This window comes from Larimichthys crocea, chromosome XIII, assembly GCF_000972845.2.
Source record: "Larimichthys crocea isolate SSNF chromosome XIII, L_crocea_2.0, whole genome shotgun sequence".
NCBI lineage: Eukaryota > Metazoa > Chordata > Actinopteri > Sciaenidae > Larimichthys > Larimichthys crocea.
Window position 1 is genome coordinate 6,960,933 of NC_040023.1, and position 71,621 is coordinate 7,032,553.

At 40.6% G+C, this 71,621-nt stretch overlaps 1 protein-coding gene and 19 non-coding genes across 20 annotated transcripts in view; 19 read left to right on the forward strand and 1 right to left on the reverse strand.

Annotated features, from left to right (window-relative positions):
* The first annotated feature begins 30,154 nt into the window (after nt 1-30,154).
* On the forward strand, nt 30,155-30,228 carry trnat-ugu (transfer RNA threonine (anticodon UGU)). Its single transcript has one exon. It is a non-coding gene; the product is annotated as a tRNA-Thr (tRNA).
* A 420-nt stretch (nt 30,229-30,648) lies between these two features.
* trnat-cgu (transfer RNA threonine (anticodon CGU)) lies at nt 30,649-30,722 on the forward strand. Its single transcript has one exon. It is a non-coding gene; the product is annotated as a tRNA-Thr (tRNA).
* A 288-nt stretch (nt 30,723-31,010) lies between these two features.
* On the forward strand, nt 31,011-31,084 carry trnat-ugu (transfer RNA threonine (anticodon UGU)). Its single transcript has one exon. It is a non-coding gene; the product is annotated as a tRNA-Thr (tRNA).
* Nucleotides 31,085-31,190: 106 nt separating this feature from the next.
* trnat-cgu (transfer RNA threonine (anticodon CGU)) lies at nt 31,191-31,264 on the forward strand. The gene has a single exon. It is a non-coding gene; the product is annotated as a tRNA-Thr (tRNA).
* A 280-nt stretch (nt 31,265-31,544) lies between these two features.
* Nucleotides 31,545-31,618, forward strand: trnat-ugu (transfer RNA threonine (anticodon UGU)). The gene has a single exon. It is a non-coding gene; the product is annotated as a tRNA-Thr (tRNA).
* Nucleotides 31,619-31,863: 245 nt separating this feature from the next.
* Nucleotides 31,864-31,937, forward strand: trnat-ugu (transfer RNA threonine (anticodon UGU)). The gene has a single exon. It is a non-coding gene; the product is annotated as a tRNA-Thr (tRNA).
* Nucleotides 31,938-32,086: 149 nt separating this feature from the next.
* On the forward strand, nt 32,087-32,160 carry trnat-cgu (transfer RNA threonine (anticodon CGU)). Its single transcript has one exon. It is a non-coding gene; the product is annotated as a tRNA-Thr (tRNA).
* Nucleotides 32,161-32,276: 116 nt separating this feature from the next.
* On the forward strand, nt 32,277-32,350 carry trnat-cgu (transfer RNA threonine (anticodon CGU)). The gene has a single exon. It is a non-coding gene; the product is annotated as a tRNA-Thr (tRNA).
* A 280-nt stretch (nt 32,351-32,630) lies between these two features.
* Nucleotides 32,631-32,704, forward strand: trnat-ugu (transfer RNA threonine (anticodon UGU)). Its single transcript has one exon. It is a non-coding gene; the product is annotated as a tRNA-Thr (tRNA).
* A 150-nt stretch (nt 32,705-32,854) lies between these two features.
* On the forward strand, nt 32,855-32,928 carry trnat-cgu (transfer RNA threonine (anticodon CGU)). Its single transcript has one exon. It is a non-coding gene; the product is annotated as a tRNA-Thr (tRNA).
* Nucleotides 32,929-33,044: 116 nt separating this feature from the next.
* Nucleotides 33,045-33,118, forward strand: trnat-ugu (transfer RNA threonine (anticodon UGU)). The gene has a single exon. It is a non-coding gene; the product is annotated as a tRNA-Thr (tRNA).
* Nucleotides 33,119-33,268: 150 nt separating this feature from the next.
* trnat-cgu (transfer RNA threonine (anticodon CGU)) lies at nt 33,269-33,342 on the forward strand. Its single transcript has one exon. It is a non-coding gene; the product is annotated as a tRNA-Thr (tRNA).
* Nucleotides 33,343-33,730: 388 nt separating this feature from the next.
* On the forward strand, nt 33,731-33,804 carry trnat-ugu (transfer RNA threonine (anticodon UGU)). The gene has a single exon. It is a non-coding gene; the product is annotated as a tRNA-Thr (tRNA).
* A 203-nt stretch (nt 33,805-34,007) lies between these two features.
* Nucleotides 34,008-34,081, forward strand: trnat-ugu (transfer RNA threonine (anticodon UGU)). Its single transcript has one exon. It is a non-coding gene; the product is annotated as a tRNA-Thr (tRNA).
* A 1,245-nt stretch (nt 34,082-35,326) lies between these two features.
* On the forward strand, nt 35,327-35,400 carry trnat-ugu (transfer RNA threonine (anticodon UGU)). The gene has a single exon. It is a non-coding gene; the product is annotated as a tRNA-Thr (tRNA).
* Nucleotides 35,401-35,520: 120 nt separating this feature from the next.
* Nucleotides 35,521-35,594, forward strand: trnat-ugu (transfer RNA threonine (anticodon UGU)). The gene has a single exon. It is a non-coding gene; the product is annotated as a tRNA-Thr (tRNA).
* Nucleotides 35,595-35,808: 214 nt separating this feature from the next.
* On the forward strand, nt 35,809-35,882 carry trnat-ugu (transfer RNA threonine (anticodon UGU)). The gene has a single exon. It is a non-coding gene; the product is annotated as a tRNA-Thr (tRNA).
* Nucleotides 35,883-35,999: 117 nt separating this feature from the next.
* On the forward strand, nt 36,000-36,073 carry trnat-ugu (transfer RNA threonine (anticodon UGU)). Its single transcript has one exon. It is a non-coding gene; the product is annotated as a tRNA-Thr (tRNA).
* Nucleotides 36,074-36,217: 144 nt separating this feature from the next.
* trnat-ugu (transfer RNA threonine (anticodon UGU)) lies at nt 36,218-36,291 on the forward strand. The gene has a single exon. It is a non-coding gene; the product is annotated as a tRNA-Thr (tRNA).
* A 32,649-nt stretch (nt 36,292-68,940) lies between these two features.
* Nucleotides 68,941-71,621, reverse strand: part of LOC104933056 (homeobox protein MOX-2) — a 17,899-nt gene continuing 15,218 nt past the window's right edge. Inside the window, exon 3 of the mRNA XM_010748416.3 lies at nt 68,941-69,658. Coding sequence (XP_010746718.1) covers nt 69,431-69,658 — 228 coding nt within the window. The 3' untranslated portion in view covers nt 68,941-69,430. The remainder of the gene's footprint in view (nt 69,659-71,621) is intronic.

Here is a 71,621-nt window from a genome sequence, read left to right on the forward strand (position 1 = left end):
TAAATGACGCTGAACACTCCAAACATCCAGAGAGAGCTGGGAGCGTTCTGTACTGGGACTTGTTGCATAATCCTGACCTTTGTAAGCCCTTCTACTGTTGCTTTCTTTTATCTCTGTTTAAGCAGAACCAGGCATCATCTCTATTAAATGTGAATCAAAGGTACTTTGAAGTTTTATAGAAACCCTTTAACTGCCCTGCTCGTTTATTGTACCTGTACCAATCTCTGGGTTGTTTCTGACCCCACTGAAGGGAGAACGTGCTGCCGAGAGCCTCGAAGTCTGAGTAAAGCTGGTTTCCCTGTAAGAGGGAGGCGCCTTCCTATCATTACTGTTTCTGGTCAGGGGTTCTGACAGCCATGGGAGTAGAGCTGTGACAGTCAGGAAGGCTTGCAACACACCACCTTGTTCTTTGCGGAAAGGAAAAAGGCCACACGTTTTCTACGTGTCAGCAATCACACTCCACCACATTTCCTGAATTCAAGTTGGTATTCTGGCGCGAATGTGATTCTGCGCTTCAAAGAGATTATATCTGTAATTAAACATTATTAAGGTCCATTTGATGTGCCATCAGCGAGATAAGAACAGATTCCTGGGGAAAAAAATGGCTGCAGAAAAGACAGTGAAGGTCAAATCTGCTTCAAAAGTTATCATGGTCTCATGGCATGGTGTTTGGATTTGCTGTACATTTTGTGTGTACAGATGTCGAGACGCTTCTGGGATGCGTCTGAAATGGACCACGGCGGAGCTGGTGGGGTTTGATACATTGACTGGAAAGGCAGCGTATTACTAACGATGACGGGCCCGGTGGATTTTGGGTGAAAGTGAAAAAGTCCATGATTATGACAAATCAAAATGATGAGATAATATGTCACAATTTGGATTCACTAGCTTGAGTCAGATATGTATAAATCATGACCTGCCCTAATTTTTTTCCTCGTGAATATCAAACTGCAACCTCCGTGTCTGCTCAAACGTCCACTTGAGGCTGGACGCAGAACAAGTCAACCTTCATAGGTCCCCATGTTAAAATGTCTTCACAGCAGAAATAAACATGTATGAGCTAATGCTGTCTGATGATACATCTCAGTCATGTGTTGTTTACAAGAAGGACATTACGTTTTATCACACGTTTATCACCTCGGTATTGACTCAGTATTGATTTCCTCCCACGTCTCGACCATTTGAAGAGATAAGAGGGAGACACGTATCTTAGGTCAGCCTCCTCCGGTCTGCCAATGATCCACGTCTTTTAGTGATTTTAAGATTAGCCAGGAGATGACAGAAACAGGGCTGCCGAGACGGCCAGAGCCACCAGAGCTTCAGATATGGTACATATGCACGCATGGTGTATGACACACATCTGATGGTAAGGTAAAGTAGTGAGAATATAGTCACTGTAGCGTACACAACAGATATTGATTTGTTTATGTGGGTTAGGGTTATTGTACAGTTTGTAACTATTGTCTCAACTGAGCTAAGGTTGGTTGATCCTCATTTATTTCCCATGCCTGTCTGGGGATTATCTCTTTTGCAGCTCAGTAAGGACTTTGTTACATCACACAGGCAGCGAACAGAATGCCGTGTGATGGTGAAAGATGCCACCTAAGCCAGTGTGCACAGAGTGAGAGCGGAGGGCTGGACCGGGAAACTCACTTCTTTCCCACCCGTTGAGTAAACAAACCTCAGACAAAACAGAAGAGCTCGGGCCCTGCTCTGACTCTGCAGACTCTGACTGCGCTCCAAAACAAACTCAAAAGGGAGTAAAGTTCGAAACGCTGCGCGCACATTCGAAGGTTGGTTTTTGTATTGCACATTTATTGAGAAACACCAGACATAAACAGATGGAATACAAGGTCATGGGCTGAACTACTGCCTACACTGTATACACAGACACATATATTTAAATATATGCATACTGTATGCATACATACATTTCATTAAAAAGTTAAAAAGCAAAACTTTAAACCTGCTTTAACTGATTTTCATTGACATAATATCAGTCAATAGCAGTTGTCAAAAATCAAAAATCCAAAAGACCAACAGATCAACATCATATTTACAGTTTAATTACTGTATATGCATGTTTCATTTAGAGGTTTTATGGTTATTATGCATCAGAATAATACATCCCACATTAATGAAAAGTGTTATTACTATAGAAGAAAGGATTTACTTTATTGATCCTTCATTTTTTCCACTCCAGTTTTACATGTATAGACCAGAAATACAACCACACACACACACACATATATAAAGGGCTTATGGACATGCAGATGTGGAGTGATTGGCAGCCTTGTAGTGGCGCCCTGGGAGCAGTTAGCCTTCACCCTTGCTCAAGGACACCTCTCCAGCTACCAGTCAACGCTGCTGGATGACTTCAACCTGCAAGTCCGTATAGACGGAGCTACCTTATGATTAATAATAATAATAATAATACATTTTATTTGAAAGCGCTTTTCAGGGTACTCAAAGACACTTTACAGAGAAGAACATTAAATCATCAAAAACAATATAAGACAGTACACTAAAAACACATTAGACATTAAACATTAAAAGCAATTTTAAAAAGGTGTGTTTTTGTTAGTGATTTGAAAGTGGGCAGGTCAGTACAGTCACGGATGTTAATTCATGTTATTGAAGATGCTTCTCTTTCTTTCTGTCATTTACACTTACATGACTTTTCACAGCCTGCAACAGAGCATGAATCCTGAAGAAAACAAATGACAAGATTCGATTTTACACCTCAGAACTACTTTTCTCAGGATGCCTGAGATATATTTATTTGTTAGGAGCAAAGACACAACACACTGTAACTCTACTTTAAGGTACTTTCCTGCAGTGACGGATGAAGCGTCTCAATAAATGAATTCACATGTTAGATTCAATTATTCAGGCACATGAGGTTGTTTTTGCTCACAGTGTTCTGCTCCGTGCAGGTTGCTTCACCCCAGCCCTCGCCCTTGTTTTTCTAAAACACACTGTCACTGAGGCAGAGTGTAATTAGAAGCAGCCCAATAAAAATTTCAGCTGTCATTTGTTCACGCATCTGTAATCCTTCCAAACTCTTATGTAACTTGGCCCCGTGTTCGGCACAGATGCTGGAACTAGTTTCGGTCTTTGTCCACCACGCGGATCCTGTGTTTCCACCAACCTTACGTAATCTTTATTTATCGCTGCCCCGTTCCTCTGTTTGAATATTTCAGCTGAAAATGACAGGTTGAAGAAGGCACTCTGCTTCAAGTGCTGTTTAATCTCCCACTTCCCTCCTCAACCAATAGTTCATCTCGTGCCGCTGACTGTATAGATGCTGCCTCCAAGTCTGCTCAGCAACAGTGAAGCGTGGCATGATAATCGGGGCAGATGGGCTTTTTCTTTCACTCTGTGGCTGACACACTTCTGCACTCACTACTTGACATACTGGGGCTCGGGAGGCACGGTGGAAATTATTCATATAGTGTATGGTGGATAAATGGCTGTATGCTGCTTTTGTTGGCTCGCTCAGAGCTTGAGGAAAGGTGGGGTGGCAGGGCTAACAGGCAGTCACCACTTGATACTTCATTAGCACCTCTGCCTGACATGCTGAGAGGGGCTGGGATCTAAAATCCCCTGGAGCTGGCTCAGCCGTTTGTATAGAGTGATGTGTCGACCCGGCCCCCCTTTCAAGGATGTGACAAATAAAACACACCTGGAACAGCTTACACACTCGCTAATGTTTGTTTGATCTGATTGGCTCTGATGTGTGTCTTCTCTCAGGTCCTCTGAATCAGGCATGTTGTCTTTTGTTGCAGGTGAGACAACCTCTGCTTGGTGTGCAAACCAAGTGCTGAGACCAATATATGAACGAGTATTCCACTGACTCCAGCACTGCATTCCTATAACAATGTCAGTAAAAACAAATGATTCAAGGTTGATGCAGAACCAGAGATATCTTTGTTGACAAAACCTGGCATCTTTATTATGCACAGTTTCTGAAATACCTTGCATTGGCTGTCTAATGTAATATACAGTATTTCAACTTCTCCTACAACTACACTGTTTTGGACCTTCCTCTGTGCAACTTGATGTCCCACCAGAAGCTTTCCAGAAGTTCAGTTTGGCTCGCCAGACTTTGTCAACTTGCTCAGATTTGGTCATTTTTCATTGATTTATCTGCATCTACCATGAGTAAATATGCTGTGTAGTTAAATTGTTTCCCCTTTTGTCTTTTTCTACAATCAAACGTCTGCACAGGGTGTTTTATTTAGAAAATGAACCGGATTCTCCATGCAGTTTTTGAAGACGTAAGGAAGGAAGGAAGGAAACGACGACATAAGGAAGGAAGGAAGGAAGGAAGGAAACGATGACGACACCGTAAGGAAGGAAACGACGACGTAAGGAAGGAAGGAAGGAAGAAAGGAAGGAAGGAAACGACGACGACGTAAGGAAGGAAGGAAGGAAGGAAACAACGACGGAAGGAAGGAAGGAAACAACGACGGAAGGAAGGAAGGAAGGAAGGAAGGAAATGACGACGTGAGGAAGGAAGGAAGGAAGGAAGGAAGGAAGGAAACGACAATGTGAGGAAGGAAGGAAGGAAGGAAGGAAGGAAACGACGACGGAAGGAAGGAAGGAAGGAAGGAAGGAAGCGACGACGTAAGGAAGGAAGGAAGGAAGGAAGCGACGACGTAAGGAAGGAAGGAAGGAAGGAAACGACGACATAAGGAAGGAAGGAAACGATGACGACAACGTAAGGAAGGAAGGAAACGATGACGACAACGTAAGGAAGGAAGGAAACGACGACGACGTAAGAAAGGAAGGAAACGACGACATAAGGAAGGAAGGAAGGAAGGAAGGAAAAGATGACGTAAGGAAGGAAGGAAGGAAGGAAGGAAGGAAGGAAGGAAACAACGACGAAATAAGGAAGGAAGGAAGGAAGGAAACGACGACGACATAAGGAAGGAAGGAAGGAAGGAAACGACGACGACATAAGGAAGGAAGGAAGGAAGGAAACGACGACGTAAGGAATGAAGGAAGGAAGGAAGGAAGGAAACAACGACGTAAGGAAGGAAGGAAGGAAATGACGACGTAAGGAAGGAAGGAAGGAAGGAAATGACGACGTAAGGAAGGAAGGAAGGAAGGAAATGACAACGTAAGGAAGGAAGGAAGGAAACGACGACGACGTATATGTATGAATTCAGGATGATAAAATCCTTTTGGGGATAAGTTGCTTAAATCTCACACAACTTGCATCCTCATTGCTGTACACTACGATTCACCACATATCTTGCAAACACACATTTCCACATCATCCGTTTGGAAAGCTTCGACCTTCTGATTTGAATTTATTCATGTTTACAGTGTTCTAAAATCCAGTGTATTGTTGATATCTTTTTCATGCGTCCATTAGAGTCAGCTGCATTCGGTAATTATTTTGAAGTTACAGGATTGCGTGTTACTGTAACTGCCAGCAGAAACCTCTTCCTTCGAGCACAGTGTCCTCATCGAGCCAAAATATTATTCCTCACAGATTTCTTATTGTCCAGGATGTGAGATCTGGCCCGTCAGTGCCAAGAACACTTGGATAGGCAGGCCTATCTTACTGGAACACAGCTGCCTCCGGTTGGAGCTGCTTCAACCATTTATACCACCATTACCACACAGTGGATCACACACTGCTGGTAATCTGCCTGCTGCAGACACACAATCACACGTTTCCAGCTTCCTCAGTCTGACCAGCATGCATGATTATTACCACAAGTTTACTGCTCCCCTCGTCCTAGCTTTTCATGCATAGAACGGTCAGGTACTTCTATAAATGTTGTTTTTCACAGCAGATAGTACCCCTTCAACGTTGGCAGGATTCTCAGCTGATTATCATAGCGATGGCGTGACGTCATCTTCAACTCATCGCAAACACATCAACATTGGCTCGATTCTCCCTAAACCAGCGGCCCACAGTGTTTTCACTTTCACCTTTTAGTATCGGGTGGGCTCGCAAAGTATCAGGTACTGTTCACAACCTTTCCAGATTGAAAACCGCAAATGAGCTCTTCAAAGCAAGTCCAGTCAAGCCGAGCTGTACCATGCAGTAGAACCATGATTAAGATTGCCTTTTGAGTTGTGTCAGAACTTTCATACATCCTTACCTGTAATCTTACCTGTAATTACAATATATTCCTATGCTCATGCCTAGAAGAATATTATACAATGTTTTTAGACACCCCTTACGTGCACCATAGTATTTATTAATCCTGAAGTCTCGTTAGTTAGTTGGGGACTACTTTAAGTGGCGGATTAATCCACATTTGGCACTCTGAGTGAGTATTTTGGCCAGCGGGTATTTGTACATGGGATTGAGTCACAATACAGTATGTGTGTCCACGGCAATGAAAGATTGATTATGATGTGTTTTTAATGGTTATAATTATAGTTGTAATTCATCAACACCGCCCCGAATATGAAGCCAACACATATAAATGACTTTGTTTATTATTACTACACATAGCAGCAGTGGTTACAGCGGTATCTGGATTTTTGTGTGCCATGGTGCTATTAAATAATCAGAAATAAATGAATAGATTACCTTGGGTTGACATATTTGTGTATTTGTCCTGTCAATAAACGCCACAGTGGTAGTTATAATGTCCCTCATTTTAAAGCAAATATTGACAGGCTGAATTATGCTAACCCCTTAAGTCCTTGTGAATCCCCAGCCTCCGTAGGAAGCCCCCTTCCCCCTGGTGTCATTGTTTCTTCCCGTCCTGCAGGACCACCACACTGATTTTAATGACCTTAGTGTGAGGAGAACAATGGCTGGGAGGGATGGGTTTTCCTTCGGAAAGAGGGAGGAGGACACAAGGAGGATAACTTTTAGTTCAAAGTACAATAGAACTTCTTTAAAGACAGACTTTAGAGAGTTATTCTATTTTGACCAACAAACTCAAGGTTTGTTTTTCTTTGACCAATTGTATTCACTTGAACCTGCAAGCCTACGGTAGCAGAGGCGTGGGTTTATGAGTTAACGCTGACTGATGCTACATCTCAGTCACGTGCTGTTTACAAGGAGTGCATCACACATGTATTACACATCACTCTGACTCATTGCAGGTAATTGATTTACTCCCTTGTCTCCATATCTCCATATCATTTATTTGAAGAGATAAGTGTTTTCACAAAGCGACACGTATCGTAGGTCAGAGGTGTGGAAATAAACATGTTTTGACAACCGTCCCGAGTCTGAATGTTTGTTTACATTAATGCTTAAAGTTATGCATAATTAACAGTGTGGTCACTTTGATTGACAGGTACCGTTTCAGGTGGCTTGTTTGAGCACTCAGGTGTCATTTAAATCAATTAAAATCATTTTAAAAACAATATTTTGTGTCAAATTAACGATCTCCTTCACAAGCAGCATGATACTAGGAAGTAGTAGTGGGTTCGTCCCCATGAGTACACATATTACACAATTATGTGTACGCATAGGGACGAACCCACTACTACTTCCAATTATGAGTCAACAGAACAAAATTACTAGTGGCAACATGAGGCAAGATTTTGTAGCAGTCAACATTTAGTAGAAATTCGGTTGGATAATCAAACCCAGACAGAAAATAAGCAAACACAGATTGTGTAAAAGGATAATGTGGATTCAGAAGCTGTAGTTTGTTTGGTATACTCTTCTCGAAATCTAAATTTCAGAAGATTTATGAACAACTTTGCAGTGCAAAAAGGAAGAAAGAACCACAACACAATGGGATTGCCTTAAAAACTTAACTTTGGCCTCAAAGTTGCAAAGAAACATTGTGAACCTGGTTCAAAGAGCCTGTTTATTCAATCATTCAGGGGATCTCCTGCTCCTAAAGTCCTCAGTTTAACTGGGCTCTCCATGCCCCTACAGGAAACAGATAGCAGCACACTGTGACCAGTGATAAGAACATATCCACCCTTCTTCTGAAGTGTGTGTGAGCATGTGTGTGTGTGTTTTGCTGAGCTCAGCCTTCACAGTGACATTCTCATGACTCTAAGGCAGGGGTCATCAACTATACATTTGTCCAAGCGACAGAACATTTCTGCGCAGACACTGTAGGGGCCAGACTTTCAAATTAAAAGACAAAACTAATTATGTAATATTTATTCACTTTCTTACTGGCCTATATCGGAATGAGCTTACAAAATTCTCTAGTCACCAGTTGATGGTCTTTGCCAATGTCAGGTATTCCTAATTGCATACAGTGTATTTATTCCAGTCCGTAATACAAACTACGTGTGCACGAGTGCAACGGCATCTCCAGTGAGAGCAAAAGTATTTACTGTCAGACCGTTCTCACTCCCAGCTCATCATGTACTGCTGGTTTGTCAGGTACACTTCAAAATATGACACTGTAGGTACTGTAGGCGCCCATGCCATCCATGGAAACACAGGACTGTGTGAAACCAACGTACTCCAGTTACATCACGTATCTATCGTAGGACTGATTTGTAAAATTCACTAGCCTAATATTTGTTAAGATCAATCAATGAATTTATGTCAGTTTGCCTTTCATCACATGTAATTTGCTGGTTCGATGTGTGTACTGTCTGGTGTTTTATATTTGTGTGACTCATATGTGTTTACAATGAGCTTATGAAGATTTGGCACCATTATTAGTTACATATGAAACTGTGTTTCTCAGTCAAAGTGTCTTATGGGAACTCAGAGAGAGTTTTTACAGAGTATGAAGTGTTCCTTTACTTGGATCACCAAACAACTTCTCTCCTTACCACCCACCGGATAATGACATAATTGCCACATCTAGCCTCAGCAATAAATCCTGCTTGTTTTTTTTCTAATTTGTCTCTCCTGACTGACTGGCTGATGTTTCTGAGGTGATGCCTGTGAGAAAAAAAAAAAAAGCCACAGAACATTCCTCCGTGCAGGAGAGGATTACAACCCGTATTTACTTAAAAATTACAACATGAAGAGCCCCACCTGAGAAGGGCAAATCCTCTTACGAGTTATTCAAAGAATGCATACAAAAGCCCCAAACATAATCAGCTGAAAATACTGCCACAACACATGTTCACAGATGCAAAAACAGAGTTATTTTTACACACTGGCCCATGGCATTCTGTCCTGAGTCGTGAGTGCACTGAGTGTGTGTGTGTGTGTGTGTGTGTGTCGTCCTAGCTGAAATGAGAGCCAGTGTAGCAGTTGAACCCTCTGGCTTGTGACAGATCTCCTCAGCTCTCTTTGAGCTTGCATCTGATCTACACTTAGACACACGCAGTCAAAATTAACTTCATACTCCAGAAACGTGTTCACAAAAAATAAAGCGGGTGGACCTTTTTTTTATTAAATTAATTTCAATTATTTTGATGCACATACAGATCCCATGTTCAAGGATTCAAATGGGCGGGCTGCCATAACATTTATTGGAAACATGAAGCTCCCACAGGATGAATTATTTCCATTTTGGACACAGTTTAAGGAACAGTTGGACATTCTCTGGGAAACATGTTTATTTATTTCTGACAGACTGAGAATGGTATCAATCCTCTCATCTAACTCTGTGTCTGCTAAATATGAAGCGACAGCAAGCAGCTAGTTAGTTTAACTGAGCTTTAGAGGTGTTGCTAATTGGATTTTGTTGCCATTAAACAGAGTCAGACTAGCTGTTTCCCTCTTTTCCCAGGCTTTATGCTACGGAGAGTGGCATCAATCGTTTCTCTTTCCACCACGTTTCCCAAAAATGTCAGACTAAGCTTTTTAAAATTGCCAATTTCAGGTCAAATTATTAAATCTACATTTGTTTTTGCACCATTTCTGCATAATACAGTCCAAAATGTTCAAAAATAAACGCAGAAAAAGAGTTCCAACAGTTCAAGCAGTGTTTTTTTTTAACAAACAAGACAGAACATGTTATCACTGAGCTTTAAGTTTGGACAGATCCAGGTTAACTGTCTCCACCGGCTTCCAGTCTAAACTAGATCCTGACTCCCAGCTTCATAATTAACGCCCACATTTGAGAGTGGTATCCATCTTCTCATCTCACTCCCATAAAGTAAGCAAACACTGTATTTCTCAAAATGTTGATTCCTTCAACACTGACAAGTCTTGCTTGCAGCGCTTTGACTGTGTGCTACACAAGAGCTTATTTTAACTTGCTGAAATGATGATGATCTCTCTTGGCTCATAACTTATGTTTTTTTTAATATATATTTTTGTGTGAGAATTTCATATCACGGGGCGTGACCTAAAGCAGCCCCCTTGGAACAAATATTAAAGATGTGTAGATGTCTGCACAGTAGATGAATTTCCTTGTCTAGTCTGAGGCGTGTTGAAATAGAAACGAGACGTGTGTGTCTGTGTATGTGCGGGGGTGCTACTTCTATTTCTTGGTGATATTTATAGAGGAGCTGTTCTGGGTTTTACTTGGAAGCTTTTCTATAGTCCTACTGGGATTCCTCTGGTTGTCCCTGTCTAGTTAGAAGACTCTTTTTTTGGTCTTAACATGATTATGTATTGCAAAATCTAACTAGTAAGTTTTAAAATGTACCTCGCTGTGGACTGAAGTCACGACCACAGACATGATCAGGCCCTGCGTCCATCAGTTTGAGGGGAGAATAATCCTTTTCTGCATTGGACACTCATTTATTTGTCGATTTATTTCACTATGGTTACATGCGAATTTTTAAAATCTAGGACAGCAACAATATATACCAATACAAAAGAAGCTGTTAAACTTTTCATTTTAAGGGGAAACATGCTGAGACTAACTTGGCCGTTTTTGTTCTGACAACCACTTTCTGACAGCCAGGCAGGCAGGCCAGGCTGAATGGCTTTCAGTTTTTGCCTTTTGCCATTGTAAGCTTTGGATGTCAATAATGTATTAAAAAATACTTTCTGCTAACTCAGTGGTACTTCTGTAAAGCATTGTGTCGAGACAATAAGTTAGCGTTCCTTTGATCCTGTCAAGAGCTTACACTGCAGTTTCTTCTCCTTTGACAGGGTACGTATATGGTTCTGCACAAGCTCCATGGAAACACTTTGAGAAATCACGATGACAGTTTGACATGTAAAACCTTCCCCCGTGTAGATTTCTCACATCTATGATTAAATCAGTACTTTCCTTTAAGTATAATTTTGTTTCAGTGAAGAGACACTGAAGTTCCCTGGGCTGGAGTGACTATAATGTGATTTAATCGTCTCACTAATGCTATCATTGAAATACATGGGGGCTCATTGGCAATCAGCACGTCTCTCTGAGGCAGAAGAGACAATGACATACAAATTAAGAAATGAGGTGACGGCCTATTATCTCCAATCTTTAACTGTGCCATCCTTTAATAGATCAAACAGAGTGGTGAATATAAACTGTCCTTATTAATAGAAGGAAGAAACTATGTGTACTTTTTCAAATCATACAGGATGTTTCATGTGTGTGAACAATCTGGACAAACAAAACTTGTTTGTGAATTCTTTGGTCCAGACAGAGATACTTTCATATCTTTAGAAATATTGGATGGATTTCCATGGAGTTCATGGTCGCCAGGGGACGATCCTAAAATTGTCCTTGACCATGAGGTTGCCAGTTTTGGTTTTCAGTGGAATATTAACTGTTTAACTTGAACTGTTTGATGTCTGTCCATGAAACTTGGTACAGATATTCAATGTTCCCAGAGGTAAGAAAAATGATTGGGAACAAAAAGCAACAATGCTTCTTAAAAATCGGACATATTTTTATTATTGTTGCATCCTTGTCTCTCTCCCTATTTAAACCGAACTGGTCGCACAATAGCCGTCCACCGTTCAGCTCAAGGTTTCTGCCTCTTAAAGGAAGATTTTCCTTGCCACTGTTGCCAAGTGACTGCCAAGGGATCTCAACCTGCTCTGTTCTGTTATGATTTGGCGCTATATAGATATTGAATCGAGTCCTGATGACTTGATGTCCTCACTTTTTCTGTAGCACCACCACAGTCCTGAAAAGCAGTAGTAGTAGTTGTAGAAAAGTAATGTGAACTTGGCGTTCAGTGTCTTGCTCAAGGACCCTTCGATATGTGGGGTCAATGATCAAACCACCAACACTTTGATTAGTGGACGACCTGCTCTGCTAGGAGTCTTAGGATCTGTTTCAATGATCAGGGAGTGGCATGAAGACATTTTTAGACATAAATTTTTGTTATTCTGCAATCATACTGCAGCTGATATACACTGCAGACCTTTGCTCTAACCTCATTTAAACACTATGCTAATAATATCTCTTGTGAATGTCAAAGACATGTCTTGAAATCAAATAAACTCATACGGTCGGCGCTCCTAAAGAACACCACATGACACGTTGTATCACTATTATTGTCTGCCATCATTTTCTGACTTGTGTTTGTTTTGAGCCTCCACAGCTGGTGTGAGAGGAGCTTGACCGGATGGACGCTGGAACATAATGGCCTGGCTGTTCACCAAAAGCAAAAGAGTTTGAATGAAAGGAAAGAGGCTGTCGCAAAGACAGGAAACCAATCAGTCTGGAGGAAACACGCTGCAATGTTATCCTTGTTCTTTACAGAGACGCGGGGATAACATTACACAGTGTTTGTGGTCGTACTTGTATATTTTATTGTACTCCTTACAGTATAAGTCCTAAATCATTATGTCCATAATCTTAACATGTTGGTGCTGCCGGAGAGATTTAGTTATTTTGTGGTTTTATGTGTTTCACACCATTAAAGACAAACAGTATTGTTCAAAGCTGAGCTATATGGGTCAACCCTACCGTGGCGACACACATACTGTACACATTCAACATAAACACAGAGCCCAGAGGTGGAGTCTGTTGTCCTTTGACAGTTAGAAAGACCATAAGGAGGGTTGTCTTTCAGTGATCTACTAAAGGTTCTACCTTGAACTATGACTATTATGTGTTTAAAAAGGACATTTTATTTTGAAAGTAGTGCTGAAGAAAAGCTTGTGTAATGGCCAGAATGGAAACGGTTTATCCTCCAGGGAGCACGTATGTACTTGTTTGTATGTTTTGTTTTTTTGTGGAAATACACCAACACAACTGCAGACAGACAGTCTAAGGCATCCACCTCTACTATAAACTGTCCAGCTGGATCAGAGAGTGTGAGTACAAAAACCTTGTCTGCAATCCAGGAACACATAAAGGACTTCTGGGAGGTGGGGACCTGTAGTTGTAGTTGTAGTTCTGGTTGAATAAGCTGTAGAAATCAGCAAAAACTCTGAAAATTCTGAGGCTACGGGGAAGAAGCATATTATTATCATATTTCTAATTAGTTAATTTGTCTATTTTTCCCATTGTTCCACATGTAAACATGTATTTTATTTTGTCGTAGTTCTTTCTTGTGTTAGTTTTTATTTTTAAGACTTCCAGAAAATATTTTTTTCTCATACTTTTCATTGACAAAATGAAAAATGTTGGCAGTCAACAGTCTGGGGGCATTATAGTGTCACATCAGGAAAGCTCAAGAGGTCTGGGGACCATGATTATCCACAGCAATGTGGCTCATAATAGTTTAAACATCTTACTCCAGACCTAAACAAAAAAGTCATCTCTTTTTTTAATTATCTTCCTGTCATTTTTTTATTTTTTTTTAAAGATGTCTGAACAACTACTAGCCACGTTGCAATAAAATACAAAACGGATAATCATGGTCCCAAGAGGATCACAAATCTGCTGACATGTTTACTTTCTGTTTTCTTAGCTGTAATCTGCACACCACAAAGCATGTCTTAATAATGTATTAGCAGCTGTCTTCCTGTTCAGCCTGGATGAGGTCTAGACACAACACAACTAGACGCAGCCTCCAGGGAAGTTTGTTATACAACCATCTAGTTTCAAGCACAGCTACACCCAACTACCACCGCCTTGGGGCTGACTGCAGCATGTGTGTGTGTTGGAGAGGGAATGAGAGATACAGATTGTCAGCGTGTGCATGCCAGTGTACATGCTTGTACAGCACAAGTTAAGACGAGGTGAGGAGAAACACTGAACTCGGCAGAATGAAAAAATCCTCTGCTGTCAAAACAAATACTTTGTTCAGGCTTTGTCGGCTGACACCCGTCTTCTCTGCAGGATCCACCCAGTCTGCGATGATAGCGGAGGGGAAGGACTCACTCCGCCAGTGTTGGATTCCTGTGAAGGTCATGGAGAAGACATCATTGGAGTATAAATCAGGTCAAAGCCTTCAATCGCAGCCTGCAGGAGAGCGTGTGGTTAGTGGAACACAGCAGGCAGTAGGAGATGAGATTGGTCTCTCTCTGATGTGTGAAAAGAAGCTCAAATGTAAATCTTCAGCTACTGCGCCGATACATTAGGCCAGTATTGGCCTGGAAACTTATCTGTCCCTAACAGTTTCTACCTATGGAGGCCAACAAATGTTTTCTTCCCTTCCTTTTAAAAATTTCTTTTACTCATTTTGAGGTGCTTTTATTCGCTTTCATAATAATTCAATTACCAGCCAGTCTAGTTATTATGAAGATGCTAATATAATTCAAGTTCATAAGATAGAGAGCCGTTCATTTTGTGTGGGAATATTACAATTGAGAGAACGCACTGAACCCAAACGATCATAAAGTTCTTTGTATTTTATTTTTAGGAACTCATACTTTGTCGAAAGGTCTTCGCAACAATATAATATCTCCATAAATCATGAGCAAGATGAACAGGTGCAGAACAAATAATAGAACTAAAGGTCATAGAAACAACATTTTACTGAGGTTGAATAAAAAAATATTGTTGAATATGGCAAATTTACTGAGGTTGAATAAAAAAATATTGTTGAATATGGCAAAATAAACATGGATTTGAACGAACTTGAACTTCTCATCTGAGTTATTTTTGCACTTTTACTGTCCTGATCCTGTGATCCTGATCCAGAAAATATTGTTTATCGTCTGTAGATAACATTATAATGAAATCCAGATCTACTGTTCCTACTCCGATCCCGTGTTTTTCGCTTATTGCGGTTTTGCACGGTTTCTGAACAAATCAAATTTATTGCCCTTGAATGCACCGCAAATCACCTTCAGTGTCTCGCTCTCACACTGCCCAATCCAAATACTGCGAGAGCAACAGAGATGAAAAGGGCGAATGCATCGCTGTCAAAGTTTGTCTGTGGTGTAATCCAGACACATCGAGTCTATATCAAAGCATGTATCATTAATTAGCAGAGGTTTACTCTGTCTAATCAAAATCCTGGTTGGTTATTAATAAGTTTGTTTGAAGTCATCATTTTCTGCATTTCTTTAAACACATTTGAAATTTACAATACATCAAGTCTTCCTCAGCTCAGAATAAAACATCTGCATGCCCCTCTTGCCTGTGTAAGTTCTCAGAAAACCAGCATGACGCTTTAGACATGGGGGATCAGTGGCTAAAACTATCTACACGTGATTAATGATGTGAACGGTTGCACTGATGGAACATAATTCCTATAATATTGGAAATTATATGTTCAGATTTCTGAGTGGGCAGGATTTGTGATGCAGCTGCAGAGAGGTTTTTTTTAAAATAGGCCGTGTGAGCCTGAACATGTTTTAAAAGCGTTTCACTGACTGTTTAAATTTACCGCATTTGTTGAAGTAGCTCCAATAAAGTGTGCCACCATGTAATAAATCAATAATAAATCTAAATGTGGAATTATTTAATCTTTGAACACAGTTTCCCTCCAGCACGATATCTGTCAAACCTCACTCTGACCTTCAGCCTCGTGTCTGGCAGGCCGACGATGTTACAGTATCCTGTAAACCGTTCAAGAGCTCTCAGTGTGAGCCTGCTGCTGTTGGTGCAATATGTGTTAGACATAGTATGACTTCAGTGTATTATTACTGTATGGCCCGTGGGTGCTAAATCTTATCATGGACAGTAAAGGAGTTCAAATATGTCTGGAATTAATCAGCAGCTTGTTGACAGGTCACATGCAGCAGAAGAGCACTGACAGCAGCAGTGAAACATCCCCAACGAGACACACACACGTGTTATTAATAGCAATGACGGCACAGATTCAGTCAGCACAGGGTTGTGGGACAAAACAAGTCGTGTGAGGATGTCACCTTGGGCTTTGGGAGACTGTGATCAACATTTTTTTTACAATTGTCTGACATTTTATGGACGACACAACTAATAGATTATCAGCAAATGAATCAATAATGAAAATAATCATTACTTGCAGCCCAAAGAATTATAATTCCTTACTCTGAATTAACTTGGAGTTTAAATATATAAGCTATATATAAAAAACAAAAACAACAACAATATTTTTTATTTTTTTGGGCCACTTAGTGACATTTATCAGGGTTTTTTTCACTGAGATGGTCAGGCTGACCCAAAACAATAAAATAATGGAATGTAAAACCGAAACAATGAGCAGAAAGATGCTAAAATGTCAACATTGGTTATACTTTTTTTTTAATACTACTCTGTGGGTTAGTCACTAGTCATTTCTTAGTTTTCTGTTCACCCTAAGGTCACCATGGATCACCATGATCATTTATTGGCATGAAGATTTTCAACTGATACAGTCCTGTAGTAGATAAACATTTATTTCAAAACACTACATCAAGAGAACACGGATGTACAAATACTGTAAGCTTTAATACAAATGTGGAGGCTGAAGAGTTTTGTGACTTGATTTGGCGTTACTAAATCAAAGGTAAAACAGGTAAGGAACAGTGATTCAGGATAAGGATATGGGCATTCGTCATGGGCATTGTATGTTGTTTTGATGATGTCATATCTAACAGTTTGTAGCACAGTGATTAGAGTACAGCAAAAGAGGATGGTGAGGACGATAAATGATTCTTGGGTTACATAAAGGCCATAAAAGCATTACCCTTTGTCTCTGCTCAGGAGACAGCAAGACATTTTGAAAACAGCATGTCATGACTCAGACTGTCTCATTATCTAAATATCAGGGTTCATTTAATGGGAGCCAACAGTCTGCATCTACACAATCAAGCTGGTATCAAGCTAAATCGTGTAGACCAGTTGGTCCACGGTGTCACATTTTCAACACATGTAGAACGCCCTTTCAAAATAAAAGCTTGCTGAGGTTGCGGTTTGGTTGGATTTAGGCACCAAAGCTACTCGGTTAGGTTTAGGAAAAGTAAAAATAAAAAAATAAATATGTCAATGGTAATTTTTGGTTTCCAAGAACACCCAACAACAGGTTTCCTAGGTGAAAGTCCTGTGTTTGTTTGACTCATCCAACCACCCCAGCCTACGTCCATATGCTGACTTTGTCGCTCTTCATACTACGCTTGTCTGTTGCTTCCATGCCCGTACTGCCTTCATACACATGTGTGGTTTTCACATGTAGTTGAGTCAAAAGTGACACTGACATGGTACGCTAGTGGGTCAGGAGGTCAATAACACACCGGTGTGAGACTGAGTTGGTATAATATGAACCTTTTCTGGTAAGAATTACATTCATAGATTGTTTTGTCAAAGATTACAGACAAAATGTTTGAACATACTCAGTGAAAATATGGCACTGAATCATCCTAGCAGTCTTATATTGATGTTGATAAATACATAACAGCTCAGAAGAAGCATTTTTCTGAAATTAATTTCATGTTGGAGAGGATTGTGGGTTTTTCCAGAGCTGATAACATTGCCCAGTGAATGCAGTTTTGGTGTCTAGCAGTTTATTACTGGACTAAATATTGTCTTGGAGTGTTTGAGATTAGAACCTTTTTTCCAGCTGTATGTCATTATTTCATCCATATTTTGTCATTTTCTTGGGTTAAAAGTGAGATGCCACTGTTTGTTTATCGAGACTGTGCTCATGCATCACAGCGAGGATGGTATCCTTCATGTTGGGGTTGTTTTGGACTGATGTTTTGCAGATGGCAGATGTTTCTAATGTTTTCTAAAGCATGACATCATCCAAACAATTTTTTTCGTGCGCCTGGGAACAATCACTGCACAGAAATAAGTCAGCGATAAGATGTCAGATAGTACGGGCTGTAGTTTAGGGCAGATCTCTAGGTGGTGGTGCTGCTGCTGTTGGTGGTGGTGGCTCTCAGGAGGCAGGACACAGCGGGAGATCTTATGTCTGTGCGCCCCACTGTGTGCTCCTCCACCTGCTCTGACGGTTAAAGCAGACAGAGATTTATCTCCGTTCAGCTGTTGCTCACCAGGAGAGGAACGACTATACTATGCTGCTTAACTCCCCCCCTCCCTCCTCATCCATATCCCCCAACAGCACTTCCCCAAGAGAGACTCTACAAGTAGGTCAGATGTGTTTACATGCTTCATGTTCTCTGATAGAATATGCTGTTTGGCATTTTAGGCACATTGTTACTGTCACATAACATGACAGACCCTGATGGAGTCGATCGCTGTTCTCCGTAGTGATGAGGGTAGCATCAGCTGTTCTGAATCTGAAGCTATTTGTTTTGATGTTTTTACTTCTTAAAATGAATGTGCTGGTGGTTTATTCCAAGAAATGATGCATGCAGTCTGTTTGAACGCTTGCATTGACTGCACATAGTGTACAGTATAGACATGTTGTGTGTGTGTGTGTGTGTGGACATCATACTTGTAGCTATGACCTTGGTTGCCTCAACTATAACCACTGTCTACTCTCCCTGATGCTTATGTGGTTGGGGGTTTGGCGCTCTCACTTCTGTGGTGTTTGTTCGATTCCTGGTCAGGGAGCAGTGTTTCAGGTCGGCAGTAGCTCAGTCTGTAGGGTATGGAACGGATGGACGAAGCTTTGCAGAGTGATAGATGGAGAGTTCACCTCCTCCCTTGAGCAAAGTATCAAACTCCTAACTGCTCCCAGGACGCTGCTATGTGTGGCTGCCCATCACTCCACCTCTCTCCACATTTGCATGTCTATGATCCCTTTGTGTGTGTGTGGTTGTATCTCGGGGCCGTTGCATGTAAATGGAAAAAAGAATTTCCCCTTGAGGGGTCAATAAAGTTTCTATTCTATTCTCTCTATAACTGCTTATTGCAGGGGGATAAAACCAATCCCATCTGACGGTGGACGAGTGGCGGGCTACACACTGGACAGGTGAGACAAAATCAGGTCACCATTGACATTTTCAGGATTTAACCACGACTGATCTTTCCCAATCTTTTAATCAATTACTTTAAGTTGCTAACATGACCATAAAAAAAACATTCTTCATACTTTAGTTGATGTAAAATAAAAGGAAATATGTTCTCACACACATTAAAAACCTGTTGTGTCGATGAAAGATATAATCTGGGCAGTATTACAGCATGTAAGTGGGTAAGAGGGTGAGCTGAACGTATAAAAATCAGTGCAACAATGAAACAAGTTTGAATATCTGAAGTGACATTGTATAAAGAACCATGCGTGATGAGCTTTTACAGTATTTTGAAGGTCAAATCTTGCTTATGCCGACACTGCCATCCATCTCTGCTCGCACACAAACATTTCCTGTTATACTTAGTTACAGGCCTTAAAATCAAACTAAATCTTTTTGGGTCACCCCTTTACTTGACTTATTTCACTTAGATTTAAAGTCTTGCCTCCTCTGTGAGCTTCATCCCACACTTCTAGACACGATGAGAGGAGCTGTCATCACTTTGAAGATCGCAGGCTGTTGCCTGTGGTTAGCACATCCGCCGTGGAGTGAATAGAGATCTGGATGGGATAGTGAGTGAGCAACAGGAGGGGGGGTGAGTTAAAAAACAGCCAAGAGACAATATGTTACATCTAAGGGAGGCTGAGAGAAGTTCTAAGCAGTTGTTTCTGCAGCAAAGTCAAATTCAAAACTTCATAATAAACTCATATGAAATTCTTCTTCAGTGCCCCGAGGCAATGTCTGATCCTGAAAGCGATGTTGTATTTTCTGTAACTATTGCATTCAAAGTCTGCTGGCTTTATCTTTTGGTGTGTGTGTGTGTGAGAGAGAGAGTGTGGAGAAGGAGCTTATCAGAAGAACATGTCAGAGACACTTATGTGAAGGATTTGACGATTATTTATACGACTCGATTTGGCTCTGCTCTTTGAGGGAAGTATGAAAGAATCTGAGCGGCATCAAGGAATCTGCACGAACAACTAATCCTCCTCTTAATAAACACATATGATGATAAACGATGGCCCATTCAGACATAATGTGATTTTGCGCCATGCTTGTGGCGTCCCACGTTTGCTCCATGCGGCAAAAAAGAAGTCATGGTGCGTTCGGTCTGAATCGGCCAAAAGCCAGAGATGAACTTCAGAGCTCTGTCTCAATTTATGTTATGCTCCTTACTTTTCATTTACTTTTCTCATAATGTTGCAACAGTAAATCTGGAAAAGGAACATTATCTTTGGCGCCAAACTCAGTAGATAGAAAGATCCCTGCAGAGTGTACACAGATAGTGTAGTGTCATACTTCTTTTGATATTCATACCAGAGTCTAGACACTCATACTGTGTAGGCTTAAAGGATCTGTTCATTTAAATTATACAGAAAAAAGATTTTGTCTCTGAACTGTATTGATTTATTGAAAAAAATGCATTTGGTTCATCATATGAGGACATTTACATAATCATAATAATGACATTTCTGTAATGAGACCAGCTATTGTTTGGATGTGTGACACAAAAGTCTATACATGAATCATACAATCATCTTTCCAGCAACCAATTCAAAAATATATACATGTATACGGTGTAAAAATAAAACGATTTTTATGTCAGTAAATGATCCCACTGCAGCAACTTGATTGATATGTCTGGGGCAGCTCACTGTACATACTTTAGGGTCAGTTACCATTAGATCCCGGGATCATGTTGGATGATTTTAATAAAGGTTTTTCTCCTCGCTTTGAGATATCTGACTCAGGCGGTCAACTGTTGACATTTTGGATTCACATTCCATGAAAGATAGACTCATAAAAACTTTTGACGGTACATTCTGCAGATGACACTGGAAAGAAATGTTTAATTTTTTAAATGTTTTTAAATCCCACAAACAGAATTCTACATAACTCCACTCTATTAGCAGCTATCTCAGAGCCAGATATATCAAAACCTGGACAATATCTCTGTATGCACATCATGCCAAAGTTTCCTCAAACTTCCAGACCAAGTGAAAGCAGTTCTCTGGTTTGCGGCTAAACTCAAACCCTCACTCAGATTAATCTGATTATGGTCTAAATGGCCACCGAAACTATGTCAACTATAAACCAAAGGCAGCTGTGTTTATGTCCTTAAACTGGGATATTTTCTCACCACAGCAGTGAACCACTGACATTATTACAGTTGGTTACTGTGACCTGCTGGGACTGAGGCCGGGTCAGAGGGCAGGCTGGGGGTCTTAGATCTGTGGTGGAAGATGTTTGGCATTGCTGTTATGTGAGAAATATCCAGTAAACAAACAAGAATCCGATCCAGAGTTTGGAGAATTATCTTCAAGGGATGAGCTCATGGATACATCGATTAAATCTGGTTTTAACCAACAGCTTGTACCTTAAATTCAAATTTGTATGAAATTTAATGGTATTTTGATATTTTGGATGGATTCTGCTGCAGTTTTTGTTCTAAGCCAAAATAAGAACATCAATAATTCTCATCAGTTCATCCATTTTCTTCCACTTATCCGGGGTCAGGTCACAGGTGACAGCAGGTTCAGCAAGGTATTCCAGACATCTCTCTCCCCAGCAACGCATTCCAGCTCCTCATGGGGATCCCGAGGAACTCCCAGGCTAGATGGGCTATGTAGGTCCCTACAGAGGGTTCTGGGTCTGCCCTCAAGGCTTTTCCAGTTGGACTTACCTGGAACACCTCCAAAGGAAGACGCCTGAACCACCTCAGCTGGCGCCTTTCAACACCAAGGAGTAGCGGGTCTACTCCGAGCTCCCTCCGGATGTCTGACCTCCTCATCCTACCTCTAAGGCCGAGGAAGCTCATTTCGCCTACTTGTATCCACGATCTCATTCGTTTGGTCACTACACAAAGTTCACGACCATACTTAGGTGAGTAGATGAACTGGAAAATGGAGAGTTTTGCCTTCTGGCTCAGCTCCCTCTTCACCACAACAGCTCAGTACACCAACCCGTCCATCTCAAGCTCCATTTTCCAATAACTCTTTGTTTTATTGCTTTTTAATTCAACTGTATTTGTGACCCATTTGTCAAGATTTATGTCTTTATTAGGGACTATTGCGCTAACACCAGCCTCATTTTCCATTTTAATAAAAGACAAAACACTTGTCAGCTGAAGATGATCACTGCAGAATGGATTGTAATTCAACATACTGTATTGCGACACCACTTCCTTTAGAGTAAATGTTGCTCCCTTTTGGCTGCCAATCACTGATCAGATGTGTATGTTGAACGAATTATATACTTAGCAGAGCCAAAGTGAGATGTGTGGGCTGAAGCCAACAACAGGGCCAAGGACAGACAGTGAGGCATCATACAGACGTGTCATCTTCTTTTGCTGAGGGGTGGAGAATAACCTGATTCTGGTCGGCGCTTCAGTCAACGAGAGACACTAAATTAAGGGATTACAACACACACACACACACACACACACACATAAAAAAAATCAAATGTGTCCTTTCTTCAAGAGTGCTTTTAATCTCAGCATATGCGAACAGTAATACAGAGTGCACAATGAAGCTTTATTCACTAATCTAAATCAGTCAAACCATAGAACAATTTGATTAAATAGAGCTATAAAACTTCCCCACTTACCGAGAGCATAAACACATTCTGTCCTCCCCCCAAAAAAAGCCACAGCCTAACACCATCCACCCACTCAACATTCCCTTGCAACACTTCCATAGATATGTTTTCAGGGCCACCCTGACTGTGCTAAACACATGGCCCATACACTGCAGCTCAAAGTGCCACAATTCACATCTGATGATTTCCAATCAGGGCAAACTGCCAAAAAACTGTATGGGGTCCAAGGTTTCCCCCAGGAATGCGTTTCGCCTTACAAACGTCACATTCATATATGAGTTGTGAGTTTTTCGTGGCGCCATTGGCATGTTTTATAGGAAACATTGCACGAACTGTAGTCTTCTAAAAACAATGTAAAGATTTCAGGAAGGGAGCATGTGGAGAGGTTGAGTCTTATACTGAAAAAAATTATGTTAGAGATACACAAGTGCAGAAAGAGAGGGAGATGTTTGGAAACTGATTTTCATGGAAAATCTAGGGTCAGAATGTGTTGCACAGTTGTCAAGTCTTCATGTTTACACCCCATTGCACTATGTTGCTCTTATTAATCACTAATGAATCAGTCAAGGAGGAGAAGCAGACAGATCCTGACATATCTCATTATCTATAGTTACCAAATGACAGTTTAAGCAGTCGTCTTGCTCATGAAACAGGTGGCCTTTTTCCGTGCCATGAAGCATTACTGCTCCCTTTTCTCAGAAGCGTAATAATCCTCATTTTGTGTTTGACATTTAATGTAATTGTTCTTTTTTTGTACTCTTTTGTGCAGCTATGGTTACAGACTCTCTCTCCACGTCCTCACATCTTCAATGTTAACACATTTACCAGACAGAGACAAAAAACACACAATCCAATTTAAAGATAAATTTTTTTGGACTTGGCCAAAGGAGACTGAAGGATTTATCGATACACTTGTCATGACATTATTATGCCTCAGTTCTGAAGAGGCTGCCCTCTCTGTCTCGTCTGTATGCCCTCATAATAGTGCCACAAGTACTCCATTAGTCCACAAACAAGGAAATATGTTTATTCTTAGTGGTCCAACATTGTCATCCATGTATCTGTTGTGTCTAGGGAGTGAGACAGCCCTACCCTCTGACCTTGGTTACCATAGTAATGAGCAGAATAGGGACTGCTTCATTGAACATACAGATGCTCTGTAGCTCGGGCAGAGAAGTCAGTTTTCTCCACAACAACCTCTGAATGAAAATGCCACTAAACAAGCTTTGATTTTTTATTTTTGCAGACACTGCGGACGCAGTGCGAAGAGCGAGCGATGAATGAAAGGATGCTCTGCCGCCTTTTCATCTTTACTCGTTGATGTCAGATCTATAGAATACGGTGGGTGCTCTTTTGTATTCAGCGGCTCTCTTGCTTATAAGGTGATGAATGGATTGATGATTGGATTAAGCGCTCAAAGAAAATTACATGAATTTTTAACTGGATTATACAAGCTGTAACACTATATTATTCATATACGTTTGAAGGAAATCCTGTATTTAACTATGTCAGGTCTTGAAAGCCTGATTCTAATATTAAAACTTACCACAATAACTAATATTTATAGCCAAACCTTTACTGAATGACTATTCTTATAACAAACGGTGGAAAAGCCCCATCATTGATTGAAATGTTTTCTGAAAAGTACAGGGTGATACGTGGGGTTGCAACGTACATGTTACTTAGGCATTTTCCTTTGTGAAACAATGGCTGCACTACATTTGGTTGTGCCATGTTCATCTTTTATGAAGTTGCCACTTCAAGCAAGCATAGACAGCATATGAGGCGCGTTGTCTTGTGTGCGTGTAGCCTGAGGGTTGCTTATATTTCACTGTGCAGCACAGGGGGTGCTGTAAAATAACAGCAACAAAAAAAAAAACCTTGATTCCTTGGCTGATAATAAAACATTAAAAGATAGAAGAGATGTTGAGGGTTAGGAGTAGTTGGCATTGACAGCAAAATGATAAAAACCTCTAGATAAAGCAATAAATACATTTAAGAAGACACTCAACTTGACTCTATTCGCTCCAGTGATGGTTGGTCGACACAGAACAAACCTTGTTTTTTTAAATAGCCTAAGTTCCATCAATACCGACCACTGTTTTTTTATTCCCTCAAAAAACGGCAGCCAGCAAAACCACAACGTCGTCATCTGACGAAGAGCAGACTTAAGGAACGACACCTTTTCGTATCCTCTGTTGTAAGAGTAGCTCCTATGTGTGCCATAGCAAATGTGCAGATGAGCAAAAGAGACAATCTTTACTGTTCAATCTGACAGTAAAGATACAGTGTAGGTTTGTCAGGGAATAAATGCTGCAGCAAGAGATACAAAGGTAGTGCAGGAGCTTCACATGATAATCCTAAACTGAGCTGTGTTTAATCAAACTGCCTCAAACTAACCAAGAGGATATACTGTGAGTACACACACCATGAGTGTGGGAGGTGTGGGTATGATAGGGCCCTGATCGTGTTAAAGTTATCTAGCTAATGTTTGCTCTCTTTTGTGTTTGCTGTCATACTCACACACACACACACACACACACAGTTTCACACTTTCACGCTGGCAGTGGTCCAACAAGTAAAACAGTAATCGCAATCTTCTGTCTGCTACCTCTGGGGCACAGACATTCTCTGCACGCCAGATTATGTAATTATTTGTCTTGCGGGCCGTTATGTCTACACACACACACACACACACACACACACACACATATACAGAGGTGTCTCCATGTCCCTAAAAGGACAAGCTAAAACATCAGGGTCATTTCTTAGTTCTCTGTTTGCTGATATACTGTGTCCACTTTTTATCCATCTTAATCAGCTGATATACAGTTTTTATGTAAATGTAAATATAAATTAACGATAGATATTAATTAATGTTGATCAGACGTTATAAATGCAATGAAAGCTTGCTGTCTGCTGCTTCACTGTAGATCTTAACTCTGCAACAAATGCCCCAGCTATTAAATCTGTCTTAGGTTATGACCTTAAACTGATATTACGAGGAACTAACACAACATATTTGTCTCACCAATGTAAAGTTGGATTCATGAGCTCATGCCAGTACATTCAGTGGTTTTAGGCCATATTCAAATCAGCCGTGTAATTGTTCTGACACAATCAGAAAATAACTTTTTTTTCTCCGAACCTTCGATACTGTCGCTCCCTCACTCTCATTCACTGTCCATGTCTATCGACCGATGCTTGCTCTGTATTTCTATTTCTCAAACAATCAGACGCAAACCAATGGAAGCCTTTTTGTAGGACTGTAGATCTGGTTTAATGTTGGTGAAAAATTAGCAAATTATGTCACTTGACGGTTACAAACTTTAGAGTAAAAGTATCATTAGAGTAAAAATGTTTTTAATGTTTCTTGTAATTAGTTCTCATCAAACAATCTTCTGTAAATAGTTTTCTAATAAATAAAGCAACTTCTGATCAACCTATATGAGTTTCAGGCTTCAGCAGTTTCTGTTTAGTCGCAGTTTATGGTTTCTAGTTTATGCCCTGCCCGTTCTTAGAACAGATAAAATCACAGATAATCTTGTACTCTCTCATCTCCAGGGCATACTTCTGTGTTACTGACATTGCTGAGTCATTTTTCTGACTTTCTTTACTCTTCTACATCAGTGTTTACAGATCAAACATGTTACTGACCATATCTTATCTCACTGTGGATGTTCCTGTGTTGGCACTTGGAGACTTTGATCCTGGTCCGGTCTCCAGGGGACTACAAATAATCAGAGAGCTGGCACAGTGTCTATGTGACCTACACAATTTGCGTCAGGTTTCTCTGTACTGCAGTGATTCAGTTCCTGTTTGGCAGCGCTGTATCATCCTTGGCAGCTAATCCCAACCCCGCTTGGACTCTCCACTTCTTCACAACTCTGACTCATAAGGAGAAGCCCTGGCCTTTGACCCCGGGAAGGATGCCCGCCACATGGCCTCCGTCAGGAGAGCATAAACAACAGGCGTGGTAAAAAAAATGTTTTTACCCTCATTACAGGAGGTCCTGCCCAGCAGCTGCTGCAAGCTGCCTGTGTTTTCATTCTTACCACACGCTCTTATCTTTACAAGACCAATTATATAATCCACCTTCCCTACACTCTAAAGGGTTTCACAATATTTCATCAGGTCTGCAACCTATCTACCTCTTTGAAGAGTATATCGTTGTAAATGTGTGAGTTTACACAGGATATTATTTATGAATATGTGATTTTAAAGACATATTATGCCATAACATTAATGACAGTAGTCACCAGTTGCCACGCCTTGGTCCTTAGCCAATCACATGCTCTCAATCTCTCATCGAAAGATCAGATCAGTTTGGTACACTCAGGATTTTTCACCTTTTCCGGTTATTACTCACAAGCATCAGTCTGTCCATAAGTTATTTAGAAAGTCTAACTGGATGAGTGCTGGACATATTATTTGTTTGTTTGTATGACTAGAGGAGAACCGACTGACCAAGTTGCTGTATGTGATGAGTTGTGGGTGAAAATGTGTCGAACTAAACAATAATTACATAACAAACCATTTTCATTTTTGATGTTACAAGATAAAAATGTTTATTATACAATATTACGCTTCTTTTTTTGTGGCTTCACAGCTCTAATTGTGCTAATTAACGTCAAAATGGCCAAAGAAGAAGAAGAAGGTGGAGGAATTTACAGGGCATGTTCTTCTCTTTGAAGGCCTTTTTAAAGCTTTTAAAGCTACCGAAGAAAATGTTGAAGTTAACATATTACAGATAAGACAGGGAGCAGTGAAATATTACGGACTGAAATATGCTTTTGTAAACAAAAACCTTCCCAGAGGTTTCCTACAAATGTTTGTTGAAAAAAGTTCGGAATGAATTTAATCATGTCATGACTTTGAAAGCTTGAAAACTACTGGGAAAGTGTGAAACAATCGTGTTTATGAGGCAGCTTGTTACATTTTGTTACAGTTTCAAAACTGAACATTTGAAGCTCTTTTTTTTTAAACTCTAATCTCTCCATTTACAGTCTCGGGCTCCTCATGGGGTCTTGATTGCATAACCTCCAGTGTGTCACACTTTTCAGATTTCTTTACATCTCACTTATTCCTGGCTGACATGTGGGTCTCTTTTCAAAGCACTAGAAACATTCTTTTCAGTGGATTCAGTGCCTCAGAGGCACAGCAGCTTGGCAGCCAGCATTCACAGAGCTACAGTGTGGCTGTAATCTGCCACGGATGGTAAATTCAGATGTGTGTGTGTGTGTTAATGTTTGAATGCGAGACTATCAATATGTTTCACCCACTGTGCCTCAATGTTTGTCATATTTTTCATTTTAATATTCAAAGTAAAGGGTTGCGCTACTCAGTACTTAGTCGGCCAGTGACTGTTAAATTAGATTTTTGTTCCCATGAGGATGGCTCTGATATCCATTGACCTTTCATATATTGCCAGCATTAAGTTGTGCACATAGGTTATAATCCTAGAAGTTCTTAGATATTGTTTCTGCATCACAAACTTTTATAACATACCATGTCTGGGTATAGATGTAGATATAGTCCATATATCCATTTAGAAATGAACAAAACTGGCTCCCCTCAAAACTTAATTAGATTATAATCACATTGTTTAACATTTGTGAAATTACATTTTTTTGGTTTATTTTTCTTAAATCTAAAATTTTGAATCAAAGACCAGTGCACAAACTCTCTACAAACGATCTTTGTACATTGTAAAACACATGACCATATGTATATTTTTTAATTCACAAATGTTACGGACCTCAAGGGCTCGCAAGGCCCGAAACATATTTAAAGAAAACATAATGACAAAAGTTGTCATTAAACCAATAAGAATTTTTATTAATTCAAAAACAAACGAAATAATTCCCCAAGAAAACAACAAAACTAAAGGGTTGGAGGTTCCTGGCCAAAACAAACAAAACAAGAGAGAGAACACTGAGCCAGCCAACGGCCGTCGCACCCAGCATCCACTCCCAAACTAAGCCTGCCTAAAACCCACTACCTAAATGAAAAGAAAAGACCGAAAACAGGACTACCAAGGAACCCCCGAACCTAAAACTAAAATAACAAAACCCAAACGGCTCCTGGCATCCAGAGCCTCACCTCTTTAAGTCAGCTCATGCTGATGAGACAATGAGTCTCACCTGGGGTCTCCTCTGTGCAGAGAGAGAGAGAGAGAGAAAGATCGAGAAAAAAGAGAGGGAGAAACAAACACACAGTCCTACTTCCTGGCCACACGTAACAACAAAGAAGTACACTGCTGTGTAATTATAATTTCTCTCTTTTACTATATATTATTTACCTTTCAGTGTAGTATATGGTTACAAATGTATTCAAAATGACATGGAAGAAGCTGAAATGTAAATTTAGAGAGAGGCAGTGTGACCCTGGAGTTTTGCAGGTTTGCGGCAGATAAGAAATGCAAACGTGCAGAAGGAAACTGAGATGAGATCAGATGAGGGGAGAAAAAATGTTTGGCACATTTTTTTTTTTTTTCTATCGCTGTCTACTTTCAGTAAGTCTATTTTTAACAGCTCTGTGCAACACTGTAAGAGTGAAGGACCAGTGAAAGTACAACTGTTACATTAGTGCTTGGGAAAAAGCTGCGTAGCCACATGGGAGTGTAAAAAGGTTGGATGGAGCAAGGTCAAAACAATACTGATCATTTTGGATGGGAACTGCTGATAGATTATGTTTTGTCACAACAATCTGCACCTTTTGCTACAATAACTTTCATAAGAGACAAGGAACAACTTTCAAATGTTTTCCTCCAAAAGCCAGCAGGTGACCTGGATAACCTTTAAAAGTTTTCAGTACATATTGTTACGTTTAACTGGCACAACTGGCAACAATGAACCAGTCTAATGGAAAATCTATTATTATAACTTCCATTTATATCACGCCCAGTCTGCTAACAAGAACAAACAGTGCTTTATGTCTGACTTTCATTACTTAGATTAAAGCAATGGCCTTTTGTCATTGGTCTAGTCTGAACAAAATTGTTCAACAATGCTTCAAATGGTGGTTTCAGACCAAAAGACTGAAAAACTGGCCAAGTGACATCACAATCCTCATCCAGTGTCTTTGCTATGCATCGGTCTCTAAGGTGTTACCTTACCCAGGGCTGACATTTCCTCGTTCCCTACCTAAATAGCAGTGGATTTTGACATTCAAAGTAAATCATCATGTGCAGAATTGTACCATATGTATGTAACTCCAAGGGATACTGGGTCAAACGTGCAAGACAGATGTAGCTCTGTGAATCAGTGGTACTAAATTCAGATCTTCCTGATTTACATCAAGGGCTTGTATGTGTCACAAGTTAGTCTGGCTCTCTTTTTACAGTCAGCTTATTGGTCAGTGATTGGGCTGTTTACAGGTTTTGATCTGATCATCTGAAGTTAATCTACTCACAGGTTACCAGAGTGATGTGATTAAAAGAGAGAGTATATGTCTAGGTCTAAGTCTAAGCTAAGTTTATCTAGTCTTTCTTTTGGTTTTATAAACTGCTGCAGTGGTTTTCCGTCACTGGGTGCTGTGGCTTAGTTGGTCAAAGCGCCTGTCTTGTAAACAGGAGATCCTGGGTTCAAATCCCAGCAGTGCCTTAAAGATAGCTGGCTAACCCACAGCTCTGGGTTTATGGTAAGGGTCCCTGGAGGTTATGATGTACAGACCTGACTAAGAGTTTAGTGATTTGATTAAACAACCAAGCTCATGAATAAAACGACTTAAAGATATGAAAGAAGAGGCTTGTAACATTTTTCTCTACAATGGACAAATGCCAAACAATGTACCAGACAAATGGACAATATATTGTAAATATAATATCCACATCATTTGTAATGCCTTGGGATTAACAGCTCACTAAGACAGACTGCAAGAACCAAGACAAGTTTATGTCTGGTTTCCAATATTTACATCCAGTAGAAACTTTTGTGTTGATCTAGTTTCAGTGTTGTATTTAGACTACCAGGAGACTGATGACCATCTGAGCTGAAGTGCTTTCAAAATGGAAATACATTTACGGCACTGTGGCTTAGTTGGTCAAAGCGCCTGTCTCGTAAACAGGAGATCCTGGGTTCAAATCCCAGCAGTGCCTTCCAGTTCCTTCTTTGATGCAGGTGTGAGAGCAACCTTGCTGCCCACACTTCAGCGATCTTACCCCAGGTTCTGTGTAGAGCTTTAAATTCAAGTCTCCTGACCTGGTGCAGGCATTTAAATTATTCTACAACCTATGGCTCCTTGATTGTAATAGTATATCATAAGGATGCATTTCTTTCTCTGTTCATAGTGTGGTAAGACTGAGAGATATGCTAAGTTTAGCCATTCTTTCTGTTCATATCACCTAAAAGGTTTTGAAAACTGTTGTAGTAGTGTTTCACCATCAGGTGCTGTAGCTTAGTTGGTCAAAGCGCCTGTCTTGTAAACAGGAGATCCTGGGTTTGAATCCCAGCGGTGCCTTCTAGACAGCAGTGTGTCAAGCTGCTTTCTTAGCTTCAACATCTAGGACTAGCACAGGGCCCAAAATCACACCTACATTTACTGCTCACAGCTTTGTCCACACATGGGCGCTGTAGCTTAGCTGGTCAAAGTGCCTGTCTCGTAAACAGGAGATCCTGGGTTCAAATCCCAGCAGTGCCTTCCACTTCCTTCTTTGATGCAGGTGGGAGAGTGTCCTGACCCAGTGCAGGGATTTAAACTGTTCTGTCTGATGTCAAGAAGAACATTCAGCAAACAGTAGAGATTCCAGTTAACTGGATGCCAACCTACGGGCCCTTGATTGTAATAGTATATCCTAAGGATGCATTTCTTTCTCCATTCTTAATATGGTAAGACTGAGAGATACGCTAAGTTCAGCCATTCTTTCTGTTCATATCACCTAAAAGGTTTTGAAAACTGTTGTAGTAGTGTTTCACCACCAGGTGCTGTAGCTTAGTTGGTCGAAGCGCCTGTCTTGTAAACAGGAGATCCTAGGTTCAAATCCCAGCAGTGCCTTGTAGTGTTGATAATAGGCAGCAGAGGGTAAACCAGACGTTGTTTTCTCAATTTTAACTAGTTGATGTTTCTCATGTGGACGTGAGTTCCAAAATCACACCTGCGATTTCAGCTCACAGCATTATTCATCCAAGGGCGCTGTAGCGGGTAAACTATTGTTGTTTGTTTCCTCAATGAACTAGTTCAACTAGTTCATTACTAGAAGTGAGTTCCAAAGTCAGACCTGTAATTACAGCTCATGTAAAGGCACTGTAGCTTAGCTGGTCAAAGCGCCTGTCTTGTAAACAGGAGATCCTGGGTTCAAATCCCAGCAGTGCCTTCTAGACAGCAGTGTGTTCGTGCTACCAATGAGCCCTTTAAACTCAGTTAAGAGTACCCAGTCTTTAACTTCTTAGCTTTAACATGTAAGACTAGCACAGGGTCCAAAATCACACCTACAATTACAGCTCACAGCTTTACACAAACATGGGCGCTGTAGCTTAGCTGGTCAAAGTGCCTGTCTCGTAAACAGGAGATCCTGGGTTTAAATCCCAGCAGTGCCTTGCAGAGTTAATAATAGGCAGCAGAGGGTAAACTATTGTTGTTTGTTTTCTTAATGAACTAGTTCATTACTAGAAGTGAGTTCCAAAGTCAGACCTGTAATTACACTTCATGTAAAGGCGCTGTAGCTTAGCTGGTCAAAGTGCCTGTCTCGTAAACAGGAGATCCTGGGTTCAAATCCCAGCAGTGCCTTCCAGTTCCTTCTTTGATGCAGGTGGGAGAGTCTCCTGACCCAGTGCAGGGATTTAAACTGTCCTGTCTGGTGTCAAGAAGAACATTCAGCAAACAGTAGAGATTCTAGTTAACTGGATGCCAACCTACGGGCCCTTGATTGTAATAGTATATCCTAAGGATGCGTTTCTTTCTCCATTCATAGTGTGGTAAGACTGAAAGATATGCTAAGTCTAGCCATTCTTTCTGTTCATATCACCTAAAAGGTTTTGAAAACTGTTGTAGTAGTGTTTCACCACCAGGCGCTGTAGCTTAGTTGGTCAAAGCGCCTGTCTTGTAAACAGGAGATCCTGGGTTCAAATCCCAGCAGTGCCTTCTAGATAGCATTGTGTCCGTGATACCAATGAGCCCATTAAACTCAGTTAAGAGTACCCAGTCTTTAACTTCTTAGCTTCAACATGTAAGACTAGCACAGGGTCCAAAAATCACACCTACAATTACAGCTCACAGCTTTACGCGAACATGGGCGCTGTAGCTTAGCTGGTCAAAGTGCCTGTCTCGTAAACAGGAGATCCTGGGTTCAAATCCCAGCAGTGCCTTGCAGAGTTCATAATAGGCAGCAGAGGGTAAACTATTGTTGTTTGTTTTCTCAATGAACTAGTTCATTACTAGAAGTGAGTTCCAAAGTCAGACCTGTAATTACAGCTCATGTAAAGGCGCTGTAGCTTAGCTGGTCAAAGCGCCTGTCTTGTAAACAGGAGATCCTGGGTTCAAATCCCAGCGGTGCCTTCTAGCTAGCAGTGTGTTCGTGCTACCAATGAGCCCATTGAACTCAGTTAAGAGTACCCAGTCTTTAACTTCTTAGCTTCAACATGTAAGACTAGCACAGGGTCCAAAAATCACACCTACAATTACAGCTTACAGCTTTACGCAAACATGGGTGCTGTAGCTTAGCTGGTCAAAGTGCCTGTCTCGTAAACAGGAGATCCTGGGTTCAAATCCCAGCAGTGCCTTCCAGTGCCTTCCAGTTCCTTCCTTGATGCAGGTGTGACACCAATCTTGCAGCCCACACTTCAGCGATGTTACCTCTGGCTCTGTAGAGCTTTAAATTCAAGTCTCCTGAACTGGTGCAGGTATTTAAACTGTTCAGGCATCAGCTTTGGCTAAATAGCAGATCTCTGGACACGTCTGGTGTCAAGAAGAACGTTCAGCAAACAGTACAGATTCCAGTTAACTGGATGCCAACCTATGTTTCCTTCATTGCAAAAGTATATCCTAAGGATGCATTTTTTTCTCCATTGATAGTGTGGTAAGACAGAGAGCTACGCTAAGTTCAGCCATTCTTTCTGTTCATATCACCTAAAAGGTTTTGAAAACTGTTGTAGCAGTGTTTCACCACCAGGCCCTGTAGCTTAGCTGGTCAAAGTGCCTGTCTTGTAAACAGGAGATCCTGGGTTCAAATCCCAGCAGTGCCTTGTAGATAGTAATTTTGGTACTGCCACCATGCTGATTTCTGTGAGTACATCAAGATAGGCAGCTTTTTCTCCGTCAATAATCAAGTTTCATCAAATATAGTGAAATAGTTGGTGGTGTGGTCAGGTACCAACTAACATCACTCTTTGAAAGTGAGGTCCAAAAGCACACCTCCAATTACAGCTCACAGCTTCACTTATACGCAGGCGCTGTAGCTTAGTTGGTCAAAGCGCCTGTCTTGTAAACAGGAGATCCTGGGTTCAAATCCCAGCAGTGCCTACACTATAAGAGATAAACCTAAACCACTTCTCTTCACAGCAGGACAGATGTGATGATGATGATAATAACAGATCTTCAGGCTGAAAACTCTTCTGTATCTTAAAATACAAGCAGTATTGTTGCTCTCCTGAGAGCCACCACTGCAGCCTAGCCTATCTACGTTGGTATGTTGCTGATGACCATTTGAAATCTTCCTTTTTCCATCAGCATGCCAGCTAATAACTGAGAGCTTGTTGAGGATGATTAATGATGCATCTGCGACTTTCGGTTTAGTTTCGTTTTGCATTTTCTCAAACTTGGTAGGCTACTTTTTACTGTGTTTCTGTGCCAGTGGGTGGAGTAGATACAGTGAACACCGCTAAGGGTATTGCAGTCTATCAGAATTGCATCCCCACTGATCCAGGCTGGGTGATCCAGCTTGTCGCACTGTTTGCTGGGAGCTCAGGTTCCTCTGTGGTGCCTGCATTTCCAGCAGTAACCTTTTTTTGTCTCACTCAAACTCACATCTTCACTGACACGCCTCTGTCTCGACTGAAACGTGTCGCCCCTTTGATAATAAATTACGTGCTCTGAATGAATTCACAGCACACATGCAGAATTTGATATGGCTGACATCAAAGATAGAGGTGGTGTTTGCACTGAGGAAAGTAAGGGCATGATAAATGTATGGAAATCCCTGATGCTTGTATTCCCTTTTATACCCACTTATAATGCCACTCACATGGCATTTTCTTTCAGCCTCATGTGGAAACTGTCTCTTTTACCTGAACTCTTCTGGCAAACTTGAGTGGCGCAAAGAAAGATTTTCTCATCTTGACAATCATGGATGAATTATCACACGGGCCTACTCGGCAGAGGCCCGGTAGCCCAAGGGGTTGGGGGAACTTAAAGGTCTCAGTATGCTTCAAATAAACCAGTTTGTATGAAGCGTTTAAACCAAAAAGTGTTCTTGGATCTTCTGAGTGGCTACACTTGAAGTTGAGGTGAAAAGTCTGTTGTCACAGCCCCCTCGTGGTTGCAGCCCAAATCTCTCTTCATGAATTCTCTTCCTTCAGTGTAGCCTCAATCAGAGACGATGGCGCACACTTTCAGACAGTTTTTCCTCAAGGACATAGTGTTGCATTGTGATGAAAATAGTTCAGTTCAGTTGTATTTATAAAGCACCAAATGATGACAGAAGTCAGCTCAAGAAACTTTTGCCTGTTGGTATCGCCCAAAAACTCTTGTAAGAATCTGCTGCCACCAGGCGCTGTAGCTTAGTTGGTCAAAGTGCCTGTCTTGTAAACAGGAGAGCCTGGGTTCAAATCCCAGCAGCGCCTTGTAGTATTGGTAATAGGCAGCAGAGTTTAAACCTAAAGTTGTTTTCGCAATGAACTAGGTTTATGTTTGTCATCTTGCCAACTGGACGTGAGTTCAGCTCAGAGCACCCCCAATACAAAGGCGCTGTAGCTTAGCTGGTCAAAGCGCCTGTCTTGTAAACAGGAGATCCTGGGTTCAAATCCCAGCAGTGCCTTTTAGACACCAGTGCGTGAAGTTCGTGATACCATTGAACTCAATTAAGAGTCCCCAGTCACCAACTCCTTAATTTCAACATGTAAGACTAGCACAGAAAATTCCTTTCCTTTATTATTATTCAACCTTTGTGTAAGATCCAGGCTATATTGATCACAGCTCTTTGGAAGTGAGGTCCAAAATCACAACTACAATTACAGCTTTATCCACAAGCAGGCGCTGTAGCTTAGTTGGTCAAAGCGCCTGTCTTGTAAACAGGAGATCCTGGGTTCAAATCCCAGCAGTGCCTTGCAAGTTGATAAATAGGAAGCAGAGGGTAAACTACTGTTGTTTTGTTTTCTCAATGAACTAGTTCATTACTAGAAGTGAGTTCCAAAATCAGACCTGTAATTACAGCTTATGTAAAGGTGCTGTAGCTTAGTTGGTCAAAGCGCCTGTCTTGTAAACAGGAGATCCTGGGTTCAAATCCCAGCGGTGCCTTCTAGATAGCTGTGTGAACTTCGTGCTACCAAAGAACCCATTAAACTCAGTTAAGAGTACCCAGTCTTTAGCTTCGACATGTAAGACTAGCACAGGGTCCAAAATCACACCTACAATTACAGCTCACAGCTTCATCCACACATGGGCGCTGTAGCTTAGCTGGTGAAAGCGCCTGTCTTGTAAACAGGAGATCCTGGGTTCAAATCCCAGCAGTGCCATGTGGACAGTAATGTGCAAAGTTGGTGCTTAAAGCAAAAAGATTTCTTGTTGGAAATACCTCAGTCAAATGAAGGGATGTTATAAAATATTAAAGCTGGATGACTACAGTGTCAAAGTCTTACTTAGTTCAAAGTACAATTCACTTCCTCATTCAAGTCCATATCTACCTGTGTCCACCTCCCACTCAGGTGGCAGAGGGTTTTAGATTACATTTCCTGTCTCCTCTTCAAACCAAAACTTTTTACCTGTGAAGTGCGACCTTTTCTCTGTGATTCATGGTGAATCATCATGAAACACGACCTCCCTTCAAACGTCTTAGTCACGTGCGTGCCCTCTCCCATGTTTACTACGTTCACCTTAGTCAGTAGTAATCAACCAATGTTGGCTTTGATGTTACTGTACTAGGCAATATTCAGGTTCGGTTGGCTGATATTTTTGACCATATTCATAATATATAATCTTCTGCTCTCTTCAAACTGACCCATCTGACGTTCGCCATCACCCACTCTTTCTTTCTTTCTTTATTCAGTCAAAGCCTAAATTCATCTCTGTCAATCCAGAGCGAATTCCCAGACTTGCCCTTTGTACCTGATATGCTGTCGTGATATTTCACATATGTTCTCCATCAGTCGGACGGGCTTGCGTTCAGATGCATAGCCGAGGCTTTAAGAGAAGAAGAAGACTCGGGTAGAGGAGGAGAAGATACACCGAAAAAGAACAGATAATCATTCCCACATGCAGGCTGGCAGAGGGCTCGACTGATACGTTCTGCCAGTAAAGAGTCTTTGACGTCTGCTGGGAAAAACAAAGATCACTGTCAGTAAGTCAGGTTCAAAGGGGGGCTGCAGCTGTGGTGCGTAAGAGACAGGGGTGAAAATGAATAAAGGGTCATTTTGATCACCAGGGAGACATTCGAACACAAATAAAGCATGAATGTGTTTTATTGATTTGATAGATTAATCATGTCCGCAGCACTAATCCCACCATCAGTATATAACTACAGATAGCTTAACTGGAATTTAAAAGCGGAAAAAGTAATTGGCTTTACGGCCCATCTCTTTCTGCCTGCAGTAGTTCAGCTGGTCTCTTCTGGCCTTTCAGGAGCTTGTAGACAGGAAGCGTCATTAAGTTTAATGTGAGGGTACCTGTGTAGGCCTCTGCAAGGCTTTAACAGCCTGATCTCATTGTCTCGTTCTGTTTCCTATACCCACATCTCCGGGTTCTGGGTTTGATTTGATCCTCCATTTGATCCTCATCCATACAATCCACTCACAACTGATACAACTACTCTCCACACCCCAGATTTTTTGTGAATAGTTGTGCTGGTTTATTCGAGCTGGTGTTGTTAAAAAAATGTTCTCAACAGAAGTGTAACGTGACTCGTGATGTTATACTTAATTTATTTATAATTAAAGTACAGGTAATTACTTAATGTTTGTTGCTGTATTTGATTGATTTTATTTGAGCATTTTTACAGTTTATCATTTATAACTCCCACTGATGACGAAGCAATAAATAATGATGCCAATATCAGTCGACCTGGCAGTGTCACGAATATGGTTTTAGATTTAAAGTAAGAAAAATCCATAACAACAACCATACCAAAATATCTGAACTTAACCTTTAAGGGATAGGTCAAGTATTGTGAAGCGTGGTTATAAGAGGTCCTTATCCATCTCCACTGTCTATCTTGTGTTTTCTTTTGGCACTAAACTGTTTTTAGATGTGGGTAGTAATGGACTGTGTAATCAGATTACAAAAAATAAGGAATATACTGAACAAAGATTAGATTTGACAAAATAGTTACATCGGCATACTTGAATTATTGTTTTGTAATCTAATGGATTATGTTTCACTACACTTCAAAGTAATCTTACTTAACCCTGCCTGTAAGAGTTCGGTATGTTGCGTGTTCAAGGTGGATTTTGGGCTAGACACGGTACATAAAAACAGTCCTCGGGTTTGTTTTCTGTCCTGTGTGCAGCTCTCAGTCCTCTGCAGACATTTCCTGTCCTCTAAAGCCGGCTCCTGCAGAGTCCTCACCTGAGGTGAAACTACCAGACAGCAGGGATAAACAAGGACAGGCCGGGGATGATCTCTCCATTCTGTTCTTGGAAGTTCCTTTTCTTTTCCGGGTAATGAAAAAGCCTACAACATAATGTCCTCCTTTCATTTGGACACATAAAAGAAAATGGAAGAGGACAAAGCGAACCAAACCTGAACCTGCAGGATGTTTCTAACTGCAGCAGGGCCCTGTGGCAAAGAGAAACCTCTTTGACCCACAGTGAAAGCACTTGACTTAGTATTAGTGGTGGAGACACAGATTACAGTGGCAGGATGCTCCTTTTTAATTCTGGTTGCTGAACAAACACAATGACCTTTCATGATTGATGCTTTTACGGCCACGGGAAGTACAAGAAGCTCTCAGGGTGTTAGGCTGGAGAACATTAAATACGATATTTATCATCTAATATTGTATTTTATTCTCCTTGATGATGAATTACATGTGAAGTTGCTTTTATTGATGCCTTGTTATTTATATAACAGGCACAAGGTTCAACGCTTAATATATTTCTTGCAGCCGAAATATAATTTTCAACCTTCACCTGCGGCAGAAGCTACAATGACGTACCATGATAGATCATCCTGCAGCAGCTTGAGACACCGTAAACATACAGTAAGCATGCATTAAGATTAACTGATGATGTGCAGGTTGACACCAGAGCTTTAGCTACTGAAGTCATCACAGTGTTCACTCCAATATTATTACACTACAATATTATTAGACATTTTAAATGTGACTACTTGTATGCCAGTAAAAATCTTATGAATCTTATGAATTTAAAATTATATACTTTTGTTTAATTGTGTTTCAAAGCTGTGTTGTTTGCTTTTTAAACACCAATCTGCACCATCTTTACTTTTACTATGATTTCAGGAGGTATCCTGTAAAAATCTACAAGGTTTTGAATAATTCCAGTGTCAGAGGAGCCTGACTTTGTATGTTCAGCAGTTGCTGTGCTTCGTTTCTGATGAGAACAACATGTGGACGACTCTGTTACAGACTTCTTAATGATAAATGTAGAGTACAGCAGAGTGCAGACTTTCAGTTTGTAAAATGAGTGACTGAATGCTCATTGACAGTAGAGAGGTTTATTAAATATCCTTTAAACCTTTTTTTTTGTTACAGCATTTAGACATAAAGGCATATTGAAATGACAGATATTTAGTTGTGAAAAAAGAACAAGAACAATATCAGAAAATTAGGTATTCAACCTGTGCACATAAAATTAAATATATCATCTTTTTGTGTGACCATACCGTGTCTATAATGTCTATAATGAACAGGATCATCTGAATGAACAAAGGCTTGATTATTTATTGTTTATTCGATAGGGACAGGTACAGTACACATAGACAACTGCATAACAATTAATGTTAACATCATTTTTAATGTGCAAATGAATCACTAAGATCAAACACAGTTTGTTTCTCTAGGCTTTACTGACATCTAGTGGTAAAGCATCAGAACTGCTGGCAGCTAATTTGAGCAGGTTTGAGTTTAGACGTGTGCAGACTGTAAAGATGAAACAAAAACACAAATAAATAGTTGTTATTGTCAAACTCATCGGGGCATATAACTTAATTTCTTATTTTCTTATGAATAGTAATGACTTTTTTTTTTCATTTATCTTCTGGGATTCATACCTACTTAAAAAACCTCAGGGTGTTTGAGTCAAGTAGTCTTTAACTCTTTAAACACAACATGAAATGTGTTTCTATGTACAGTCCATCTCCAGTGGGTGGTGCTGTGTATTCATAGGAAATAATCAAGATATACCAGACACATATCAGGTAGAATATCAAATGCAAGACATCAACTTATGAATGAATTTGTTTTTGCAGTCATACCTACTTAAAAAAAACTCAGGGTGTTTGAGTCTTTGTAAAACTCTTTAAACATCGAGGTGTCAATTAGGGCCAAGAAAATATCTCTCTAAACATTATTTAACACATAAGCCTAACTGGTCTTCAACCTTCAAACCTTGCTTTGGTGCTTTAACATCTACTTATAACAGTCTGTGACTGCTGTCCTCACTGAATGAAGCTCGTCCTCTCCGTCATGCTGTCTTCACCCCTCATCTGAAACTGATTAACCACTCTCTCTTCTCTATACCACACAGCAGCGGTTCCTAGATCTTTTCTCCAATGTGGCCCTGTCAGATGTACTAAAGTAGCCGATCACTGACACCACCTCACATGTCCTAAATTTGTTTATTTAAATTGATTGATTACTTTTAACCGTGTATTAATTAACAGTACAATCCTCCCTAAAACAACACACGAACTTCTGCCTCCTAACCTCTTCTTTCCTGGCTCTAAACGGACTCCTCTTCCCTTCTCTTTCCTTTCCACCAATTTGCAGTTCAAGTCAAATTACGTGATTGTGATTCAGAACCTGAAGTATTAGTCTTGATTTTCCAAATACATCTCTTCCAAACATTACACACTTCAGGATGAGTGACTGATTTCACTGCAAGCAGACGTGATGACTAAAAGATGTTTGTCTGTGTACGGTTGATCTCCAGTTGGTGGCGCTGTGTATTCATAGAAAATAATCGGGCACATATCAGGCAGAATATCAATAGCAAGACATCAACTTGTGAATGAATTTGTTTTTGCAGTCAAACAGGTTTGATTAGATTTTAGTAGAGTTAGACAGAAGTCGTTTTCTTTATAGCAGCCCAGTCGCTGGAGAGCCGTTCAATTCATGTAAAAACAACAACAAGTGGAGAAGACAGATATGTACATGTGTCTAGGTGTATTCTAGATCACATGTATATGTATATAATATGTTTATACACGTGACATGTAGGTGTGAGTGTGAATGACAGTATGAGTACGTACATTTCTACAGCAGGGGGGTAGTAGCTCAGTCCATAGGGACTTGGCTGGGGAACCGGAGGGTGGCCGGTTCAAGTCCCACATGGACCAAAAATATGGAAGGTGGACTGGTAGCTGGAGAGGTGCCAGTTCACCAGTGCCCTTGAGCAAGGCACTGACCCCACCCAATATATACGGGGTAAATGGAGCCAGCCAGACCCCACCCAAACTGGGCGCTGGTCTGGCTGGCTGCCCATCACTCCACCATCTCTCTCTCTGTACTGCATGTGTGTGTGTGTCCGGGTTAAAATGCATGTAAAAAATAAAATAGAGTGAAAAAAGAATTTCCCCATCGAGGGATTAATAAAGTATATCTTCTTCTTCTTCTTCTATATTAATCAATATCCATCAAATCTGAGCATTTATGCACACGAATAGTTTAACAAAAAGTTTAACATTTAAATAATCTTAATGAAACTGGCCCCAGACAATCACCTATCATCATGATTTATAGTAATGGTTCTTGATGAACAGCCAGTCCAGTCCAGTTTGTGCACCTTCTCCGTCTGTAGCACAGGTTGCCAGATACGTCAGCGAGCGCGGGTTTTAGTTTCTGTACAGAATGTACAGGCAATCACGGTACCAAACTTGGAAACCTCGCCGTGATCACAAACCTTCAGGAAATTGCGGTGAATGAACTATTGCGCCTCCAAAAATAGTTCCAGCACGTAACTCCCATTTAAAACCCACAAATGATCATTATTTCATTTCTGTCTGAAAGAAATACTTTTTTTTAAAAAAAGCTAATGCTTAGGAATACAGCGTGTTCGGTGAGCTCTGGAGCATTGGTGTTGGTGTAGACAGCGAGCTTTTAGTCTTTATGCTAAACTTTGTGCGAGGGGATCATGTGTTTTTGTCTGTTGATTGCATGTTCAAGGACCTCTCACCTGTTTGATTTATTTATACCGCTATCTGTTGACTCCTCACCGCTCTTAAGTGACCAACAACTGCTGCAGTCGCACTACTTTGTGCTTACATTAGTGCTGGCGGATCCTTTTGTGGGCATTTTCCCTTTGAAATCTACATTTCAATGCCTGATCTCCATTTACCCCGTCTACTCTGGTTACATCTCGATAGTGTAACCTGCATATTGTATTCACTTTATTGCACTACCCTCATGCATACACTCTAGACACACAGCCTGAACCTAGACATGACTTCTTTTCAGCTCACTTTGCACTCTCTCTAAAGGTGCATCCACTTCAAGATCTGGGCTGACAAAGGCCTCAACAACATCAGTTGTCTGTACAATATTGACATATGTCTGACCTTTGAGATTCAAAGGAACAAACATAATATTTGTTCAGCACATTTCTTTAAGTATCTGCAGCTCAGGAGTTATAAAATCACTCACTATGTCTGCGTCTTTCTATGTTGGAAACAGTTGTGATATATCATTTTGGGGGTCATGGTGAAGTGACCACACTTAAAACCAAATCAGAGGAATAGTCAGAGAATAAGAGATGTGCTCGATGTGAGAGATAAAACAAGACGAATGGTAGCAGGTATGTCCTGAAGCTCGGGTTCAACAACTATTAAAACCAGATTTGGATCATGTGTACTCGTATAACACCATTTTGACGCCACTAATCCAGACCAGTGTGTAAAATGCAACTCTGACAAGGGCGCAATGTTTCACTGTTTATGGGATTGACCAAAGGATGAAGGAAGCTTGGAAAGATGTACAGTACTTTGATACATTATTTCAAAGAGTCTCAGCCAAACTAACTAGAATGTTCAAAACTGGATTGTGGATTTGTGGTTTGGTTGTTGGTGTAATAACACCGAGAAAAGAATGATTGTTTTCTCTCTTCTTCAAGGTTAACATACAATATTTGTCTTTTGGAAATAAACCCAGAAAAACATGAAAATCAGTCAGCGGATGGAAAACCGCTTTTACTGCCTCAATGGTAGGTCTCTTACCTAAATGTAACCTTGGCAACTGGACCAGATTGATTTGTCTATGTATTCTTTATTCACTTTTATTTTATGTAGGGTACATATTGACTTGGTTTATCAAATAAAGTCTGTTATTTTATTGTAATTGTTATTTATTACATTATTTCCGGATGGATGGGACAAGGGTGATGGGTATATTTGTCAAAAATCAAAGGTTTATACTGAGATCACACAGCTACAAATAAGAATCACACTTAGTGTCATTAACAAACCAGGTGTGAGTCACAAATGAGCTAGAAAATCAGATTTGGGCTATTTCCACCTGCAGTGTGAACGCAGGTTTGCAGCCACAATCCTGAAAAAAGAAAAAAAAAACATTCTCCGATAGTTCGTCTAAGATTTTTAAAATCTTATTTTTCTCAGAACGAACCCCAGGCTCATCCAGGCAGAACCCACATATATATATATTTTCTCACTAACATAAAAACATATTTTTCTCATACTTCATTTCTTTGCTGTCAGTGTTCTTACCAAGCATAACAAAAGGTTGTGAGAAAAGCGAAGCAGAGGAAAACCTTAAATAGCCCAGCCTCAGAGCGATCTGAGCCAGGAGTCAACTCTTCTTTCCCCAGATGAAGAACAGTGGTCCTTCCTGCATTTTCTCACCGAGCTCCACCGGCAGCTGCCAGGATCACACAGGAGATGCAGAGGAGTCTATGCGTGCATGTGTGTGTGTGTGTGCGTCAGTCAGTGAATTTTGGAAACGGTTCGAGCACATTTGCTTGGATAGCCCATCAGTTCTGTCTCACACTTGAGGATTACAGAGGAAGCTAGGAGGTGTGGTATTAGGAGGAAGAGTAGTGCCTGAGGAGATGATGACTGTTTTAAAGAAATCCTTCTGAATAAAATATAATAGCCCGAGACCTTTGTTATATGTCACCTCCACACCCATGACTGTCTATTTATTTCTAGTCTGCTAAAGGGCGAAAAATAAATCCATTTTAAACTACACTAATATGTACCAATACACTAGATACTTAGTTTTATCAAATGATATATAATATGAAAGGTTTTGCTCCTAGGACATGAACTCCAAGAGAATTATGAACTTTAAATTTCCCTAAGCAGAATTTCTTTGAGGTAATTGTTTTGGTTTTACAACTTCTCACTGTTCTCTTTAATTGAATTTTCAGGCAGCTGTTTTCAATGAAAAAAAAAAGCTCTGTGTACTATCTTCTGCCCCAGCACACAAACAGCAGACGGACAAAGTCAGCCAACAGGCCTTTGGAGGATCATTTAGCAGTTCAATAGCGAGGACTGCAACGCCAACAAGATACGTTTAAATGATTTACTGACAAAATGAAAGACTGTGGGAGAAATGTGAACTCTTGCACTTCTTCTGTCGGTTGCTGCGTTGTTGGAAAGGTGTAAATATAAATATGAATGTGAAATATGAGAGCGAAAGAGGACGAGCAGGTTAGGAGGGTATTTATAGGGACGTCGGAAGTGCCACAGTCGAGGTGAGGTCCTGCAAAATATTGCAAAATATAAGTGTGTTTTTTTCTCAGGAGTCGCTGGAGAATGTTTGCTGGGTTGTGTGAACAGGCAACCCATTTTCTAACACATTAGCCATGACAACTTCAAGTTCAAGTTCAAGTTCAAGGTATCTTTATTATCCCCAAGGGGCAATTTGTGGTGCAGCAGCAGAACAAACATAAATAACACATACGTAAGTAACAAACAACCAGAAAATAAACAATAAATACATGCCAAAAAACATTTTGCATGGAGCTGTTAAGAAGGCCGATGGCATGGTATAAACTCTGGTGACTTGAGTCGGCCAGGACTGACTTGATCTTCTTCAGTGTTCTAGTCTCGTACAGACTGTGTAGGTCATTCAGAGTGTTGTGGGCACACACCTTTAACTACACTCTACAGTCTGTATTTGTTTTTAAAAGTGAGAGACAAGTGAGGGACCCGTACCAGCTCACCAAGGCGAAGGTAAGAACAGTTTATGGGATGACGATCTATGATGATGTTCTTGTCCTGATGCTGCTTTAAACTCTAATTCTAATGAACATAGGCTAAAAAGTTCCATACAGCTGAGAGAAAGAGAAATTATTGTCTTGAAGTTCGTCAGTACAAGCAACCCTATTTTATATAGCAACTAGTTATTTGACCCATTTTTAATATAAATATATATATATATTAATACAGCTTTAATAGAAAACAAATCAAGGCCCAATCATCCAAAATTAGTATTAATAGTCTTGAGTTATTTGTTTCCTTCACAGTTTAGAGTAAATAATGATCAGGAGATGTGCACGGTTGAAGACTGACATTTTGATGTAATGGCGGAAAATGGAGCTCCAAAATCAGTGGATTTCTTCCTCTCTTGGAATCGTGGATCCGCACTGCGAATCAGTCTTTTAGACGTGATTCTGGATCCAACCAGAAACGGAAACATCTGAAGATAACCTGTAGATGTAGAACATGTTTCTGCTCAAGTCATTGACCTTAATGAGCTTTTGGATTGCTTTAGAAACTACTCCTGGTGTTACAAAACGCAGAATCAATGGCTCCTGGCAGAGTTTGTTACTCCTACAAAGGTATAATTTGTGATATCTGAATGTTACCCTGACATATTTGTGTATGAATGGGAGCTAATGGACTCATCATCATCAGGGGAACAAGCCATGGGAGCATTGTTGGATTGTAAATGTTGGACCACCACCAGTTCACTGTATAAGTTGAGACTCTCCCAAACTCCCACTTAAGGCGGACAGCACTCTTCCCACACGTTATCACTCACGACAAGGTTGTCTGATCATATTTCATTCAGTGGTTTAATTCCCCCTTTATAGAAAATAAACATTTTGGAGCGATTGGATTGGAACAGACTGGAGCTGGCTGGACTTTGTGCTTCCCCTTTAATGGATGTGAGAAAGACAAGAAAAAACAATTTCTGTAACTAGCAGAGTGTTGTAACAATATTCATACTGCTCCTCAGATGTATCAACTTCTGGTAGATTATTGGTCATAGCCATTAACACTTACTGTAATTTACCCACCCCAAAAGGATCACCGAGTTCATTCAAATAATTATGAAGCAATCAAATGTTTCTAGTCACAGCAGAAAAAGTGTTAAAATTGTTTAATTTGTAAACATTAGTCAATATCTATGTGATACAAAATTATATAATAGGATACAATAAATATAATAAGACAAGACATGACCCAAGAAGAAGATTTAGGCCCAAAATACAAACACACACACACATGCAAATGTGTAGAGATGTGCCCTTAGGGGGTTTTGGTGCTTTGCTTAGACTCTGGTCCAAGCTGGACTTTAACCAACCACCCTCCGGTTCCTAAGCCCCTATAAGTCCCTACGGACTGAGCTGCTGCCACCGATAATACATGACTTAATGTGATACAATACAATATGATACAACAAGACACAGGACACTATGATATGATGTGATGTTATAAGTTGCAATAAAATGCTGCACAACATTCCAGAGGTGTACTGCGTATTCCCACTTTTACTCACACAGTTTACTCAAAATGCATAATTATGTTGTCTTTACTCACACAGTTTACTCAAAATGCATAATTATGTTGTCTTACCCGTTTGTTAATCAGTATTTTTTTGGGAAAATATGTGGCTCATGTTGATTTTATGTTGAATGATCTAAACCCCCTGAAGTCAAGCAGCAGAGTTTAAGAGTAGAGTAACAGTATACCCACTACACCACCTCTGTGAGATATGATACAGTACGATGCAACATAAAATCCAATATGAAGAAATGCAGGATAGTAACATACTCCACCATATGGTGCCAATGAACATGATATGATATGATGACATGGTAGGATATGTGACACAGTGCAAAGTGAAACTTTAAGTTGCCTTATGTAAGATGAAATAGACCAAGGCACGGTATAAAATGATACAACAAGGCAATGATATGAGCCTACATTACATTTACTGCCCTATTTCCATCTGAATGTCTCATACACCAGCCAGACAATGAGCAGAAGTGAATGTTTATGCAAGAGGACTGAGTGTGTGCTAAGAAAAAAATCAGAATCAATGATCCCTGTGAGGGTGATTTATTTTATTGATTTCATTTATTCTCCATCATTCATTTTTGGATATTTCCTTTGAGATTTTAATCATTTCTTCCAGATGTACGGTAGACCCACACCGGTAAACATCTTTTTTTTTCCTCATTTGCAATCAAAATATTATTAACCTTGAATATGCAAGGTCCATAAAGGGTTAAAACAACCCGCTCCAGGACTTTTGGAGCGACTGCGCTCGAGACTGAAATCAAAATATTCCGGAATCGAGCCTGTCAGGCCTCTGATGTACGATTTGTAATGGGATGTTTCCAAACCCCTCTGTCCATATGGCTGCCGACACGTTCAGCAACACCCACCGCCTACAGAGAGGGACTCTCACTGCTCCACATCTGGTAGACAGACTCACTCTCTCCCTCACACACACACACACATACATATATAATATATATATGTATATACACATTCAACTTAAATGATATAGTCACCTATTTCTATAAGATCCTGAATATGTCTATGGGTCCTTGCAAGAGGTTCTGCAGGCATGATTTTGTGCATTAGGTTAAAGATGAGGTAAGTAGGGTTGGGATTGTATATTTAGAAAAAAAAGAGGCCCAACTAAAAATGCCGGTATAAGAACAGTTGTGTTTCCAGTTGTAAGAGTGGCATTACATAGACAGCCTATCTGGATCTGAGAGGTGCCAGTTGCATAAACTCTTCTATGACCGGAAGTCACCATGGAAAAGAGCAGGAAGCCCCAGTCATAACACCTCCAGCTCTCTTTGCTGCTCCAAAGAGGCATAAATCAACACCGACACACTCAGTTATCCATGACCACATCCTCTCAGACTAATGGGCCCTCACAGCATGAGATGGCCACCCCGCCTTGCTGTAACCATTCCTGGAGAGCCCATCAAGGGGCAACAAGAAGGTCTATAACGCCCCTTTCACAACGGATGGACAATGTTATCTCTCAGAGAGTGTTTTTTGGGCAATGATGCAGTCAAGAGAGTCTTCGAAATTCAGGCCCTTGCAAAGCTGTTTAATATGTAGAAGAACGATACGTTCTTTGTTTAGTCATTGCCTGAAGGTCAGTTTGTTCCAATCCAAGAGGTTGGCAGATGTTCAAACTTTTCTGAGGCTGTGTCCGACAAATTTCCAAAATTCAACCTTTACACCAACTGTCTGAATTTGAATTTTTCTCTCAGGCTTTACAAAACTGTCACATTTTGTGTGTACAAACGACTGCAACACTGTGAGTGTGCATATTTGAACTTGTCTCACCCTCTCTCTCTCTATGACAAGAAGGTTTCACCCCATCTACGAGCACGGTCACTTGGAACAGCAATAAACAAGTTTGCTCTAAATGAGGTCAGACAACGGTTCCAGTTTTTCTTTACTGCTTTGCTCATTAAAGCATCATTTTTTTTGGAATGATGGTCAAAAATACAATGAAGGTCCAGTGTGTGAGATTTATAATCAGCTGAAAATAAGATGTTTTTGTTACCTTTGTAACCTCTTCCACAGATTCCAGCATGTTGGAACAGTCAAAACAAACACTGGCTCTAGGTAGGGTACCGTAGTTTCTTCCTAACGAGAGGGCGAGAACTTCATTGCTCCTTTAATAATGTGATAACACATCGATCACTGCAGACCTTTTTATTTTTGGCCATCTCAAAGTCCCTCGTTGACCCACAGTTTTGACTGATTCCCATATGGCCCGGCCACCGAGGGCATCATCCACGCTCTGCTTCGTGCTTTCTGTAAAAACTTGACACTATTTTTCCTGGAAAGGAAACCCTGGAGTCATTAATTGTGGTTCAGCGTTTTTTGGAGTTGTAATTAAACGGTGATGATATACAACCTTCAGAATGCTGCAAAGGGGTAAAGAAAAAGAAAAACCTGCCACCGACACTATAAACAGACTGAAACAGCAACATGAGTTTAAGATTTCCACATCCTGACACCCATTAGTCAAACTGTGCGTCCGTTTATTGTTGGAATCGGCCTGGAAAGGTGTGAAATAAATCAGCTAATAGTTAATAGTTAATAGTACTGTAATGATAGCTTCAGATAGTGACCAATCAATCACAGCTACTTAACGTATGAGCAAACCAGACTGGGGTCCAGGTTTTATGGTCTTTACAAAGATTCTCGAGTTTCCTGGAACAGCTTTGAACAACCCTTTATAAGGTTCTGATAGTTTCTGATGCTATTAAAGGGTTCTTGAGACAATTCAAGGGGTCTCAGATCATTTTTTATCTTCATCAGAAGATCGTAGATTGTATTTTGGGTAATGCTTCGGCCTCCTTTACTCTCCACATGGACTGTTTGCCTGCATGCAACCAAAGGTCGCCCAAACATGATCAGTTTGAGTACAAATGAAAACAAGAACGCTTCTGATGAAGATCTTGGCTCCTTGCCTACAGATTGTGCAGACTACAATGACCGAAATAGGACTTGAGTAATGCACTTGTAATGTAATGTAATTAATACTAAGTAATAATTAATGCAATCTGTTCATTTATTTTGCACTATTAATCCAAACTGTGTTGCTGAACACTCACATACAGTATTAGCTCCTTTATAAAGTTGATGTTGATGATTCTTTCATGATAACACATAATCGTTAAATTGATTGTTAATATAAAGATAATCATTAGAACAGATTTAATTAACACTTGCTCCTGTTAGAGAATCTATGAGAATGACTTTTGGGAACTTAGGCTTTATTTTTATGACTATTATAACCTCAAAGTTGGTGGTAGAACACAGCAACGATCAACACCAATCTATTGTTGGATTGTTTGGGGTTGACATAAAAGCATTTGAGATGTCCAGCCGTGAAGTGTCAGTATGAAAGGCAGGCAGGTGGGGTTTTATTGGTTCCACTCCTCAGTGTTGGTAGTGGTGGTGACCTCACTGGTGGGACTAAGCCAGACACCATCCGCCTTGCAGGGTAATTACCACAGGACGTGCTCAGCCATCAAATGTCCCACAGCAGGCCAGGTGTTACATCATTACACACACATATAAACAGAGCACAGGCACACATACACCTTCAACCACACACCCTGCACTTCCTCAATATTCATATCTGGAAGAGAACTAACGAGATGTGTTCGTTTTGAAAAGTATGAAAGAGAGCACATTCGAGACGTGCATGTTCCACCACTTTAATAATCCAACACCAGATGTCTGTCACAGTTTTAAAAGTCCAGAGCCGCAGCTTTCCTGAAGCACACTGTTATGTGGTACACATCTAAAGGCAGCTGTACATTACTGTACATGAAGCAGTCGTATATATATATAGCATAAAAGCATGGAATTAATTCACCGTCCAACACTTTTGAGTCTTTTTTCTCTCTGTAATGAACAGCATTACATTCTGTTTCCAGTTCTATATGTTTTTCCAAGTCTGGCACAGACTAATCATCTGGCACGAGATCAAAAATAACCCCCCGCAAAAAAAGTCAGTGCCAAACATAGATGATGATGCATGGGCAGATCATTTTGTACAGACGTTCATGGTTCCCAGAGGGTAAACCCAAATGACTTTAGTGATCCTGAGTTTTCTTGTAGTGCCACATATCCCCCCCGTAGGAGGAATCATAATAGCAGTGATCTTCATCTTTCACCTCATCATCATAAGTCTAGTCATAAGTCATTTTGTTCATGACCAAATACCTGCGAAACTCATCAGCGAATGTTAGCACGCTACTAAGACGGTGAACTCTGTAAACACACGAAACATCAACACGTAGGTCTCGTTGCCTCGTTATTGCTCATTCAGACACTATGTACTACAAATGATGATTGCAACACTTTGCCACTTTGCCAAATTGGAACTACGTGGAGCATTAGCACCAATATTTGACAGCTTTGAGAGCGTCATCCAGGTACTCACAGTACGCCGACAGTGCGAACACACTTAGGTACCCAAAATAGCAAATGCTCAAGCACGTAATTTGAGACACAGCATTAGTCTTGTTAGCCAGTTACCACAACTGCCCATTTCAAACCTTACCGAACCCTGACCCATACACACTATTCATTGTTAATGCTGGTTACAGCCTTGCTGGACTGTAGTACAGAGATTTAAAAGGTGCCTCCAAGGTGCAGATACTGGACGACAATGTATTTCAAGCGTTAATATCGTATTAAAACAATCTTCCAAGATTCTACGGTTGTAAATGATAATGAGTTCCTGACTGGAGGCCCCCCTTATCACTGCGCTTAGCATATCATACAGTCTTCCTCAGCTTATGGAGTCTAACTACTGTTTCTCAGGTCAAGGATGAACCTTCACACAAACTGTACATTGATAATAAACGGAATGAAGTCCAGATGTTTTGCAGCACTTTTCCACAGTGTGAGCCAAGCCGTCATAGGGGGCTCCTCCTAATGAAGTAAAAACTAGCTAGAAAGGCAGCAAGTGTCATGATGGGAGGAGGAACCCAACAGCTTAACGGGTTGTAAAAGATTTTTAAGCATTAATAAAAACCAAACAACGTTTATACACTAACTAGAAAGTGGTACCTCATTGATATCTCCAAATCTAATCTGCCAAATCTCATTTAAGCCTACTAACACTTATTTCAGTTTTCAAAATAAAAGACCAGTATACTTTTTCCTGCCAGATGTTCTGTTATCTTTATTTCTCTGTATGTAATAATCCTGACAAGAGGGAGACTCCTTTGGTTAATTGCCACCTGAGCAAACAGCCCTCACATGCACACGTGAATCCCATCATCCCTGTAGTTAGCTGGGGGACACTTCTAAATTGTTCCACATGGCTGATGGTAAGAGCGGAGGCCGTGTAATCGCCTGCCAGTGACCGACAGATCGCTACCACCACCACCGTGACTCCAGAGGGGCTTTTCTACTTTATCGTCTGGGGATGTAAACCACGGATGAAAGACAAACACAGGACAAATAAATCTCTGCCAGAGTTTATACGCAACATGTGATTATTAGCACATATGAAAACATGTCCTGCAAACATGAAATTAAGAGATAAAGTAGTATCCACAGTTTGACTTTTGCTCACTGATTAATTTACTTGAGGCACTCGTGGTCTGAAGGAACAAATCAATTCCATTCATTCCAGTGTTACGTCCATGCAGCTGGACATTCAGCCCAGAGATTTAGTGACTGACCTGATGTAGTAGCAGCTGGGTGAACTGATCCAAACGAATAAATCAAGCGTGCTGAGTTGGAAAATTGTGATGTGATATGTTAGAAATTAATGAATGAACCGAAGGGATGTTTAAATTTGTAAGCATAAAATGGACAGTTCTGGTCCGTGATCATGACTGGCTGAGTTGCGTTGAAACCCGTTGTAAAATACTCACCTGCGACTGACATTACATCACTATTACTGCGCCAAATGTCATTGTTGCGAAATGTCAGATTAGCGTGGATAAGTGGCTGAAAGACAGGAGGGAGGATGGAGCTGAAAAAGAAAGAATGCTGAAACAAAGTCAAGACCTATAAGCACACAAACTACACCAATGATCTGTGCCACAAAGGTGTTGCTTTGCAGAGTAAAATATCACTGGCCGAGCAAGTTACTTATGTAGAAATATATTGACTTTATTTTCATCATGGACCAGGACAAGTGCAACTCGACAACCCCGTAAAAAGCATCTGAGTAGCAGTTTATGGACACAATCTCCAGTTATGTCATGTGTTGGTTCTACTAAACCAACTGGGATACGAATAATATAGATATTACACCAGCTATTTAAATATTTGAACGTTTAGAATTGAGTGGAAAGGAAAGCATAAATTTTAACCAGTAAACCTTCTCCACCACCGCAATTATGATTCATATTATGAGAAGTGTCCTGCATGATAAAGTTCAGGCGGTAAATCCAAACCAGTTCCCTGAGCCAAGCAACAAAGTGCAAAAACAGATACAGACACCCACCTAAAGGAAAGAGTATACGCAACTTCTCTAGCGTCACAATAAAAGCCTTATTGTTTTCGTGTTACCAGAGACACCGGTCTCACCACAGCCCAGTGGCTGTTTAGACTCCCAATAGATCCACTCAGGAGTGTTCACTTCCAAAACCCTGCCTCTAAACCATCCACACAGGAAATGTCTGAAACCTTAGCTGTGGCCTTTTGAACATGGATCTGTTTGGACTGTAGTACTCAGATAAAATGTGTAAAATTTCATGTTAATTCTGTCTAATTTCATGCCATGCAACTTTGGCCTTAAGGCAGCATCTTATGATCTTTATGTATATGTTACAGTACAGTATCTGTTGGTCAGAATATGCAGATGATATTGGCCTTTTATTAAAGATTTGAAGGGATCATCAAGTGTAATTTTCCTCCATAAGACTGATGATAATATCTTGGATCAATTATAGTTTGATCAGGAGTTCAAGATGTCGAAAAGACCAAAAATCTAAAGTCCTTCTCCAATGTTACATTAACAATACAAAAGATTTGGACGGATATTACTATTGTACTGCCTAATCCTTTCAGTTTTCCTCTTTGAGGCAGTGGAGGGTAGGGTGCAGAGTTACCGACACACGTTTTAGTAAGCACGCACGGAGACGACGCTCATCCAAGTCAAAATTAAACGAGTAACTTAACAAGCAAGGTCCAAAAACATTTCGGCATGAGTGTGTGGTCGGAAAACTTTTAACACTCTGCCCATAACAACTCCAAAACATTCATTGATAAAATTAAATAGCCACCTGTCTGTGGGAGGCGCATTGCAGACGTCACCATCAGGTTGAAATAAAATAAACATTATAAATTTCCTTCATAATAATTTCTTTTCTAAATAAAAATACCACAATTAACTGAAACCAAGTTTATATATTTTCTAATTATACCTCCAGGATTCAATATGGCTCCAACAACTATATAACACTTGGGATGTACTGCAATCTAGGTAGAGTTTGGCAGCATAAAAGTCACATTTTGCCACTGCTAGACTTGTTAAATGTAAATAACACCAGTTGAAATCTTCTTCTTCTCCTTTTGGGTTTTCTCTTCAGGGGTCGCCACAGCGAGTCGGTTGCCTCCATCTAACCCTGTCTTCTGCATCCTCTTCTCTCACACCAACTACCTTCATGTCCTCTTTCACTGCATCCATAAACCTCCTCTTTGGTCTTCCTCTAGGCCTTCTACCAATATATTCACTATCTCTCCTCTGGACATGTCTGAACCATCTCAGTCTGACCTCTCTGACTATCTCCAAAACCTCTAACATGTGCTGTCTCCTCTGATGTACTCATTCCTGATCCTATCCATCCTGGTCCCTCCCAAAGAGAACCTCAGCATCTTCATCTCTGCTACCTCCAGCTCTGCCTCCTGTCTTTTTCTCAGTGGCACTGTCTCTCAAGACCAAACAACATCGCTGGTCTCACCACAGCTTTGTACACCTTTCCTTTCATTTTAGCTGAAACTCTTGAAATAAAGCAGATTTATCATTTACTCTGGGGGTAAGCCATTCGCTAATCCCTCCTCAGGTGAGGTTTATCTTTGCTGAGAGTTACAAGATCAGAGCCTAGGCACCAAATACCAACTCTAAACATATTCGACAGTCATAGTATCCACGACTTAGTTGACTTAACTTTTATTATGTGATGTCTAATGAAGATTGTCACCTCTAGAGAGCTCTAGACTTGCTCTCTGGATGCTACTAGTAGCAGCTTTAGACTTAAACTGGACAGCTTTAACTGGCTTAGCATTGAGGGTTTTATGCTTCTCTATACCATCATGATGCATGCATCTTGGCAGGCTCGCTGCACCCTCAGGACGGCTGCAGGATTGAAGAAAATGATGGATTCAGACCACCCATTCATTTCTCTGCAGCAGCTCTGGCAGCCGCACATCCCGTGCAGCACCGACACTCAAAGCTAACACACTGTGCACAACGCAGGGCAGGTTATCTCGTCACCGAGCCACACACACACAAACACACACAAGACCGAGCTCTGTTTAGAGTCATCCGTGATGCCAACGTGCGTTATAATCAAAATAGAAGCGGAATAAGTGCTGTATTTATGTCTTTGTTGAAATCATTTCATTCTTCTGACGCCGGTGTTTCAGTCGCAGGAGTATGGAAGGATGTGTGCCAAGTGAAATACACAGAGGAGCGCCTGCCAACCAAACAGAGCGGCAGAATGTGAAAGTAGATTTGAAATATGTTTGCTGAGTGTTGTGTAAGTTGGCTGCCTTAAGTGTTTTATGGGTCAGGAAATCCTAAAAAATGCAGGGAAAACATTGTCTTCAGTGGTTTTATCATTTCTGTTACTGACATGCTAATGATATCTTTTCTATATCTCGGCTCTTTCTGAGCCTCCATTAGGCCTGTGAGCTCTTTTTGTTTCATAATCATAACTATATATTTTGGAAGTCTGTCTTGACACTCGGTCGGTTTTTTGAAGTTAAATCCAGTATTGAACCAGATTCTTTTGAACATCTCAATGATCCCTTTCAATATTTCCAAGTGCAAGTATACAGTTACTAAAACAAATATCTTTAATCACCTATCAAATGGTGATTTCAAAGTTAATATGGTTTATATCCAGCATGGAAGCAGCTTTATCTGTACAGAAGCCTCCATCCAAAGTGCCAGAAAACGATTTATTTTAGCGTACCGCATGATTCTGCTCATCCTTCTGGATTTAATATCGTCGCAGTCTCAGTGACTCAAAAGACACTTTGAAATCTAATATAAACAGCCAGGACGTCCAGACACATCTATAGAAATCTGATTGGAAGTGCATCTCAAACCACCTCCAAATGTGGCTTGGATCCGACTTGCAAAGATCACGTTTCATGTGGGGTTTTTTTTTAGCTGTCCAGAGTTTGTAAAATCAGTCTGGACACTGTCTGAATTTGCCAAAATTCTGATTATTTTGCCAAACACCGAAACTGGATCCAAAATGGAAATGGTGAATCTGAACCTAACACTACTTGACACTTAATCTGCTGCCAGCTTCAACCATCAGTGACAAAAGAAAATTGAGCCATTGCTGATTTGCTTTTTCCCTCTTTTTATTTTACTTTGGTTTAGAACTAATGATTGATGTGGAGGGCAGTCGTGCAGTCGCGAGTGGCCAAGCCTCAGCCCCGCATGTCATTTTGTCTGACACACAGCATGGCACTGCACGGTATGGCTGCAGATGTCATGGCTTTGTAAGATGGAGGAATTACGCCCATTGCCGCAGGAATATCATGAAATATGCTGAACCACTCACAGGGACTCAGTTGGCTCACTTTGGTCCAATCTTATACACACATGCAAGAAGTTATAAAAGCTGCAAGCGACAGAAATGAAGCTTACTCACTAATCATGCTAAGATGTAGCCCTTCAGGAGTGACATCAGCTTAGGTATTGATTCGCAGGCTGCACAGTAACTGGATGCCCTGTCAATCACGTTATCAATGGGCTGTGAGAGAGGTTTTGGTATTTGGCACATGAGATTGTCTCACACGATGCCAAATCAAACAGCAGCTTAAGCCCCAGGACAGTGGACAAACCATTCTGTCATCACAGTACTTGACGGTGCTTTCTCCACTGTATTCTGTGGAAAGTCACTGGCAGTCGCTCGCATCACAAAAAGCCAACAAACTGCTCAGCTCTCTCAGAAGGAAGATCGATATGTTAATAATCAGCATGATGGACCGCCACAACATGGGTTTTTGATTCTTTTAATGAGGTCTCAGTGCAAAAAGAAAGCAAATTGAGTTCATTCAGTAAAGATTTATTCATCTGGTTCAGAAATCTCAAAGTACAAATGGTGTACAACAAAGTTATATATTAGTTATTCTTAAAGCACAGAAGTCAGCATTCTTTACAAAAATCTGGATACTGTTAATGTTGCTCAAACACTAACTGGAATTGAAGTTGAAATCTTAATTAAATTAACTTTGTTAACTTGGAAACTATGTGGGAATTTGTCAGTGCTTACTGATTCACCATAACATTTTTATTCATGTCCTTGCAAATTTTACTCCAAGTTAAACAAATTGCTTTCTGTCTTGTCAGAACAGCAAGCCAGTAAAGTTCACTAACTAACACTTATCTCATTTGTTTAATCTGCACGCAAACAACAGATGTACTAATGTAAAAATGATAATTTGTTGATTTAGTTACACGGAGGAATGCTAACGGGGAGTGGAGCCAGTGTCGTGCTAGAACCGGAGCTTGGCAAGCGGGCAATGTACAAGAGTACAAGACAAGAGTAAATCTGCGAGTGAGTTTTAGTTGTTGGTGAAATAAAATGCTGAAAGACGCCAATCTGTTGACTAAGTAATATTTTCTGGCTGCTATGTTTTGTTGTTGTTAAACTTTCTTGATGTTTTGACTCGCTAGTTTTTTCAATCATATCAACAAAATACCAATTTCTATGCAATGTTGCTATAAGGCTACATTTGCTTTCGGTTAACTTGCCAGCAAAAGTGCTGAAATAGCTGCTATTCCTCTTTCCTTTTCTCTTTTCAGAGCAACATCTCTTGGAAAAACCTGCTGCTTTAGCTCCACCCACTGAATGACCTCAGCCAATTTTACCTTTGAGACCTGTTTGTCGGACTAAAGGTCCAGTCTGCTGTGGGTCTGCCATCAGCAGCACACTCCAGTAAAGTCACACACACAGCAGCACATTTCATTTTTCACACTGTCCCATCCATGTCACGCACACATGTCACACCACCCCTCCTAACCTCGTCGGCCCCCGTGGCCGAGGCCAGTGTTGATGTTATTTCACGTCCCCCTGGGTGCAGCTGCAGCGCAAGTTTCCTGAGCATTTTGGTGCTTTTGTCCGCCCTCCAACCTGCGCAGCCAGGAACTTCCAGTCACAGTGAAGATTTATGAAGCCCTCGCTGTCGGGGGGTGAACCTCCCGTGCAGCGGGCAAAGGGTTTGTTCTTTAAACAATAACATCCAGAGGCAGAGCATCAGCTACACTGATTAGGACAGAAGGAAGTAGGATCTGCGTACATTTTTAAGCCTGGCATTGGTTTTCTTTGAATGGCAGCTGCCAATAGACACTGCTTTATATTCACATTCACAGATGCAGATTTTCCTGCCACGAAATTCCAAATACTTCCAAGTATTTGGAATTTTCCTTCAAATTGTTCTTAGCCGTGGAACACAATACGGCGGGATACAAACTCCTTTCTGGAAGAATTATGATGTCAAGTTAAACCCACCTACCTTAAATTATGGGGACCGTTCCACTTTTAGAGTTGTTGATGGAAAGAAATTAGGGAAAGAAGATTAGAAATAATGTGGCAAAGAATAAAAAATAACAGGACAAAAAAAAAAAGGAATGAGAATTTGGACGACAGAATAAAAATGGGAAGGACAAAAGGAATGATGCAGGGAAGGAGGATTAAAAAGCAAATAAAAGGGGGAAGGACAGAGAGAGAAAAGTAAAGAAAGAAGATGAGAAGTGAGGAAAAACAGGATAGAGGAAAAGAAGGAAGCCAAGGAAGAAAAAAGAAAGAAATAAAGATTTCAGCAAGATTGTCTGAGCTTGTCTCTACAACGTGTCAGTACACTTGTATCATGATATAGCTTTTATTGTTGGATTATTACTAACATATTACTGTGTCAATAAGAAGAAGAAGTTGGAGCTAATTCATATAGTTTTAGAACCATCAATAATATTCACATTTTTAAGATTTCTGTGCAAAGTAAACTACAGCTGTCAAATAAATGCGGTGAACGTTTTTTTGAAAGCATAGCCGAATAAGCAAACACATCATCAACATCAATATATTATCGCCTCATAATTTACTTATTGTTATGGCTAAACACAGGAGCACAACACTTATATTTACACAACCAGCAGACCAGAGCGACGCGATCATTCATTTGGAGTCGTGTTTCTTTCCAACTGATGAATGTAAGTCAAATAGTCACTCACTGTTTAGCTCTTGTTTGGTCTCCACCAATCCTTTTTTGGCCACTAAACGCTCCACAATGTTCAACAGTTTGTACCTACAAGTCAGAGTCTGACAGCTCTGTCCCTTGGCGCTACACTGCCTCAACTGTAAAACTTACATATTCCTATGCCAAAGCCCGACTCCGCCGCCGTCTGCGCGGCGTAATTTGCTGACGGCAAGGTGGAGCGGAGAGAATACACTCACCATAGCATACAATTAAACAGATATTGCTCTTTTTATGTGACTAAAAGACGTTTCTCTGCTGACTCTGTCCACCGCAATGCTTTGCTCTACTTCCATGCCAGGACTTTATGCTTCTCCAAACTGGGCATGCAGTGACCACTGTCTGCTTATATGTATAACAGTATAACTGCACGACTATGCAAGCACTTCATACAAACCCTGCTTTTCATTTAAACCAAAACAATCAGCTGAAAGAGGCTAGAATGCTTCATATAGCCGAGAGAAACTGCAGGGTTGGTGATAATTCTCTATGGGTTTTTCAATATAAATGACACAATTGACCTTACATGTGGTGATTTAATATAAAAATAAAGATTTGTAATTCAAATGGTGAGTAGAGGTGTCAAATAAGAGTGAGTATTTGTCATATAAAGTAACATCAAATGGAAATAATTAAAGCACATCCACATTTTTTTTACTTTCCACCTCTGTGCTTACTTGATTACTAATCATTTAACAATATATATTTAGAATATGACATGGCATCTTGATTGGTTAGTCTAACAAATAGCATGGAGAACATTTTGATCCAGATCTAGTCTGAATGGGTCTTTGCATGACTCTCACACTAACTAATGTCCTTGGCAAAGTTCTTGTAATGAATTTGTCCTTTAAAGCCCAGCTGTAATCACAGCATCCTAACCCAGCAGAGCGGACCCCTGCAACCACATCCCAAGCCCTGACACTCTTTGTAGTTTATTATCCTGTGTTGACCATGGCTTTTGAATACAGGCTTCAAACTGAGTGCAAAACTTTGACCAACACTGAGAAGATTTTTATTAATCTTGCTTTAATCTGTATGTGCTTTCTCTACATCCCATTCCTTTCGCCTCTCCACCCTCCCACCCGCTGTGGCCCACATTCACTCTCTCCTCCTCGTATTCTGGACAGCTTAACACATGCCAGACCTCTTCTGAAATGTGTATGGGGGGAAAAAGAGAGACAGTGATGAAAGACAGGTTTAAACATGTGCAAGAGACAGCTGTTGGCACATATGCTTCTTGCATATATATTTTCTATTTGGGTTTTCAATATAAAAATTTGAGAGGAATGGCCTCAGTTTATTTAATCATCAGCTGTGGCTCTTGACGGTGGAGGACCATTGTAAGGAAAGTTTGTTTTGGACTGGTTCGACATTAATGTTTGGTTACGACTTGTTTGGAACTTGTGGTAGATATTTGAAGGTAGTTCTCACAAGATAAACGCAGACTTGCAAGGTTAGCGGTTCGAATATGGAGACTGTCCTTACCAGAAAGATGGCAACATGGGTCATTTGCTCGAACGCTGGAAAGATCAATGGTTAACATTGTTGTAGCTTTATGAGCTATGGAGAGAGCAACCTCACTTCTAGAAGATTGTGATGAAGGAATGGAAGGACCATGGACCCATGAACTTTGTTTAATCAACCAAGGCTGTAGTTAAGACCACTTAAGTCAAGTTGGACAAGTCCGAGTCCAAATGGAGTCAAATCAAAGTTCAAATGGGCTTCAGACAGTCAAAACTCAGACCAAAAAAAATAAAAACAGTGTCCATTCAGTACTACTTCCCAATGTTATCTCGCTGTCGCCTACAGGAGCAGAAAGACTGAGAAAAAGTCTACTAGGCTCGGACGAGAATGGCACAAATTCAAATCAAAACACCAATGAGCCTGCAAAAAGCCCATATTAAAATACTCACAAGACCAAGAAAAAACACGGGTAAATCATCCTGCATGCTGCGTCAGGATCATTTAAACTGTCCTCACAAGATAAATGACATTATTTGTTGCTTGTCCTAATGAACCACAAGAGAGTCAAAGCCTTACTGAAACAGTAACAGAGCGAAAAGCTTTCTTTCAGTGAAGAAATACTCGAGTTGATAGCATTCATAGCAGCTTCTATTCTAACCCTTTGTGTTGGGTTTAACCAGGTCCATACCTCATGCCATAGCTACCATTAATTCCTCTGGGGCGGCTGATTGATTGAACAAGCGTGGTTTGCTCCAAAGCACAGAGCTTGAACCCCCAAACACGAATTCTCCTGTGAGTCCAGCTGTCTTTCAGTGTTAAATAAAGCCTGTTTTTACGTTTTTTTGTTGTAACAAGAGCCTGAAACAAAGACAAACGTAGTGTCAAATTAGTATTTGTGTCACAAAACCTTACTGACAAAGCATGTTAACCTTAATTAAGTCTTTGTTTCACCTATTCCATCTCCAGTACTTTACTCTCCCTAAAACCACAAACTGTTACATTTAAATTAGCCAAGATAGATGTTTCAACCCGCTTCCAGTCTTTATGACATGAGACTGATCTTCTCACCTCAGTCTCTGAAGGTAAATAAGCATATTCCCCAAAAATGCTCAACTATTCCGTCGTCTACTATTCCCATTCCTCTTTGCCCTTTAAATGAAAATAGATACTCTATCAGTATTCTGAATCAGTATGGTCCATAATGCAGTGAGACGTTTGGAGATTTGGATCTCTGGCAGGGATCCAGCCTGGTAGACTTCCCAAGATGGTGATGGCCAGAATGGAGGTTCATCCGTCAACAACCTGCTCTCTTTCACTTCCCTCCTTTTCCTTCTCCAGCTTTATTTAGCCCCCAAGGACCAGCCAGCACCTAACCGCAAGTCTCCACTTCACCGAAAGCCTTTTATTTAGCCTTTCTGTCAGTCCCCTCTGTCTGCGTCTCATGTTCCTTTTTTGCTTTTTTTCGTTATTGCAGTACATTTCCTGAACGTTCTACCGAGATCAGTTCTATTAATTAAGTGCCATCCACCTTAACCATAAGAAGAAAAGGGAAAAAGGAGGAAATGTCCTCTTCCATACAGTCTGGTTATTTGTGGTCGTGTGGAACGTTGACTGAAGCTCTGGAGCAGGCGATTTAATGAAGGACTGGTGTGGTGTCAGGAGCCAGCGGTTGGAAAAAGCCAGCAGGGCAATGACAGCATGTGGCACTTTGGCAGCCGTCGGGACTGGATCAGTAGTGGTAAAACGTCCTGATGACTGGAAAACAAAACCCTGGAAAATTGCAGAGTGACTGGAGCGAACACACCGAGCTTGAATGAAGGATGGTGGAGAAATTAGATCTCTGGAAGAGGGAAGACCCTGGAAATCCCCGGGAAAATAAAAACAGCGGAGACAGATCTAAAGGAAAATGTGGATGACATAGTTGTCTATGACTATGTCACAGTTCATTGAAATGACACTCGTTTCATGCTCCGCTGTGCCAGATTTCCTTGCAAATACCATAAAGGTGCTGCACACACACTTAGATAAAGGACACCCACTGTATACATACATAGCACATACTGCATATAAGTGATTTAAGTTTAAGATATCATTTATTTACTTGTGTGCATGTTGTTACTGGATAAAACAATGTGATTACAATAAGTTTGGTTAGGTTTAGGCACCAAAACTACTCAATTAGGTTAAGAAGACCTTTGGTTTCACACAAGATACGGACCTCTGTCTGCTGGGTTAGTTAGAGTCCTATAATTAGTTAGAGTCCTATAATTGACCCATCCATCCATGCATCCATGATTTCTATGTACAATATAAAACTTAGTTGATACATAGCAACTTTACGCAAATGCTGATGACATACCTTTTATACAAATGTATTTGTTTCATGCAAATCAGGTGGTCTGGTTCAGTTATTTGAGTCGTTTTTATACAAATCTTGTGATTTTATTCATGTAGGACACAGGCATAAACACATCTTAGGTGACAAACAGCAATTTTGGACATTGTTTTGAACATTCTGACGCAATTGTGGCATTCAGTGTTTCAGGCAAAACTCTGCTGCGGTTCTGTAGTCGTAGTTTGGGTTCACAGCTGTCATCGGTTGTTGTGTTTCATGAACTGAGTCCGGAGTATCGAAGCCACAGGGCGTTCCATCACCTGAGAGAGTTGTAGCCAGCTGCCTTATTGTTCTGTACGCTCTCTGTGGAGAAACGGGGGGAAAATGAAATTATTAAAAAAAAGCTTTCATAAACAGCTCATCAGACAGGCGACACTTGAAGTGACTCGACGTCCTCCTGGATCCGTTCTTCATAAATGTTACAATCTATTTATACTTTTGTCATCCTGATCCCTACTGTGATCTGTACACTCTGAAGAGGGATCCCTGCTTCTGTTACTCTTCCTGAGGTTTCTCCAGTTTTTTTTTTTTTTTTGGGGGGGGGGGGTTTAATCTGAACTGAAGGTCTAATAACGGAAAGTATCATATGTTATACAGATTGTAAAGACCCTTGAGGCAAATTTGAGATTTGTAATATCGGGCTCTATAAAATTGACTTGATTCGACTTGACAGAGAATACAATCGGTAATATAATAGAAATATAGAAAGCGCAGGTGTGTGGGCACTCAGCCCGGAGATCTCTGTAGCGTGCAGTGTATCGGTCATCTCTGACCACACACTGCATGGACACACAATGATGATACGCTATTTATGTGCAATGAGGAAAATATGTGCAAGCTCCTGATGAGTGACATCTTGGTGTTGGGTGTTAAAACAAGCATTGTTCAAACCCACAGAAGTTATTTTGAAATTCTAGTGAAGGTCCCAAAGTAGTGAAGGGACAACAAATACAGTACAAAAGGAAAAATGTGGAGCAAAGTAGCAGCTGGATGAAGCTGATACAGGATAAACAGTACTGTCAAATGATTTCAACAAGAAGCTTCTTGAGGGGAAATATTAGTAGCTGCTTCACTTCGTCCTGGCCTTGTGCTTGGCTCGTTGTTATGGTTTATTAGGACACCATCTCGCAGTCCTGCAGCGAAAAAGGACGACGTAGAGTTTAGGTACAGTGTGTCATAATTCAGCGGCATGCTGGTGTCTTCCTTTAGATGATTAAGAGTGGAGGATTTTAGTTGGAACAAAAACATGTAGACATCATTTATAGATGTTTTTCTGACCTGATATGGGCTAACTGCATCATGTTCAATCTTTGCCTGGACACTAAAAACAAATACAGACGTGTGTTTGAGAGTAAAATAAGTCATATGTTCACAGCAGCAGTATAATATAGACTCTGTCTTAGGTTTATCTCAGCCCTGATGCAGTATCAGAAACTCTTGATAGTTTTAGTCATAATGTTAGTCAAACTTCAACTCCTTCCAGGATAAAAAATCCCGACTGATTTTAGTCTAGCAGGTGCTGAAAATTAGAAGATGCCTCATTGAATAATAGTAATAAATCTAGATATGAAATAGGTTCTGATTAGCGTGTTTATTTTGTGATAGTGCTAACATAATATATCAATAAGATTTTTTAATAAGTTCAGGAAAAACACCAGAACCAACATCATTCAAGCTTTTGATTGATACCTTACACTGCACTACACCCTATTATTGCTTTAAATGTCCTTTTATATTGTTTTATGTTGCTTTTCTTGATGCCGCGCTCTGGATTGCTTTGTTGTCTCGCCTAAAATCTGCTAACATTAGAAAATTGTCATACTAGGATAAGTAAGACTAATTACTAAGTAGCAGGAAACCCTCCGAGCATGCTGGATTGAGCAAATGTTGATTTTAACTGCTTATAATTCAACTTTTTACTTGTAAAAGGAAAAATTTGTTGTTTTTTTTCCCCCCCTTCTTTATGAGTAACAGTAATGACCCAGCCACACACATGTCAGGAAATAACGTCAAGTTATGAAGTTTATTATAAGTTTTAATCCACACTTCAGTCGACTCTTTTCTTTATGGAAATTTTTTTAAAGACTGTTTCATCTCATCAAAGTTTTGGATTCGTCATAAAAAACAAAAGTTTCACCAATTTATTTCATCACTGTTTTTGTTACTGAAATTAACACTTGTTCCGTATAAAATATGCCTCAGTATTTCAGCTTTCCAGGTGTGGAGTCACTTTGTGTTTGTGCACCTTCATTTCTTAGTCCAGTCGGCCAATTCCCTCATACCACAAATAGTCAAAGTGGATCTCAGTCCAACAGCTAAAGCTCTAAATGGGTAAAACAGCTGTCAGTCAGGGTCCCCTGCCAGTTTATTGGAGGGCTTGTGGTTTCCTGTGTTTCGTCATTCAGTCTCATTCAGCCATAATCTGCAGAATCTAAACAACTTCCTGAGCACAAGAAAATTCCTTGGCCCCAGATCCCGATTTCCACTGTCACAACGTGGTATTAGACTTACAAAGGTTACCATCACATTATTAGACACATTTAACCAGGACTGAACAAATAACCATCTGAATGATTTTTGACTGCTCTCTCTTAGTTTCTATTTGTATTTGGATTCATTTTTCTCTCTCAAAAAAAAAAGACAATGATCCACAACCTGCCATAAAAGATTTCAACATGTTATGCTAATTATTTGAACAAACATGTAGCAGTTGTAGATTTGTCACAGATGGCGGTTTTTTAATACTTCTCAGATGAACGGCATGGAAACATCCCAAAGTATCTGTCAGATCTGTGAGAAATCCAGTGCAGGCACATCATGGTCAGAGCTTTTTTCTCAAAAGTGACTGAGTCACTGAGGGAAAAACTGAGACTCCGCTTCATACAACTGATTTCAATATCTCTTTTCATTTTCTGCTGCTCGTGAAAGATCGGATTCCTCGCCCTCGCAGCTTCGCGCTTGCCAGATTCGTTGAAACATTCGCAAAAGTTGGAAGAGTCCTACCTCAGCTTGCACCACCTATCAACACCAGTGCGATGCTGTAAATCGTGCTAAATCATTTAGTTGGGAAAGCAAAGCAGACACTCACAGTCAAATGAGGAAAAGTCTTCAGCTGGCTGTGTTGATCTTGGCATGCAGACTGCAATGACAACATGACCCTTCCTGCTGAAGGAAAGCTGCTCCCTCAGGGGTCAAGGTACGAGGTTCATCCAAGATCAGGCGTGACACTGGCCAGATGCGTTCCACAAACCCCCCAACTTTTTATTCTCCTCTGAGTGAAAACACAAACCTGGATCATCATTCAGATGGAAAAATAACAGGAGCACAACTAGTCTTCATCTGGAGAAGCTAACCAACTTTGCTAGTTTAGGAAGACGCCCTGAAATCAAAGAAGCTGTACGATGGCAGACGTCACGTTCATGCAGTTCCAATCTTGTATCTGGATGAAATCCAGATGAGATTTAAGACACTTTGATTTATAGTTAGCCATATATCTGCGCTGTCTCTAACATCTAAATCAGGGTCAAGACGGCGGTGGTGTTGCACCTGAAGCGGTTTGGTAACACGCAAAGAAGAGGAACTTCTGTACTTATCTGTTTATGATGGTTATGGGGATTAACTGTGCTGCTGAGGTGGAAAATCTGACAGAATAGAAATAACTGTTGATGCTGCAAGAAAGTTTTTCGATATTTTGGGTATAGGTGGAGAAGAAGTGCTGGAGATGGAGAAAACTTTTCTTTCTTTTGTTTATTTTATTTAGTATATCTTAAAGTTAGAACTAACTGGAGAATGGTGTCTTATTTTTAATACAGGGTAAGGGTGGAAATGCAACATTTTGCATGAAAAACAAAGAAAGACAAAACGTTTAACTCTCCGTCTGTGTTCTCTGTCTTGAACTGTAATCCGATTGCTCAAAGCGCCACTAGAAATGTATTGAGCAACTGGATTTCAATCCATCTTGAGTCATTCTGGATGTACTAACATACAATTTAAGTGGTAAATAGACTCAAAGTGCCTTGACAACACTTGTCACATTCACCCATTTGCGCACACATTCATTCGCTTGATGGCAGAGGCTGCTGTGCAAGGTGCCAGCTGCTCTCACACACGATGAAGGCGCAGCCATCGGGAGCAATTTAAGGCTCAGCATGTTGCCCAAGGATACTTCGCCTAGACTCAGGAATCGAGCCAGGGATCGACCCACTCTTACCCACTGAGCTACAGCCACAGGAAGATTTATTCCGAATAAGTTTGTTATGCTCCCTGGAAGATGTTCGCCTATAAATCGAGTGCTTTCTCACAGACTAATCCACTATCAACTTGTGGTGGTAAAGGAGATACGCTGAGAAAGTTCTAGCAGGAGCAGGAAACATGACGTGTCATTAAGTTGACGTACGTGATAGCTGACCTGTACATGCTTAACATTTCTTTTGAGTTTTTGCTCAGAATTACAGATTTAATTTGATTATATGGATAAAATTATGTATTTGTATATCATGCATGTAATTATTTCAGATGTTGTAATATTGTAAAACACTGTCTGACCATTGTAAGATACATCAATCAGTGCAGGTGCCCCTGCTGGCTTGGTGGTCCATGAAACACGCCGGCCCACCCACTCACCGACTAAAAAACTTTCTATTTCCAAAGATCCTTTTTCTACGTTTTTTATTCATAAAAAACTTTTAAAATCTCTTTGGATGTTTTTTATTATTTCTTTGGTTGAACTTGATCAAAGACATCATTGTGAGTTGGCTCCGTATAATCCACATTTTGGACAGAGGTAGCCCGTACCATCCCTCCAGATGAGACAAACAGCCCTCATGAATGAACATCTCTTATTCATTTCCCTTTTCATTCCCGTACAGGGAGTCGTGTCGTGTACCGCTTCGATCAAACAATGACACACAGTAATGAAACACATGCACAGAGAGAAAACACTGGGTACGACGTTCGACCACAAGTCAGCCTTCAGGATGCATCTAAGGGAAGTGAAAGCCACAGAGCAGCTGAAGGCCTGAGCCGAATCAAGAGAGTGAATCACCAGCTGCTTTGACAAGCCGGAGGCTTCAGCTAAGACGCCGCTGCGCGAATTAGAATGCACACTCACATACTGTAGACGACACACAAAAATACACTCATAAATCATCAGCATCTTCTGGTGGAAGTATATCCAGAGGTAATTGTAGTGATTTGAGGAGGGTTGTTGTTTTCTTTTTTCATAGGCAGCTTCCTCTTTTCTCATATTATCCTCATCATCTTGTCACTTTCATGAGGGTCAGGGCCAAAAGAGGGTAACTCGACTCTTGTCCTGCTAAGAGTTTCGAGGGGTGGGGCAACAAAGGAGATTACTTTTAGGAGTTTTACACTGAATGCTTCACTTTCCTGCCTAGTTTTTCTAACAGACACTATTTCACAATGTGTTGAATTGTAGGTTAATGATAAAAGTTACATATGTACATATGAGTGAGCACAGCAAGATAATAAATCTATAGCTGTTAGGCGCCCCAGGCCTGACTTATGGTAAAGTCTGATGTTAAATCATTACCAAGCAGCAACTTCCATGGCTGTGAATTGAAGCGCAAGGCCACTTGAGGCTGGCTACAAAACGAGTCAGTCTCCATAAGTCCCCATGTTAAAATGTCCTGATACGAAAAACTGTTTTGGTCTCTATAGCTAATTTCCCCGTTCATGACAACCGTACTGAGTCTGAATTTCCATCAAACTTGCCTGTTCAATTTATATTAAGGCTTAAAATTATGAATAATTAATACTTTGGCTGCTTTGATTGGCAGGTGGGTACAGGGACAGGACCCACCCTAATTCAGGTCCACCCACAATCCACGTGTTTGCCCAGTTGGGGTGACGGCACGGACTCGACGCCCATGTTTTATGGTCATTACATGCTCAGAAACTGCCACTGACACCATCATTTATAATTTTTTCTGATTTATTTGCATTGGAAATCCAAGTGTTCGCAAGTAAAAAGCATGGAAACCTTCAGAGGGAGCAAGAAGCAAAACAAGAGGATAAACACGTTTACCAGTTACATTATTTTAGGATGCAAAAAAGAAGTCTGAGTTTACGGTGGTTACAGTCTTAGTACCTCTTGGTTTTGATAAATTATGAAAATTCAAAAGCATGAGTCAGTTAAGTTCAGTTCATTGTACACACAACACAAACATTTTTTTTGTACTGATTGCTCAAAGAAGTACAGTAGAATCTGGCTGAACAAATCCTTGACAGTGCAAAATCCAAGCCCTTTCATCAACGCAAAGCATCTCTGGAATGTTCTCTGAGTCTTATTGTATTGTCTTTAGGGAGGCTTTGCTCACAGCAAGCTGTATACATGTTTTTTTGTTGTTTTTGTTGTTGTTTTTTTGGTCTCACCAATGTTTCCTTCGTTTCTGTCCATTGGAAGGTCATAGGTGAGGATGCTCTGAGCTCTGGTCACTGTCGTGGCTGTCGTCCTCGGTACCCGGCCTCGGTGAGTTGGCAGAGCGTTGCAGTCCTACGATCCCTGAAAACTCAGACGGCAGTAACATCCCTTTTTTCACATTCACCAGTTCCTTCTCCCGAGCTGCCGCCCCCTGCTGGCCTCCCTTCACACGCTTCCACTTCATCCTCCTGTTCTGGAACCACACCTTCACCTGAGAGGAGACACAAAGACGTCAGACGTTGCGGTCATTTCTAATCGTTTTCTAATCAGTATTTTACAGTGTGTGTTAAAGCAACACTCTAAAATAACATTTTAAAATCATATTGATGTGCAGTCAGGTGAATAGTGTCTCTTTCGTTGCCACTCTGCACTTGTCTGCTCTTGAACTATGTAACACCATCAACTATTTGACTTATTTTGGTGAAATATTTTATGGAGAATATGTTTTCCGCTTTCCCCTCTGATTATCTTCCAGCTCCTGCACGTCAACTCTTTGTGCTGACCGACAGTAAACTGCTACGAAAAAAGCTGCCCTTAGCTCAGTTTGTTAGCTGTGCTCCCCAGACTGTGAGTTCAGAACAAAGGGAACGTTTTGGACCACCGGAAAGAGGAGATTTTCGGGAAATGCTGAAGGGGAGTAGAGTAGAGAGTTGGGTAAGCATGGAGGGATAGCATGAAGAGTAATGACTAATAACTCTTTCAACATACGTACGGTCACGTGAGTATTGTGTTTGTACACTTGAAAAAATCTGAACCGATCCTTAAAGTGCAAATTGTACCATTTGCATCTGCATAGTCTGCATGATGTAATTTTCTCATCCACCCATGTCCACAAAGGTCCGTGTGGAAAGTCCACATGCAGCCCGAGATTTATGACCACGGGGACCTGTACGTACAGACTGGACATGTGTGAATACGTCTGCCCAGCCTTGAGACTCGGCCCGAGACCACTTTTTGAAGGTCTCAGACAAAGAGAGGTTCCTGTTTCCAACGCAACCAATGACTTCTTAACATTTATAATTCAAAATTTTTGTTACTTTTAACGGCTGCCACCTCTCCCCGTCCCGCTTCACACACCGATGCCAAGAATTCGAATGTGGGAGACAGGAGGAGAAACTGCGGCTGCCAGGGAGGAGCCGAATCTTCGGTAATAAAATTTGACTACCTAAACCACAAAAAGTTGATCTGCAAAACAGTGTCCAAAAGAAAAAAACACAGCAGTATGCATTGCATCACTTTCCGAGACAGCCTCACCCAAAGATACTTGGCGAATATTAGCTGCGTGTTAGCTACTTAAGTAGGCTATATACTATCTGGGCTTGGTCTTGAGTCCATCTCAAACCCGCAAAGTCTTGTACTTGTCTTGGTCTTGACACTTTGGTTTTGGTCATTGGGCCAAATTGCATACTTGTCTTTAAAAACTGGAGCAATGTGTACGTAATGGGAGGAGGCCCAGATGATGTAAGGTTAGAGAGAAAAATGAGAAAGCTATTGACACACAAAAAAAATAACAGGTCATAATGAGACCCTGTTGCGTAATTTAGAGGAGTGTGCATACAATGGAAGGAAGTCTTGAATAAAATGTATCTTGTTTGAAATATCGGCCTGAAAATAGGAGACAACTATTTGAAAAGCATTCACCTTCAACTTCTCAATGTCCTCAATGAAACTGAAGAAACGTTACTGAGGATGAGCCGTGCTGAATGTCTCAGTATGGATCTTAAACCAAAGTTCACCAGTGGTTTTTTTTCTAGCCTGTATCTGTATCATGAAAAGTTCCTGTTCATAATGTACAGACGACGACAACAACAAAAATCACTGAAGGAAAAGTCTCAATCTGATGATTTGAGACAAGATCTGATGAAGGATGATTGAGTGTTTTTTTTAAATATAATTTCTAAACCTATTTATGGATGTCTGTCTTTCATGGATAAACATCTGACGTCTGTGTTTAGTTAAAACTCTGAGAAAAGTTAAGCGGGTTGGATTATTTCAAACATTCTCATGTTAATCTGATCAGAGTGCATTGTTTGTGCATATCCGTGTCTATGTATATCCAACCCTTTACACTGGAGTCGCTCTACAAAGGGATTACTTCCAGAACGTTAAATATGGGCAATGATTACAGCAGCCAATCATTCTTTCAGAGGAACATTATACTTAGTGTTATTGCA